Below are 60,948 nucleotides of genomic sequence, written 5' to 3'. Positions count from 1 at the left end.
GATATTCTTTTATTTATTATTTTTTTTTTTTTAGTTTTTTATTTTTTAAATTTTAAAATCTTTAATTCTTACATGCATTCCCAAACATGAACCCCCCTCCCACCTCCCTCCCCATAACATCTTTCTGGGTCATCCCCATGCACCAGCCCCAAGCATGCTGCATCCTGCTTCAGACATAGACTGGCGATTCAATTCACATGATAGTATACATGTTAGAATGTCATTCTCCCAAATCATCCCACCCTCTCCCTCTCCCTCTGAGTCCAAAAGTCCGTTATACACATCTGTGTCTCTTTCCCTGTCTTGCATACAGGGTCGTCATTGCCATCTTCCTAAATTCCATATATATGTGTTAGTATACTGTATTGGTGTTTTTCTTTCTGGCTTACTTCACTCTGTATAATCGGCTCCAGTTTCATCCATCTCATCAGAACTGATTCAAATGAATTCTTTTTAACGGCTGAGTAATACTCCATTGTGTATATGTACCACAGCTTTCTTATCCATTCGTCTGCTGATGGACATCTAGGTTGTTTCCATGTCCTGGCTATTATAAACAGTGCTGCGATGAACATTGGGGTACATGTGTCTCTTTCAATTCTGGTTTCCTCGGTGTGTATGCCCAGAAGTGGGATTGCTGGGTCATAAGGTAGTTCTATTTGCAATTTTTTAAGGAATCTCCACACTGTTCTCCATAGTGGCTGTACTAGTTTGCATTCCCACCAACAGTGTAGGAGGGTTCCCTTTCTCCACACCCTCTCCAGCATTTATTGCTTGCAGATTTTTGGATCGCAGCCATTCTGACTGGTGTGAAGTGGTACCTCATTGTGGTTTTGATTTGCATTTCTCTAATAATGAGTGATGTTGAGCATCTTTTCATGTGTTTGTTAGCCATCCGTATGTCTTCTTTGGAGAAATGTCTATTTAGTTCTTTGGCCCATTTTTTGATTGGGTCGTTTATTTTTCTGGAGTTGAGCTGCAGAAGTTGCTTGTATATTTTTGAGATTAGTTGTTTGTCAGTTGCTTCATTTGCTATTATTTTCTCCCATTCAGATGGCTGTCTTTTCACCTTACTTATATTTTCCTTTGTTGTGCAGAAGCTTTTAATTTTAATTAGATCCCATTTGTTTATTTTTGCTTTTATTTCCAGCATTCTGGGAGGTGGATCATAGAGGATCCTGCTATGATTTATGTCTGAGAGTGTTTTGCCTATGTTCTCCTCTAGGAGTTTTATAGTTTCTGATCTTACATTTAGATCTTTAATCCATTTTGAGTTTATTTTTGTGTGCGGTGTTAGAAAGTGATCTAGTTTCATTCTTTTACAAGTGGTTGACCAGTTTTCCCAGCACCACTTGTTAAAGAGATTGTCTTTACTCCATTGTATATTCTTGCCTCCTTTGTCAAAGATAAGGTGTCCATATGTGTGTGGATTTATCTCTGGGCTTTCTATTTTGTTCCATTGATCTATATGTCTGTCTTTGTGCCAGTACCATACTGTCTTGATGACTGTGGCTTTGTAGTAGAGTCTGAAGTCAGGCAAGTTGATTCCTCCAGTTCCATTCTTCTTTCTCAAGATTGCTTTGGCTATTCGAGGTTTTTTGTATTTCCATACAAAGCTTGAAATTATTTGTTCTAGTTCTGTGAAAAATGTGGCTGGTAGCTTGATAGGGATTGCATTGAATTTGTAAATTGCTTTGGGTAGTATACTCATTTTCACTATATTGATTCTTCCAATCCATGAACATGGTATATTTCTCCATCTATTAGTGTCCTCTTTGATTTCTTTCATCAGTGTTTTATAGTTTTCTATATATAGGTCCTTAGTTTCTTTAGGTAGATATATTCCTAAGTATTTTATTCTTTTCGTTGCAATGGTGAATGGAATTGTTTCCTTAATTTCTTTTTCTACTTTCTCATTATTCGTGTATAGGAATGCAAGGGATTTCTGTGTGTTGATTTTATATCCTGCAACTTTACTATATTCATTGATGAGCTCTAGTAATTTTCTGGTGGAGTCTTTAGGGTTTTCTATGTAGAGGATCATGTCATCTGCAAACAGTGAGAGTTTTACTTCTTCTTTTCCAATTTGGATTCCTTTTATTTCTTTTTCTGCTCTGATTGCTGTGGCCAAAACTTCCAGAACTATGTTGAATAGTAGCGGTGAAAGTGAAAAACTATTAAAAATTCCAACATATGGAGGTTGAACAACACACTTCTGAATAACCAACAAATCACAGAAGAAATCAAAAAAGAAATCAAAATATGCATAGAAACTAATGAAAATGAAAACACAACAACCCAAAACCTGTGGGACACTATAAAAGCAGTGCTAAGAGGAAAGTTCATAGCAATACAGGCATACCTCAAGAAACAAGAAAAAAGTCAAATAAATAACCTAACTCTACAACTAAAGCAACTAGAAAAGGAAGAGTTGGAGAACCCCAGAGTTAGTAGAAGGAAAGAAATCTTAAAAATTAGGGCAGAAATAAATGCAAAAGAAACAAAAGAGACCATAGCAAAAATCAACAAAGCCAAAAGCTGGTTCTTTGAAAGGATAAATAAAATTGACAAACCATTAGCCAGACTCATCAAGAAGCAAAGAGAGAAAAATCAAATCAATAAAATTAGAAATGAAAATGGAGAGATCACAACAGACAACACAGAAATACAAAGGATCATAAGAGACTACTATCAGCAGTTGTATGCCAATAAAATGGACAACGTGGAAGAAATGGACAAATTCTTAGAAAAGTACAATTTTCCAAAACTGAACCAGGAAGAAATAGAAAATCTTAACAGACCCATCACAAGCACGGAAATTGATAATGTAATCAGAAATCTTCCAGCAAACAAAAGCCCAGGTCCAGATGGCTTCACAGCTGAATTCTACCAAAAATTTCGAGAAGAGCTAACACCTATCCTCCTCAAACTCTTCCAGAAAATTGCAGAGGAAGGTAAACTTCCAAACTCATTCTATGAGGCCACCATCACCCTAATACCAAAACCTGACAAAGATGTCACGAAAAAAGAAAACTACAGGCCAATATCTCTGATGAACATAGATGCAAAAATCCTCAACAAAATTCTAGCAATCAGAATCCAACAACACATTAAAAAGATCATACACCATGACCAAGTGGGCTTTATCCCAGGGATGCAAGGATTCTTCAATATCCGCAAATCAATCAATGTAATTCACCACATTAACAAATTGAAAAATAAAAACCATATGATTATCTCAATAGATGCAGAGAAGGCCTTTGACAAAATTCAACATCCATTTATGATAAAAACTCTCCAGAAAGCAGGAATAGAAGGAACATACCTCAACATAATAAAAGCTATCTATGACAAACCCACAGCGAACATTATCCTCAATGGTGAAAAATTGAAAGCATTTCCCCTAAAGTCAGGAACAAGATATTCTTTTAAAAAAGGTAGTCAACTATAAACCCCTTACCATGATCACTTGGCATTCTCACATTTCAGCAACTGTCAGTTTTGTATCATCTTTATTTTTGTGCTTTTGTGATATAACAGACTGACTCAAAAATGTTGTTTGCATCAATCTGATAATAAACAACCCTGCCCTTGACGTGGTTGAGGTATGTGTGCAGATAAGGAATTAACAGTGTCATCCAAGTTGCCCTCTCAAGTGGCTGTAAACTATTAATAACTTATACTCCTGCCAGCACTGTCCAAAAAGACTCTATTCCTAAATCTTCACCAACACCTGATATTTTCAAACAAACATTTTGCCAGTCTAATGGGATGGGTTAAAACGTTGTTTTATTGTTGCTTTAATTTGCATTTTCACCCTGATTTCCTTTGTATGACAGAAATGTCCTCCTTAGGGAACTTTTACATCCTCATTAAACAATGGGGAACCCCTTCCCCCAGATCTCTTCCATCCCAGCACCCCTAGATACGGGCAAGAGGAAGTGGTGTGGCCCACGTTCCACACACAACCTCCTCTCCCCCAGAGCTCTGGACTCTATCCTGGAAATTCTGGGAACATCCCAGTCCAGCCCTGTACTATTAGGCTATGTTTAGAAGTTCTTCAGAGATGCTGTGAAATGACCACATGCTCACTTTCTCCTTGTTGTTCCTTTACTTTTTGTATTTTATGCCAAGATGTCAATTATTTTTCAATGTGGAGATTTGCCTTTGGTGTTTTAACTATACATATATATTTATGTATTGTTTATGTATTGATTATGCTATTGATTGGAGAAGGTGATGGCATCCCACTCCAGTACTCTTGCCTGGAGAATCCCATGGACAGAGGAGCCTGGTAGGCTACAGTCCATGGGGTCTCGAAGAGTGGAACACGGCTGAGCGACTTCACTTTCACTTTTCACTTTCATGCATTGGAGAAGGAAATGGCAACCCACTCCAGCGTTCTTGCCTGGAGAATCCCAGGGACGGGGGAGCCCGGTGGGCTGCTGTCTATGGGGTCGCACAGAGTCGGACATGACTGAAGTGACTTAGCAGCAGCATGACATTGATATGTATAGTTTATGTATTGATTATTGATACATATATTTATGTAATGATTATGAAAATGCCTCATGTACATTTTTTAACACTTGAAACAGTTTTAAAGAAGTATAATGAAGTAGAAGACTGCCTTCCACTCAGAGGCAACCGTGAGTAAGGGGAAAATGCTGCTGCTGCTGCTGCTGCTGCTAAGTCGCTTCAGTCGTGTCCGACTCTGTGCGACCCCATAGACAGCAGCCCACCGGACTCCCCCGGCCCTGGGACTCTCCAGGCAAGAACACTGGAGTGGGTTGCCATTTCCTTCTCCAATGCATGAAAGTGAAAAGTGAAAGGGAAGTCGCTCAGTCGTGTCCGACTCTTCGCGACCCTATGGACTGCAGCCTACCAGACTCCTCCATCCATGGGATTTTCCAGGCAAGAGTACTGGAATGGGGTGCCATCGCCTTCTCTGAAGGGGAAAATACATGTCTTGAAAGAAAAGTTTTCGGATCCACACATCTGTATCCAGATTTTACCAGTGTCTGCTATACTCATTTTTTTTTTAAACTCCTCAGAGAGGTCTTTTTCTTTTTATTTCCTTTATTTTGTTTATGAGTATATTCTTGCATTGTTCATTTGAATATATCTTTATACTTACTGTTTAAACCTGGCATGAGGTAGTCACTCCTCTCATATGTCTACTAAAAGCTCATGAATCTATGAGGCTGTCTTGGTTCAGCCCCTGAGGGCTATGTCTCCACAGGGTAGAAATGTCTTTTAAACCACCCTAAGTGATAAGGTAACTTCACAACCCCTAATTTGCACAAGGACCAAGAATTCCAGAAGTTTCCCAGATGTGACAAGAGGTAAAGAACCTGCCTGCCAGTACAGGATACATAAGAGATGTGGGGCTGATCCCTGGGTTGGGAAGATCTCCTGGAGGAGGGCATGGCAACCCACTTCAGTATTCTTGCTGGAGAATCTGATGGACAGAGGAGCCTGGCAGGCTGCATTCCACAGAGCTGCAAAGAGTCAGACACGACTGAAGTGACTTAGCATGCACACATGCAAGAACCCAAACTATCAAGAACACGAACCCTTTCCACAGGTGGTGTCAGGAAACGTAGACCTCGGAGAAGTCTGAGACGCTGGGAAGAAGTGTTGCATGCTAACTTCTGCTGGAGGAGAGCAGTTCTCCAAGTTTCCCAGGAGACCGAGCCTGCCCAGTGTCCCAGCTCTCCTAATGAGCTCCCAGACCATGGGAGACAAAGACACCGTCTTGCCCCAAACTCCTCAGTGCAGCCAAAGGAAGAGTCCGTTGGCTGTTAATTGTGCACTCCAAATTCTTGGAGAGAGAGCTTCTTCCATAAACACAGAAGCTTATTCTTCATATTATGGCTAAGGTAGGAGGCTGTGTAATTTTTCACAGTTGGATAGGAGGAATGTTGAATTAAATGCTCTGCTTCATTTCCGTTCTATTTTGAAAATTATTTGTTGGCTACCACTTGTTTCCTTTCTTGATCCTCCATTTGTTTAATTGACTCTGAACACTAAGCAGTGATTGAAATGATTTGCTTCAGAACAGATGGTTTCGTACTGTTGTATAGAAAGTGCTCTCTGAAAGCTCCTGCTTTATGAAATGGGCCTGTGATTCCTGGCAGCAGTTATTTTAACAATTAAGACTCATTTCCCAATATTTGTTGACGTTTAAAAGTGCTATTATATCAATTGGCTGAAAGCAGTGGTTCCCTGGCTGTGGTGTGTTATTTGCTCAGTCGTGTCTGACTCTTTGTGACCCCATGGACTGTTGCCTGCCAGGCTCCTCTGTCCATGGGATTCTCCAGGCAAGTATACTGGAGTGGGTAGCCTATCCCTTCTCCAGGGGATTTTTCCGACCCAGGGATTGAAGCTGGGTCTCCTGCATTGCAGGGGTATTCTTTACCATCTGAGCCATCAGGGAAGTCCTGGCTGATCTGCACCCAATCAGTGTATCAAGAATGGAGGCTGATTATACAACCCAGGGGCTAGCTATCAGAAGAGCTGGTGAAGATTCTTATTGTGCTTGTAATTTTGGCAACGTTCTCAAGGGAGGACTCAATGTTCAAGACTAAGATGCTTGTTCTGGGATTACCATCCTCAGAAGAAAGCTCTAAATTCTAGGGTGAGCACAGTAGGATAAGGGTGAGCCAGCCAACTGGATGTCACACCTAGCTGTGGCCTTGGAAGTGCCACCCCAAAGTAGATGAGGGAGTAGGGGGAGAAACAATGAGAAAGGAGAAAGGGGAGAGAATATGAAAGGGAAGAGGAAGAGAATGGAGGGGCTCAGTTGTGGTGATGTTCAATGTCAAGGCTGCCTAGCACTAGCAAAGACTTCTGGCTAGGGCAAGTGGGCCCCGAGGTCACTCTGCTTTCACTTACCAGCTAAGTAGACCAGGACACAAGGCACCTCAAGTCTCCAAGAGCCTTCTTAATTTTTAGGAAAGTTCCATTTAGGCTGGTATGACCCTGGGAGGACAAGCAATGAAGACCCCTTGGCTTCACTGCTGCGCTTCTTTGTGGAACTAGAGAGTGACCAGAAAGATCTTTATGTCCTTTACGTGTGCACTGGTGGTATAGTGGTAAGCATAACTGCCTCCCAAAGATCTTACTACTATTTTCTGTTATGGACAGTTATGCAAGTATATGTAATACTCAGATTGAGGGCAATTATTCTTGAGGTGGTATCAAGGGGCTCCCTTGAAAGGTAAGTGTCACATTCTGTCTCTCTGAATCAACACCTCCTTCAACCAGTCCAAGGATCTTCTGGCTCCAGAAGATTTTGGTTCAGACTCCAGAGCTGATGTTTTTCAGCCTTGGGGGCTAGACTAAGACTAGTTTAAGAATTCCTTACACTTCCTGAGCCTCATTTTCTCTGCTTGAAAATGGAAAATGGGCAATTAAAATAAAGTTTGAGGCTATGGAAGCTTTGTCAAATGCGAAGCACTATATAAATATTGATTCTTGTCTTTTGGAAAGAATCATCTTTACAGAGATACTACTAGCACCAGACTGCCCTGTACTCAAAACTATGTGGTAATACATGTGCATACACACACAAATATATGGCATATAAAAATATACACACAGGAATTAGAGGGTCTGAATGAAACAGTATGTTATGAAATTTTGCATATGTACTTTATTATATACTGCATATTAGGGCAATATAAGGTATTTTTTAGATCAATCTTACCCTATATGATTTATCCTTCATACCCTGTATAAGTCAGCATTCTTCAGAGAAACAGAACCGATAGGAGTTGTTTATCTCTATATGGGCTTCTCAGGTGGCTCAGTTGTAAAGCGTCTGCCTTCCAATTCAGGACATGCAGGATATGCAGGTTTGATCTCTGGGTCAGGAAGATCCCCTGGAGGAGGAAGCGGCAGCCCACTCTAGTGTTCTTGCCTGGGAAATCCCATGCACAGAGGAGCCTGGAGAGGGGCAGTCCAGGGGGGTTGCAAAGAGTCAGACACAACTGAGCACGCATGCGCGTTACACCTATCTACCTATATATGTAGAAGCCGGTGAGGCAGAGAGAGAGAGAATTCTTTCTCATTCAGCCTTTTATTTGCTCAGGCCTTGACTGAATTGGATGAGTCCCAGACACACTGGAGAGAGCAGTCTTTCCTCAATCTACCAACTCAAATGTTAGTCTCATCCAGAAACACACCCGAAAATAATATTTAGTGTTTAACCATATAGCTGAGCACCCCATGGTCCAATCAAATTGACACAAAAGATTAACCATTATGCAGACCATTTAGAATTTCACTCTAAATAGAAAATGAGGAGAAGAATGTAGGGAAAAGAATATATCAAGGAAAAATAATATAGATATGCATACTTACTATAAGGATTAATGTAGATGCTAGAATAGGACTTGAACTTTGTGAGCTTTCCGGCAGCCAGAGTGAAAAAGGAAACATCATCAGCGACATCAGCCTCATCAGAATGATGGAAGCATACTCGTCCTTTAAGGGAAAATACAAAAGGTTTTTCTAGCACTCATATAATGAATTCTTCAAATGAGATTTGCATAGGAAGTGCTCAAATGGGTAGCACATAATGACCCTAATAATGTTTTTGTGGTAAAAGCATTAATAGATACTTCATTAAGGTCATGGACATGACCTTAAAGCACGATACAGCAAAGGTAAACTGTGAAAGTGCCTAAGGTGATGTGGTCCAGCTAAGAAATGGTCTGTGTATTTGGCTTTATGTCAACCTAAGAGTTTGAGAGATACTGACATAATGGATGAACTAGAGCTCCTGAAATGGTTTCCTGTACTTTGGTTTTCAGCTATTTTAATATAGCTGAGTTGGAGAGCAAACAGAGCAAGGGAATGACACTGGTGATATTGCTGTCTGTCTCGCTGCTTGTGGGTGAATCCGTATATGTAGTCATTCTTATACTCACCAAGTATGAGCAAAGTACACCCTGCAAAACATGACTTGTGGTTTCAGAGGGTCTAGGTTTGACTCACATTATGATGTCTTAAATTTTGTGCTTGTGACACTTGTTATATTTTATCTCTTTGAAACATTTCCTCATTTCTATGTAGTGAGATAGAGAAAAATTTTTATCATCTTAATGGCTGTTATGGAAGTTCATTTTAATAACCAGCTGTGTCATTTAAAAGTCTTTCTACTACAAGTGACAAAAAAGCTCAACTTAAAATGGCCTAAGAAAAAGGGAAGGATTTTTTTGGCTCAGTAAATGAAAAGTCCAGGGATAGGTCTGGTGTATTAAGTTCCTAATTGCTATAACCTTGATGGCTTAAAATAACAGAAATTTATTGTCTTCTAGTTCTGGAGGCCGAAAGCCCAAATTAAGGTGTTGGCAGGGCTGCACCCACTCAAGACGTGCTGGGAGACCTTGCCTCTTCTATCTCCTGGAGGCTGCCTGGCATTCGTTGGTGTTCCTTGGAACTGCAACTAGAACCACAGTTGGAGAGATTATGGCCGTGCCACTCCAGCCTCTGCCTTCATCTTCATACCAGCTTCTCTGTGTGTCTGTTTTCTCTTCTTCTGTCTGCATTTAATCTCCCTATCTCTTATAGAAGCACATGGGATTACATTTAGGGCCTGCATAATCCAGGATAAACTCTTTGCAAGATTCTTAATCACAGTATCTTGCTGCATGAGGTAATACTCACTTTTTGCCGTGTGTTAGTTGCTCAGTCATGTCTGACTCTTTGTGACCCCATGGACTGTAGCCTGCCAGGCTCCTCTGTCCAGAGAATTCTCCAAGCAAGAATACTGGAGTAAGTAGCCATTCCCTTCTCCAGGGGAAGCTCCCTACCCAGGGACTGAACCTGCATCTTCTGCATTGCAGGCAGAATTTGTTACTGTATGAACCACCAGGGAAACCATGTAAGGTATCATTTACATGTTCCAGGGGATGCTCTGGAGAATCCCAGGGACCAGGGAGCCTGGTGGGCTTCCGTATATGGGGTCGCACAGAGTCGGACACAGCTGAAGCAACTTAGTTAAGTCGCTTCAGTCATGTCCGACTCTGTGCAACCCCATAGATGGAAGCCGACCAGGCTCCCCATTCCATAGATTTTCCAGGCGAGAGTACTGGAGTGGGGTGCCATTGCCTTCTCCGGTTCCAGGGGACAGAAGGTGGAAATATCTTTGTGGCCACCATTGAGCCCATTACAGTTGGCTTCAGACAGTGCTGACACCAGGTCCAAATTTCGTCATCAAGACTTGGCTTTAAACCATTGTTCAGCTCTCTTTGGTGTGTGGCTTCAGTCTCAGGCTCCTTTTATTGCAAGACGATGGCAGCAGCTCTAGATTTTATATCCTCTCTGCTTCATAGCTGTTGAAACCAAATCCTGTCTCCCAGAAGCCTCAGTGAAAGCCTTATAGAGCACCCTTGTATCTGAGGAGTCATCATCTGTTCCCAAACCAGTCACTGTGACCAAGGGAACGTGAAACTCTTATTGGCTTGGTCTCAGCCATATGGTCATCGTGTCAGCTCTTCTGGGACCATGCACTGGGAATTGGAAAGAAGTGACTCCTCAAATTAAAATGAAGGCTGTTCCCACAAGAAAGGGAAGTGGGTGTTGAGTGGCAAGAAAAGGAAGAAAAACAAAGCAAATTTTAAAACTCCACAAATAGCTACTACTTTAGCTTTGTTGATAAATTGTTTTAATAAGCCTGCTTTTCTTGAAAAAGAAGAAAGGTACTCTGTGTGATACAGGAGGGAAAGGAAACTTTCCAGAAGAAGGGTCTAGGGAGTGGAGCAGGAGGAGAGACTCAGGAGAGGGCTAATTTGGATTTTGTAGAGCTGTGTACTGTGTAAGTTGACCCTTCCAGGGGCTTCATGGATCTTTGATAATTCTAGAAATATTTTGATATATTTGATTAAATCAATTGGATTTCTCTTTGGAATGGTGAAAGGGTTGTATTTACATCAAGCTTGGGATTTGGCCAAAGTATAATTGGCTCTTGTATGTGTGAGTAGAGACCTGGGTTATATTTAAAACGGGGCTAATGACCTTACCTTTATAGGGCTGTTGGGAGTCAATTGAGATCTGTTAATGGTATGTGAAGGCTTCCCTGGTGATGCTGGTGGTAAAGCACCAGCCTGCCAATGCAGGAGACACAAGAGACATGAACTAGGGTATGAAAATACTTTCTAACTGCAAAGGGATGTAGTCATGAGAGTTACCCTTGTGGTGTGTTCCTGACTTTCCTCATGAGTTCATATCCACATAGACCTGTCAGTTTTCCTCTGTATCACTGCCAGGCCCTTATCAGGGAATCAGTCAAGAATGTAGATATATCTGCTGAAATTCCTCTTCAAAAGACCTCAGAGCACATCTCTACTGATGGTAAGGCACCTTGGTAATCAACACTACCATCCATAGTTTATTGTGTGGACAACAATGTGGGAGTTGGAGTGGAGTTTCAACAGAGTGGACTTGTTGTGTTGCCTTACATCAGGGGCCCTTTACTTGGGACACACAGGCATGGTTGTGTCTGTTGATCTGTGTGTAGAATGTGTGTGTGCAGATGGGTGCATGTGCTTCTCGTATTGTCCTGGGAAGAGGGTCCATGGCTTTTAGCAGATTCTCAGAGGAGTCCTTGACTCTCCAAAGGTTGAGTACCATTGACTCATATTGTTTACAGCAATGGGACTTTGCTGAAAGGTGAACAAAGAAACTTGGGAATTCTGACCCCAAACTCAGTTGTCAGCTCGCTTATTCTGGCTCTTTTCTTAGGCTCTGAAGTGCCACTCAAACACTCCATTTTAGGAAGAAGCAGAACATTTTGTTTGTGTCTGGGTGTTTGTTCCTTTTTTGAAAGAGTATTTTGTATGTACATTTGCAATTGGAAAGATAATACTACTTAAAGAAAATTTAGAAATGAAAGAAAAGCAGAAAGATGCTTTAAAATTATTTTAAAACCTTGTGAAAAAGTTTGCTGGCAGGGGAGATAATGAGCCTGGCATTTGGCGTCAGATACACTTGAGTTGATGTTCTGTGAAGTTTGGGGAAAGCTACTCGATCTCATCAAGTCTGTCTTCTCATTAATAACATTGAAATAATAATTGTACTTACATCACAGGTGTTCTGCGATTGCCTGAGAAAATGCATGTAAAGTGCTGAGCACAGTGCCTGAAATGCAGTATATGCTTAATAAATGATAGCATTCTATCATGACCTATTTTTTTCAGTCTTTTCTACATATTTGAGACCATACTGTGTGTATGGTTTTGTATCCTGTCTTCTATCTCTTCATTATACCATTACACACACTTTCTAGATGTTAGTTTTAATGGCTGCATTGAATTAAACACAGGAAATCTACAGATCTTCTTTGACTTAAGATGAGGTTATGGGGAACCTCATCTTAAGAATACTGCAAGTTGAAAGCACATTTAATATGCCTAACTGACCAGACATCATAGTTGAGCCTAGCCTACCTTAAACATGCTCAGATCACCTACATTAACCTACAGTGGGCAAAATTATCTAACAGAAAGCCTATTCTATAATCAAGTGTTGAATATCTGATGTAATCTATTGGCTACTGTACTGAAAGTGAGAAACAGAATGATTGTAATGTACAGAGTGGTTGTACATCCATCAGTTGTTCACCCCATGATTGTGTGGCTGACTGGGAGCTGCTGCCTTGCTCAGCACAGTGATGTGTAGGGAGGATTGTTCTGCATAATCACTAGTCTTGGAAAAGACCAAAATGCAAGTGCAGTTTCTACTGACTGACTACTGTTTTTCACCATCATAAAGTAAAAACATTGCAAGTCAAGAACTGTCTGTAGTCAGATTTTACTTGACAGTTCCCCCGTTGTTGAATATTGGGAGTGTTTCTGATTTTTATCTACTACAAAGGCATGTTGTCATGAACAACTTTTTAGAATTTGTTGGCTTCCTTGTATCCAAATCTGATGGTCCCATTGATGTATTTGGGGCAGATGCACTTTTGAAACTGATCTGATCATTCAGAGCACTGGGGCTTTTTTCAGAGGATGTGTGTGATTGAAGACAGTTGAAAGATTGGGAGATGGAGAACAATCATGGATTTCACCTGTGACTGTTCTTTCTGGCTGCTGAGAACTCCCAATAATAATAGTTTCAATTCAAGGCAAAAAGAGGAAAAACACACACACACACACACACACACACACACACACAGGAGAGACCAAGAAGTAGCTGTATATGGGTATAAGTTTGCCAGTTGAAAGAGACCCTCTAATCATAGGCTTAAATAAGTTAGAAGTTTGTTTTATCTTTCATGTAATGATTCTGGTAACATGGTCTAGGACTGATATGGTGGCTTCAGAGGCCCATCCTCTTTTCGTCTTGTTCTCAAACTCAGACTCCAGAATAGCTCATGTATCCAGCTTGTGGGAGCAGAAAAATAGGGGAGGAAAGCAAGTGTTTACTCTTCAGAAAGTTGCACTCATCACTTCAGCTCATCTTCCATTGACCAGAAAATAATCATAGGGCCACACATAGCTGCAAGGGAGTCTGGGATATGTAGTTATAACTCTGGGCATCCTTGTATCCAGCAAAATGTCAGGGATTCTATTTCTATAGGAGAATAGGAGAACAGATATTAAAGGAGAACTAGCTATCTCTGCCACGTTAAAAAGCTATCTCTTTTAATACACAAAGTAAACTTGAAAAGATCCACAGTATGGGTGATAGTGGGGCAAAAAGACAGTGTAAATACTGCTACTAGAAGAATCAATGTATCCAGGGTGTATATCACATTTGCCTGTATATCACCCCTCCCCCATCTTGTTAGGTTAGGTTTTTCTTCTAAACTAGGTGACGGGACACAATTTCTCCTGCTTGTTCTTTTTCATTCCTTCATGTCACCCTTCTTCCCACAAACTCCTTTTGACAATGTTTTTCCATTCAGCAAGCACTGAGAGAGTCCTGGGGATGCCAGGCTCTGACACCTCCCATGGAAGTCTTAAGGGGCTTACTGTCATATAGATGATGAAGCATGATTAGTATAAATAAGAGATAGCATATTCTGTGGGAAGTCAGCAGAGGGTACTGTGGACACTCCAGGGAGCCAAGGACTCTTTTTAGCTAGAGTGGAGATGAGGATTTATTTAGAACTGTTCATAGAAAGGTAGTGCTAGAAGTCAATCTGGTTTTTTTTTTTTTTTTGGCCATGCCACATAGCTTGTGGAATCAAGGATTGAACCTGGGCTATGACTGCGAATGCACTGAGTCCTAACAATTGGACCACCAGGGAATTCTCTAGAACTGAGTCTTGAAGAGTGAGAAGGTGTTTATCATACCACCAGGGCGTGATGAGGAGAAGAAACAGAATGAAGCCCAGAAAAACATCCTCCTTGTGTGACTCATGGTTGTAAGAGAATAGAAAATCAATTCAAGTGGGTTTAAACATGAAGAGTATATTTGCTGGCTTGCAAAATCTAGGCGGGTGGGAAATGCAGATCCAGCTTCAGAAACAGGCAGATCCAGGCACTCAATGGATGCCATGAAGCCTAGGGTTCTTACTTTCTCCAGGATTCTTTCTCTCTGTTGGCTTCATTTAGGCAGGATCTTCCTGCAAAGTGGCAGAGATGGCAACAAAAATTCAGGTTTCAATCGAGTTTCTGAGCTGCTTCATGAAAAGATAGTTCATTTCACTGCCCTGAAAATCCCCTGTACTACACATATCATCCTTTCCTCCCTCTAAATCCCTGACAACCACGGGTCTTTTCACTGTCTCCCTAGTATTACCTTTTCCAGTATGTCAGATAGTTGGAATTGTATAGTATGTATCCTTTTTAGTTTTAAAATGTTTATTCATTTTTGGCTACACTGTGTGGCATGTGGGATTTTCTTCCTCAACCAGTGCAGGAATACCCAGTGGACCACTGGGGAAGTCCCTGTACCCTTTTTAGATTGATTTCTTACACTTAGCATTGCACTTTCAAGGTTCCTCCTTGCCTTTACATGGCTTGATAGCTCATTCCCTTTTATTGCTGTGAAGTGAATGTGAAGTCGCTCAGTCGTGTCCGACTCTTTGTGACCCCGTGGACGGTAGCCTACCAGGCTCCACCGTCCATGAGATTTTCCAGGCAAGAGTACTGGAGTGGGCTGCCATTTCTTTCTCCAGGGGATCTTCCCAAACCAGGGATCAAACATTGGGTCTCCTGCACTGCAGACATTGTATAGCCTCAGGGCATATTTATTTTCTAGAAAGTGACTCTGGAGGAAGAGGTACCTGGTGACAACAGGAAGAACACTTTGCCTCAGGTCACTGGGTGGAGATAAGGGAACTCTGGAATACTGACACCCCCACCCACCATCCCCAAGGAGGGAGATCTGATCCCTTTAGAGAGCACAGCATGAGGGTGGGGGCGGCCTGATATCATCTGTTGGTGCATTCCCTACTTCTGCGGGGTTCTGTATATATGTTAAATTTTGTTTATACATTCACCCTTTGAAGGACATCTTTGCTACTTCCAAATATCATCAGTTTCATGATTCCCAATATGTGCACAGGTTTTAGTGTGAATATAAATTTGTAACTCATTTGGGTTAAATACCAAGGACAGTGACTGTCAGATCAAACATGGCTCTTTGACTCTTTTTTATTTGCACAGTACTCTCACACTCATTAATCAATTTGATTTTCCTAGGAGCTCTCTGAAGATAATTGAGGCTTATATTATTATTCCCATTTTTTTATGAAAAACTGAGGTTCTAGGTAAAACATATAAATTCACATAGTAAGTGAATGTGTAACCAGGCACTTCTTATTCCTATCTTTTCACACAGCCTGAAGTTTACAATAAAGCAATTAGCTCAAGCCAGAATAATTCTCATGATCTCAGCCCAAACCACTCAAACAATGAGACTGGGCCAGTCCCAGCAAAATGGGGAAGCAGTAAGGTTCCTTTTTGCGTCTTCCAGGGCCCACACCCAGAGTCTGTCTTTTAGACAGACGTCCTCTGGCCTCCCAGGACCAAAAGGCATCTATACTATTACCTGGAAACTGCCCAATAACTGGACAGTAGTTTAACTCGATGAAGTCATTGGAGTAATTGTTATTACTAATGACTCAGTGTGCTACCCCTCCTAGATAAAATGTGCATTTTCATAGTAGCTTTTCATATCTTCACTAAAAAAGTTTTAAAAAACATGGGAATTTTCAGCATCAGGCAGAGCTCAAGGAATGGAATGAGATGAAATGAGTTCTCCCAGTGCTCCTCCCATTTAGTTCACATTGAATGTCTCATCCACAGGTAATGGCATTTATTATTTCATTTTATTCCCGGATGCAGAGATTATCCCCATAGAATGGGAAGACGGTATCAATGGACAAAATAACTTAGATGTGGGCGCATGTCCTTCCAAGAATAGCCTTCATTTCCCCATCAGTCATATTGATCCGCCTCACAGGTTCATTATGCTCAGTGGGATATAGCATATTTATGGGCAGCGGTGGCATGACAAGAGGGTAGTTTAGGAGTTTGCTAGTTACCTTTCTATAATCTCTAAGGCATTACAGATAAACATACGATCTGAATAAAAAGTGTCCTAGTTACACAAATGTAGCTTCAGTACAAATCTCTTCCAAGCAGGTTGTCTGCCATAAGCTTAAGTTTCTTTGTAGAAACTCTGAAGCTGAGATAGTCTCCTTCATAGGGTTTTAGAAAATAAATGTTTCTAGCATGAATTTTGACATTATCCTTCAAATGCTGAAAGAGCAATGTCTTATTACAATGGGTAGCTGGCCTCCATCCAGCATACTCTATATTTACCTCTAAAATGACTCAAATTCCTTCCTTTTGCCTTCAGAATTTTAGTACTCAAATTTTTTTTAGGCAAAACCCTGGCCTTGGGCACTCTGATCTTATGATTTGGAAAATCTTGGGAAACTTACAGTAAATGAAAACTTTGCTTGCCTGAATATGATTCCTATCTTTTTTTTTTAAAACAAGAGTATTTTGGGGTTTCAGTCTACCTGAATGGAGTGTTTAGCCCTTTGGGGGAATCTCAGTGAAGCCAGCCATCCCTTGGCTCTGTACTGCCGCTTGGTGAGGAGAATGGGACTTTGAACCACCCCTCAAAAGACATAACTTTGTAGGGGTAGTGATTTCTCAAAGGAGGTTCCAATTTAGTTCATTCTGAGTGTCAGAATCTGGATAGGTGGGGTTCACCCAATGTGATCATGTGTAGCAATACTGGCGGAGCATTTAATTAATGTATCTTTCAATGGCTCCCTTAACCAGTTGTTCAGTCGCTCAGTCGTGTCCGACTCTTTGTGATCCCATGGATTGCAGCATGCCAGGCTTCCCTGTCCTTCACCATCTCCTGGAGTTTGCTCAAACTCATGTCCATTGATCCAGTGTAAACTCCTTAACCAGACTTCAAAGCCATTTATGATGTACCCGTGTAAGCACCTCAGCGCTTCCCCTGGCCTGGCACTCAGTACTCATATAGAACCTAAGTCTGCAGCGGTAACTGTGGTTTATCATTCTGTCTCCCCTACGAAACTGAGGCTCTGGACTCCCATTCTTGAGCACAGAGTGTGGGATTCTGTGAAGTGAAGTGAAGTGAAGTCGCTCAGTTGTGTCTGACTCTTTGCGACCCCATGGACTGTAGCCTACTACGCTCCTCTGTCCATGGGATTTTCCAGGCAAGAGTACTGGAGTGGGTTAGCAGCCTATAAATAGTTGCCAAATGAACAAATGAAAGCATTCGTGAATGGACTCAAACTATGGGATAAGCTGTAAACACTTTACTAATTTGTTAGCTTAAACAAATATCTTATTAAAACAAAGGCATGATAATAAGTATGTGAAGAAGATGGACCTGGAATTAATTTGTCTCTCCTCACTGTGAGGGCTTCCCTGGTGGCTCAGCTGGTAAAGAATCTGCCTGCAATGTGGGAGGCCTGGGTTCGATCCCTGGGTTAGGAAGATTTCCTGGAGAAGGGACGGCTGCCCACTGGGTTGGAGAATTCCATGGACTGCATAGTCCATGGGGTGACAAAGATCTGGACACGACTGAGCAATTTTCACAACAACCTTCTCACCGTGAATGCAGGAACTCCTTCAATGAAGAGAAGCCGGGGGGAATTGTTCTCCCTGGTTCCACGTGCCTTGGTTTATTTTCTGTCTTTGCCTTGTCCCAGAGGCTTTTCTTTGTGCTAGACTCCTCTATACCCTGTGCTCATGTGGACTACAATGGGCCTTTCCCTTTTCCAGGATTTTAATGGAAATCACTAAAGAGTTTGGGCTGCAAAGAGTTTGGCTCGATGGACGTGAGTCTGAGTGAACTCCGGGAGTTGGTGATGGACAGGGAGGCCTGGCATGCTGCGATTCATGGGGTCGCAAAGAGTTGGACACGACTGAGCGACTGAGCTGAACTGAACTGAACTGAAGCAACTTAGCACACACACAAACACCAGAACTTCTGTTTGAATGAAGTTGTGCATAGTTTGCGCATAAGGAGACCTGGTTTCTATAAGCTGACCTCTTATTGTTTCTAATTTGTTATTGTAAGAATGTAAGAACTCTGTGTTGCCTTGACCTTAAAGAAGCCAGGTGCTATAGTCAATGTTTGTGACCCCTGCCCCCAATTCATATGTTGAAACTCTGCCTTCCAAGGTGATGGTATTAAGAGACAGGGCCTTTGGTAGATGATTAGCGCATGAGAGCAGAGTCGTCGTGAATGAGATCATTGCCCTTATAAAAGAGATCCTGGAGAGCTCTCTCCCCTTGTACCGTGTGAGGGCACATATGGGCCCCTTGTGCCACATAAGGATGGCCATCTATGAAGCAAGTTCTAACCAGATCCCAAAGCTGCTGATGAAGTACTTTAATCTTGGACTTTCAGCCTCTGGAACTGTGAGAAATAAATATTTATTGTTTAAGCACCTGGTGTATGGTATTGAAGAACCTAAGCTACTCCATTTTATTAACAGAAAAACTCCATTTTGTAAGGTTCCTGGAAAAGAGCCTTTGGAAATCCCCTGACCTCACCCCCACCACCCACGAGCCAATCGGACCCCAGACCAAAATCTCCCAACTTAACATTCAGGAACTTGTGGTCTACCTAGGTAATAAGGACCAATCAGAAACCAACACACAACCCTTCGAAAGAAAGTGACCAATCAGACGTTCCCCTACCTAGAAATTCTTTTTTCATGAACACTCCCTATATAAGCAATGTAGTCCAAAACTCGGGGCTCCTCCCTAGAGCTGCTGCGTCGGTAATGGTGGGAGCCCCAGCTCAAGCTTAGTAATAAAAACTCTCTTGCTTTTGCATTGGATATCAGCTCCCTGGTGGTCACTGGGAGATTTCGCGACTTGGGCATAACAGTGTTTTTTACTGTAACAGCCTTAATGGACTAACATAGCTTGGCTTCTTTCAAGGTGCCCTCTGCAGAAAGCAGAGGCTGCCTTCCTCTTCCTTGGGCACTCCTTTTCTGTACTGTTCTGTCTCTTAGCTTTACATGGAAGCTAAATGGCAGTACAGTTAAAACCACCACCGATGCTGTTACCACCACCATCACCACCATCAGCATCATCAACACATGTCACTTACTTGCTTGGCTACAAGACTAAGTATCCCATCCATGTTCATTCATTGAATCCTCACAACAGCCTTATGGAGTAGGTGCCATTATTGAATCTTCCTTTTAAAGCCCAGAAGAACTCTGATTTGCTCAGGATCACATATTAAATGACCCTTGTAGTCTGACCCTGGTGCCGAGGCTTTACACCCACCTGGATTTTTCTTGGGACAACTTCCCCTCTGGACTCTGCATCACTCCAGCAAATATCTTGCACCTTCCACTATCCTAGCTCTAGCAGCCAGAGTTTTTAATGTTATACTTACTTTCATGTGGACCTTGTAGGCAGAGCCTTGAAAGCAATGTTTTCCTTTCACATGGTCTTCATTTCTTTGCTCTGCTTTTCTTTCTTGCTGACAGTCAGCTCTTGACCTTGTGCTGAGTGATCCCTGGGTATTGAACACGTTTTCCAGTAATAAGAGAATCCTGCCAGAGGGAAGATGCTATGACAGTAGGAAGCAGCGGGGGTAAGTTTAGGGTGGAACATGTTAGGGAACCTTTAGGGAAAAATACAAGGCTGTGGCCTAACCAGTGGTCATGAATGGTTGTGAGAGCTGGACCGTAAAGAAGGAAGAATGCCAAAGAATTGATACCTTTGAACTGTGGTGTGGAAAAGGCTCCTGAAAATCCCTTGGACAGCAAGGAGATCAAACCATCTATCTAAAGGGAGATCAACTCTGAATATTCACTGGAAGGACTGATGGTGAAACTGAAGCTCCAGTATTTTGGTCATCTGATGTGAACAGATGACTCACTGGAATAGTCTCTGATGCTGGGAAAGATTGAGGGCAGAAGAAGAGGGTGTCAGAGGATGAGATGGCTGAACAGCATCACCAATGCAATGAACATCAACTTGGGCAAACTCCAGAAGATGGTGAGAGACAGGGAGGCCTGGCATGCTGCATTCCATGGGGTCACAAAGAGTCAGACACGACTGGGCAACTGAATAACAACAACAACAGGAAAAAAGGGTCTGAGACCCTTTGGTATAACATTGCAGAGTGATGTAGGCTTCATCCCTTTCATTTCTGTCACTCTTTAGAGTTTTCAGAAACAGAAACTCATCATTTTTATAGTAGCTGCATGAGCTAGGCAGGTAGGACTTACTGATAAAGAGAAAGCAGCAGCTTCCAAAGTGAAACCAGTTGTTGTAGGTTACCAGCTCCTAAGCAGGGAAACAGGTCTAGTATTTCTCTCTCTTTGTCCAATTTCCTTTATAGTCCCCCTTTCCTCTATCATTGTATGAGCAGAGAATGAATATAAATGACCACATTCCATCTTAATAATTTGTTTTATTTAACATAAAATAATTTTCTGAATGTACTGCTTATATACTTTTGTTGCTTCCCCAGGAAACAATGAATGAAAATTAACTTGATGTCCCTGTTGACTATTGCTTGGCTGTTGCTGCAACCTTCATCCCCACTAAAAAATTGCAGTAGGTTGTGTCTAGAAATTGTGATGAGTGATTTCATCAGGGCCAAGACTTTGGATGTTGAACCAAGGATGTTTAAATCCCTGTGTCTGGAAATCAGGCTGACTCTTACTGGATTTTTGAAGTCAACTGATACGTGAGACTGTGAGGAAGTCACCTGTCTCTTTGTTCCTATTTCCTTCTTTGTCCTGACTGACAGGGGGATTGCTGTACTTGAAATGTGGAGAAGGAGGAGGAGAAATATTGTCCTAGGGCTTTTAAATCCTAGGATTCTTTTTGCTTCCACCGTTGACTGTTCCACCCTGGGTCTGTGTGGCATCTACTTTTGGCCCTTCCCATCTTTCCATCTGTCCCCTTTCCATCTTTCACCAGACTTTAATTTTTCCATCATGAGGATATATTATTCTTACAATAACAACAAAGAAGGAATATAAATGATGAGCAACAAATTGACTATTTTAATTCTGACTTGAGCTTACATAGTAGAATGAAGAATGATTCCGTTTTCTTCCCAATTTTTCCTTTGTGATATAATTGGTGGAAAAACCCACACAATTCTAAGTATTCTTTACATTTTCCCCTATACACATTTGTATACTCTGGCTGTTTTACTTAAATGAAAGCTCTTCCTATTCATTTTCTTTTCATTTTTAAAAATTGAAATATAGTTGATTTACAATATTGTGTTAGTTTCAGGTGTACAGCATAGTGAGTGATTCAGTGTTTCTGCAGATTATATTTCATTATAGGTTATTATAGGATCCTGGGTATTACTTTGTTCCATGCCTACTTTTGGCTAGTTATAGATTTAATTCTCCAGACAATTAGATACAGTACTTGCCCTTATAGAAATGACACATTGGTGGATGAGAAGTGAAAAAAAAAATGCCGATTTCCTTAAGACTGCTCTTGAAGGGGGAAATAGGGTCCTGACCCACACAGGATTGCAGGGCTTCTAAACATACCCTTCCTGGTGTTGCCTTCCCTGCTGCAGAGGTGGGCTGCCAGTCACCCCAGATGCTTGGATGCTGTGGACAATGATGTTGTCTCCTGTTTCTCTGGCTGGTCCAGCTCCAGTCTCACACCATCGAGCCATTTCTTGCCTCACCTTTCCCAATTTTCACATCAAGAGGGAAAGTGAAAGTGAAAGTCACCGAGTCGTGTCTGACTCTTTGCCACCCCACGGACTATACAGTCCGTGGAATTATCCAGGCCAGAATACTGGAGTGGGTAGCCTTTGCCTTCTCCAGGGGATCTTCCCAAACCAGAGATCGAACCCAGGTCTCTCACATTGCAGGTGGATTCTTTACCAGCTGTGCCACAAGGGAAGCTCAAGAAAGCATCCTTTATCCCTAATTCTGTTACACTGTCACATACAGACCACAAAGCAGAGTTGCCTTCTATTCTCCCAGTCCTACAGGGATTCAAATTACAGATAACAATTATATAAAAAAGAAAAAAATCACCCACTTCCAACATTGCAGTCTCCCCATCTTTAGAACTCCACCTAAGTTCTTTAAGGTTGGGAACGGGCCTGTCTTGCTCTCTTGTGTACTCCCAGTGCCCACTCCAGCGCCTGACTCAGAGTAGGAAATCACTAAATGTTGTTTAAGTGCAAATGGATGACTACATGACTCAGGCATGCATCCCTGTGAACTTGGCTGAGGGTAGCAAACACCCTGTTGTACTCACAACGAGCCCTTCCTCAGACACTGGCTGACTGTCCTTGGAACATGTTTTTGTGACTTGGCCTCTCTCCCGACAGGATGAGTTCATTTCCCAGGAGGCTCCCCAGCTTCTCATGCACTAGAACCTTGGCAGACCCATCCCAGGGGGCCCTCCAGACTTGCCCCAAACCCTATCTTTATCCTGGAGTGAAGATGGCCTGGGCTTGAGCCAGGCCTCAGCTACATAAATGACAGCCGGAATGTTATATGCAGGTACTTCTGACTGGGAGGGTCAAGGAAGGCACTGGGCAGGTGATCAGAGTGAGGGACCAACTGCGGGAGCTGCTCACAGGGTCCCTAGGGGCATGGTGCTCTGGGACAGTGGTCAGAAAGCTTATTGTGGAGAGTAATCTTGGGAGATGATGAAGGGAAGATTGTTTGGGAACAGTCCTGGCCTTTATTCTCAAGGCCAAGAGAAGCAAATTGACCTGATTTTTGGGAAGTGTCACATTGAAGGATGGCTTGAAGGGAGAGAAGCTGGAAAGCTGCTTCAGAAGCCCTGTTGATAATCCAAGGGAAAAGGTTCAGAATGACCAAAGGCAGGAGTGACGAGGATGCAAAATCTCCTCCCTCCACTGTATAGTACTCAGCCTATGTTTACTTGTCTTTGTATATACAGCACAGACAGAAAAGATCCTGGGGATATAGACTCCATAAGTTCTGAGGTGAGGGTGGGTGGAGTTTGGTGAGAGAAAGGGAGCAGGTGAAGATAAGATGAGGTGTTAGGGGTAATGTCTCTATGGTTGGGGTGCTCCTACCAGGATAGTAATAGGAGAGAAAGTAACAGGAAGGCCATTTCCAACCCGTGGAGTACATTCCACGCCCAGTAGGAGCACATGAGTTTTCTGCCTGGGCTTGACTTTTTGTGCAAGAATCAGCACTGCTCAGTGATGGTTGGGAGAGGTTTATGACAACATCTAATCAGTCATTATTCTATGTCAGATGGATGGGAGGGAGAGGGGGAGGGGAAGGGGGAGGGGAGGGGAAGGGGAGGGGAGGGGGAGGGGGAGGGGTGTGCCTCTAAGTGCTTCATGTGTAGTAACTTACTTTATTCTTATGGTAACCTTATGCAGTAAGTACTATTATTCCTTGATAGATGAAGTCAATGAGACACAAGGAGGTCAGACAGATAAGAAATGGCACAGCCAGAATTTGAGCCCAGCCTTTGGTTTGGGACCTGTTACCTTTGAGATACCTGTGAAATGTTGTTCATTCACTAAGTAGTTTCTGACTCTTTGTGACCCCATGGGACTGCAGCATACCAGGCTTCCCTGTCCTTTACTGTCTCTTGGAGTTTGCTCAAACTCATGCCCATTGAGTTAGTGATGCCATCCGATCATCTCATCCTCTGTCTCCTCCTTCTCCTTCTGTCCTCGATCTTTCCCAGCATTAAGGTCTTTTCCAATGAGTTGTCTCTTTGCATCAAGTGGCCAAAGTGTTGGTGCTTCAGCATCAGTCCTTCCAATGAATATTCAGAGTTGATTTCCTTTAGGATTGACTGGTTTGATTTCCTTGCTGTTCAAGGGACTCTCAAGAGCCCTCTGGTACCACAATTCAAAAGCATCAGTTCTTCAGCACTCAGCCTTCTTTATAGTCCAACTCTCACATCCATACATGACTACTGGAAAAACCATAGCTTTGACTATATGGATCTTTGTCAGCAAAGTGTTGTCTCTGCTTTTCTGGCCATATCTTGCAGATTTGTTTGAGGACAGCCCACAAGCCACTTTGCAAATACTCTTCAGGCCCTTTTAGTGTCATTGTCTGTTCTGTGATTCTAACCAAAGTGATAAGTCAGAGTTCTTCAGAGGATATTCTTCAATAAGATGTCTGTCTGTCTATCTCTCTATCCATCTATCTTCTATCAAGATTCATTTCAGAGAATGAGATTATGGCAAGTCCAAAATCTGAAGGGTAGGCTGTAAGCTGGAAACTCAAGGGAGAGTTGCAATCTGAATCCAAGCTCAAGTCTGGGACTGGTATATTTGAGTGTGCTGGCAGATTCGCTCTCCTTGAGGGAGGACAGTCTTTTTCTATTCAGGATTTCAGCTGATTGGAAAGTCTACTGAGTTAAATGTTAATCTTTTATTTAAAAATGTCTTCACAGAGACATCTAGAATATTGTTTGACCAAATGTTTGGCTACCACGGCCTAGCTAAGCTGACACACAAAATTAATGATCACAGTAGGACTCAGAAGATAAGGACTGTGACAAACACTTGCATACACTGTAGGTAGCCTTGCTGAAGTGAAATAAAGTGTGACTCAGCACTTGGTGAATTTGGAACAATATTTACAATCTTAAGAACAAGATCTCTAGCGATGGTTTGATTCTACCTCATTTTGGTAAGGAAGATATGGATTAACTGTAGTTTTCAGATGTATTTAATATTTCTGGGAATACAGAGTGATGACATGACTGTGGTAGTAGCATCTATATTAATACAACCCCTCTCCAATTCATCATGATTGTAAAAAGAAGGTTGTTTCAAACATGGGGAGCATATTTCCATCTCACTAGGAACATGTGAGTTTCCTGCTTGGCCCTGACTTTGGGTCAGTGATGAGCAAATCCTTCCAGGCAGTCAGGAGAGCTCTAGGTTAAAGTCTTATCACAGCTCAATCTTAGCATCAAGACTTTTCTTTCTTTTGAATCAACACACTTAGATTCCCACATGTTTTCTATGTCAGTATTTTTGATGAATATTTATTGGCCTGGGTTGTATTACCTTTCTCCCTGATATATATTTATTCTGGGGCTAGCATGTTTCAAATCTCAGAAACTACCACAAATATTGACATTTATTTTCTAGGCTCTAAGAAAACATTATCTATGCTGTTTGGAATGACATTAGTTGGTGTCTGGTTAGTTAAGAAATGGAGACATTGAAATCTAATCTTAGTTTGGGGTCCTAGAATGTCTTTTTAAGAGTATAATTTTTATCCATATATAAGAATGTTTTAAAAATAGGAGTGTACTTAGGCTTTACATAGTACTTTATAAACATGAATTCATTCTTTCTGAGTTCTTATGATGCTAAGCAAAGTAGAGTTATATTTTGAGTAGAGTCAGAAAAACCCTTGAAAAAGTAAATTGGCCTAAATTACTTGGTTGGTCAGGCCAGGAATTAAACCCTTGTCTCCAGATTCCCCGGCCAGGGCACCCTGAAAGGTGGTGGAGGTTTAGTTGACATCCTGGGAGGTCTGGTGAAAAGAGTATAGACTCTGGATTCATGGGTTCAAATCTCTGTTCTATCCCTTATTAGCTGTGTGAACTTGATCGAGTTATTTTTTATGTCTCTCAGCCTGGTTTACCTCATTGGTTAGACATATGCCCATCAGAGGGTTTAATGTGAGCATTAAATGAGGTAACTCTAAATGTCCAGCATGGAAAGCACATGAAGTGTCTATGGCCTCTTCTCCCACTTTTGCTTAGTAATCACAGGTATGCCTCTCTGACAGAATGACTCTCATTCTGAGCACTCAGAAAAAGAATCCTGCTCAAAAGCTAAGGAAAAACATCCAACTAATTTTTGTTGCATGCTCTTGTGGACTTTTTTTTTTGCCATGCCACCCAGGATGTGGTTTCTAGTTCCCTGACCATGTACCAAACCCATGCCCCCTGCAATGAAAGCACAGTCTTAACCACTGGGCCACTAGGGAAATCCCAGGACTTTTAAAATAATGTATTCAGTAGCATCATTTATGAAGTACCTGTATCACATATCTGTATCTGTACTGAGCAGTGTTTCCTGCTAAACAGTAATGCATATTTTTGATCACTTTTTACTTATTAGAGTCCCCTGTTCTCATCCTTGTTAAAAGAAGTTGGGGAATAGATTCTTTTTTTCCTCTTTCCATCTCTTCCTCCTCATACTGGGGGCCCACAGAATATGCAGGAGATAATTTACTTGCTTTTCTTTCTGGTTCATTGTTAAATTTGGGACACAGTACTAAGTTTGGTGATTATTCTAGGAAGAGAGTGGAGTATTTGAGTGGAGTATGTAGAGTGTAATGGAATTAAGAGAGAAGGCATTTTCTGGTGGACCTGGGTAAATATGGATATGTCATTTAAGACATACCTCATGAGGAAAACTATCAAAATGAAATAAGCACAGTACAGACTTAGTTAATAATAATAATATCCACCATTTGTTGAGTATCTATTTAGTATAGGTACTGTGATAAACATTTTATATGCTTTGACGTATTTATTTCAAGACAAGACTGCTATTATTCTCAAGTTACAGATAAGGAAAATAAGACTTACAGAAGCCTACACAGCTTGTCAGTGACAAAGAGAGTATCATGAGTCTTCTAGTAACTACCATTCAATAAAAAGCTGATGATGTGCCAGGAGTCACGCTAAGTGCTGTTCAAAGATTATTGCAGCATCTGCATGAAGTAGGCATTACTACCCTCATTTTAGAGATGCAGAAACTGAGGCAATATAATTATTGGAATGACTTAACTTGTACTTCAGTTATTTGCCAGTGTATTGATGCAGGATGTTCATAAGTTGAGGTATACTGTTAAGTCTTGAAAGTATTAAAAATAAAGATAATTTCATCAATGTGATCAATGCACTGCATAAACCTAAAAAAAATGTACTATTAGACTAGTTCTTAATTCAAACTTAATATTTTCTATTGATGATGATTCAGCTCACTTACACCACCTATCTCATGCGTGCCTTGTCTCCTCTCAGTAGACTTCTATATCTGTATCCCACTTCAAAAACAAAACCTTCATTTCTTTTTGTTCTCTTCTTTTATGAGAGTATATTCTCAAGTAACATCTTAGGTAAAGGCGCTCCTTTCTTTGATGGATCATTGTGTGACTGAATATGGTTTTTGTTTCCTTTTCCAATTGATTATTCAGTGGGGTATAAAATTTTAGGTTGAAAGTCATCTTTCCTCAAAAATTAGGAGGCTTTGCTCAAGTGTTTTCTGGTATCCAGTATCACTGATGAGAAACCTGATGTGTTTTATTCTCATTCCTTTATAGGTGACCCACTTTTTTTCCTCTGAAAACTTTAAATATACAAAATATTTATCTTTATATATTTATATATAATTATCTTTGTATAAGTATAGACACTTATACATAAATATATATTTATTTTTAGTGTTTAAAAATTTTATGTGGCTATTTTCTAGTCATCAGTCTCTTTCTATTCATCCTTCTCAAAACATGGTGCTCCTTTCTGTGTGAAGACTTATGTATTGTTTGACTTATGCCAAGGTTTTCTTCTGTAATTTCTTTAATAATTATATCTTTTTTGTGTTCTTTTACATTACATTTAAAATTTTCTTTTTCTGGAACTTGTATTGGTTGGATAGTGGATATTCTGACTTGGTCTCCATCTCATATTTTCATGCATATATATTAATATTTCATGTGTATTGTATATGTCTGCATTTCTTTACATTCTGAGAGTTTTCTTCATCTTTCCATATCAACTATTCTAATGAACTTTCTACATTGGCAACTATATTTTAAACCCTGGCTTCTGCTAATTCTCTAGTTATACTTTTTAAAATAGCATCTTGCTCTTCTGATAAAGATGCTGCTGTTGCTGCTGCTAAGTCGCTTCAGTCATGTCCGATTCTGTGTAACCCCACAGACGGCAGCCCACCAGGCTCCCCCGTCCCTGGGATTCTCCAGGCAAGAATACTGGAGTGGGTTGCCATTTCCTTCTCCAATGCATGAAAGTGAAAAGTGAAAGTGAAGTCGCTCAGTCGTGCTCGACTCTGTGCGACCTCATGGACTGTAGCCCACCAGGCTCCTCTGTCCATGGGATTTTCCAGGCAAGAGCACTGGAGTGGGATGCCATTGCCAATCTCCTCTAAAATCTGAGGAGGTGTCAACTTAAAAAAAAACCAAACATCTATTAGGTCTTGGTTTTCTCTCCTCTTCCCCTACTCTTGCCCTAATTCCCTTTTTCGCTTTCTTTCTCTCCCTTCCTCTCTCTGTCTGTCTTAATATTACTCTGTTATGGTGCAGACTTTTCTCAATACGGGAAAAAAAGGCTCCTTTTACATGAGTATGACTTCTTGACTGTCATGCTTTCTTCTAGTGAGTCCCTAGAAAGCTAGCTAGCGCAGAAGTGGAGAGTAAATGCAGCTTTGAGAGGTCTTTATTTTGGAGCACTAATACTTGCACTAGTCAACTTGATTTTCTCTGGACAATTTGTCCAATTTCCTCAAAGAAGAATGCTCTGATTTTTGCCTGGGTTTAGCCGTGGGCAGTTCTTTGTGAGGGGGTGGGAAAAGTGTGGGGTTGTGCGAATTATTCTCTATAGAGAACTCTCTTGAGTGCTTGTGATCTTTGCAGATTCTTTGGTTATTGTGTGTTTATATCATTTTAATATTTTTTCTTACCATTTTAATAGAGTCCAGAAGTGAGAGGAAATAACTGTTCTTAGCCTGTTATGTTGAACTGGAAGCCCTCACTATCTTTTGTAATTTATTAATTCACCAATACTTGTTGAACATATACCATCTTCCTAGCTGCTGGCTTAAGTGCTAGAGATAGAAATTGGAATCAGATGCAGTTTTTCAGATATGGATCTAGTGTTTCTAGATCTAGAAGGAGACAGATATTTAACAAGTAACTGTTGCAATGCTGAAAATGAGTAATAAAAGCATGTAGGAGGACTTGATGAAGATCACATATGGAAAAACAGTTAATTCTGTTTGCAGTAGAAGGAAGGATACAAAATAATCCCATATCCCATTTAGGGATATGGGGAGTTGCTATATCTTTCAGACCACAGCAGTCTGAAAACAAAGTGATGTCATATTATCAGGGACTAAGAAGTTGCCGTTTCCTTAGCTGATGGAAGACCTCAATTGAATAGCTGCAATGGCAGAGTGAAACACAAACCAAGGTACAAGTAGTTTGGGGGATATAATCCCAGGAAGCACAGTGGGGAAGTGGGGAGGAAGAGACAGGAAAGGAAGAATATCCAGTTTACTGAACTGGTTACTGCTTTGGGCAACTGGGGCTCTGAAGAACTTTGTGTAATAGAAAGCACCTCAAAATAATTCTTTCGTAGGTAAGACGTTTGGGCATTTATCCACTGGTCCCTGGACTCCACTGGTTGAAGGTTGCGTTGGGAGGTGTTATTACTCTTTTCTGGTCTCTGGCTACATGCAGGCTCAGTTGTCTTCTGTGGTTTCAGAGAAAAGTCTCTGAGCAGAAAAGCTGAGGGTGCTGTGGTCAGGATTTGAGTTGGAATCTGATGGGCAGAGCACTGTCCACTGTAGCTGTGTAGAACTGAGTGGGCTGAAGGGAGGGGCAGGGACCACAAAGACCACTTGCTGAAGACCTCCATCTTCCCCTTAGCAGTCTGCCATAATGGCCACGTATGATTGCAAACACGTGGCCAGAGTCCTGTGCAGTCAGCGCTGATGTGTGAGCCCTGCAGAGCTCCTCACTTCTCTGGTGGCCACTGGCGCAGCATGGATCCTCAGCCTGCTGCCTTCATCTCTGCTGTCCCCCACTGAGCCATGTTACAGCCACCCTGTGCCAACATCAAACCACCGAGGTGGGGAGAATTCTGTCTGCCTGCTTTTGTACCCTAATATCCTGACTTTGATCCTAAAAGCATTAAGGCATTGAGAATCTGGGCAACTTCTGTGAAGCTGCAAATGTCACCTGGAAGAGGAACACCTCGCTCCTCTGTGTTCTTCCTGCACCATCTCAGGTCAGTTAACGTGTTTTGTACCAGAGAGCACAGAGTTGAGGAAATAGGACAGCAGATAAGTCAGTTTTGTTGTGGGAATCAGGAGTGTACATGTATCTGGGAAGAAATGAGTACTTTCTTTACCCTTTTGATTTCTTTCTTTCTTTCCACTCACCACAGAGCATGTGGGATCTTATTTCCCTGACCAGGGATCGAACCCATGTCTCCTGCAGTAGCAGCACAGAGTCTTAGCCCCTGGACCACTGGGGAAGTCGCTCTTTCCCAATATGAGATCCAGGTAGGAAAGGCAAGGAGTGTAGAAACCAGAACTAGCACACTGAGGGGCTTCTATGTGTCAGATGTTGTTATAATATTAGATCTCATTTAGTTTTTATAGCTTGTCACACTACTATGAAGTAAAGGTTATTATGTCCAAAGCACGCAAAGCAACACCAGTTCAGAAAGAATAAAGTGTTTTTCCAGGCCACAGAATTAGGAAGGGGCAGAGGTAGGATTTGCAGCCTGGTCTGTTTAGTTCTATAGTCTCATCAACCAAACAGCAGCTGAAAAGAGGAAAGAAGGGAGAAAAATCAGAAGTTAAATTAATTAAACTGGAGGAGAGCACTTGAAAGGCCACAGATTTGATTCCGGTTTGCACTTTGAACCATCCAGGCAGTCTCCCAAGTAAATTCCATGGGTATGAGCAACCATTCATGCGAAAAAGGCCTGGGGGACTGAGCTGGCCTCAAGTTCAGTGAGCCATCAGGTGACTGCTGCTGCTAAGAAGGGAAAGTTTCCTTAGTTGGCAAAACAGAATTATAGGGAGATTTTAGGAGGTCATAGACCTACTGTGCTTTGTTCTGTTTAGAATTTACCTGGAGGTCCAGGTCACCACATTTCAAGTGATACTAAGAGACTTTCGAATCAGTGTGGTTTGCTAAAGGAACCGACAGGAAGTTGGTGGTTTTAAAAATCTGATGTGTGAGATCTATTGTGGGCATCAGATTTTAAGCTGGAAGAGGAGAACACCAAGAGAGACATGGTGGCTGTTTTCAGATACATAAAAGGCTAGTAGACGATTTGTAGCTCAAGACAGTGGACCAAAAAATAAGGGAAGGAAACACTTATTTACTGAGATCTACTGTACTCTGTGTCAGATGCTGTACCTGGGACAAGTGCTTAAACTCAACCTGAGGAAGACGGAAAAACAAGCTGAAATCGCCATCTATTATGGTAGGAATTCCCTCAGAATAAGCAACTGTACATACCAAACAGAGACCTGGTTAGAGCTTGACAAAGATCCTGCGGAAGGAATTTCCTCATGACTCAGGCGGTTTGAATGGAAGATGAATGCCTTCTCAGATCTATTCACCTTCTCAAATCTGTTAACCACACATTCTATAAATGTGTGGATAATCTTGGCCACTTATCACTCTTCAAGATCACTGAGGATAGGACACCCATCAGTGAGATATATTAAAGTGAGAAAAAAGGGGGTTCCCTGGTGTTCCAGTGGTTAGGAATCTGTGCTTTCACTGCCAAGGGGGCAGGTTTGATTTCTGGTCAAGGAACTAACACCCCACCAGTCACACGAAGTGTGGCCAAAAAGGGGAAAATAAAGATCCTCCAAGACAAAGATAAAAAAATTCTAAGATCTCCCAGAGAGAGAAAGCAGATGACATACAAAGCAACTTGGATCTTGTTGAAATAAGAACTGAAAATTGAGCATTGAGATACCACTTTATTTTTTTAAACTTTTAATTTTGTATTGGAGTATAGTTGATTAAAAATGTTGTGTTTCAAGTATGCAACAAAGTGGTTCAGTTATGTGTGTATATGTATATGTATATGTATATATATATATGCACAGGTGCATGCTGTGTGCTAAATTGCTTCAGTCATGTCTGATTCTTTGTGACCCTATGGACTATAGCTCGCTATGATCCTCTGTCCATGGGATTCTCCAGACAAGAATACTGGAGTGGGCTGCCATTTCCTCCTCCAGGGGATTTCCTGACCCAGGCATCAAAACCTGTGTCTCTAAAGTCTCCTGCATTGGCAGGCAGGTTGTTTACAACTAGCACCACCTGGGAAGCCTGTATATACTATGTACATATATGTATCTATTCTTTTTCAAATTCTTTACCCAATTAGATTGTTACAGAATATTGAGCAGAGTTCCCTGTGCTAGGCAGTAGGTCCTGGTTGGTAGGGGGAGGTATAGTCAGGGAGTTTGCGATTGACATGTACACATTGCTGTATTTAAAATGAGATACCACTTTACAATGATAAAATGTACAAAAAATTATAAGGCTTGATAAGTTCAAGCATTGGTCAGATAATTTCAAATGCAGAAAGAGAAACTTTCATATGCTGCTGGCAGGAGGGTGAGTTGGCTCAGCCATTCTGGTAACCAGTCTAGTGAGTGCTCTGTAGTAAGTCTGAGAAGAATGTATATTCTCTATTACACACAATCCCCTTTGTAGTCATATGCCCCAGAGAGCCTCTTGTATGGTTCTGTAAAGACTGCATAGGAGAATTCTATTTTTTTTTTTTTTTGGTGGCAATTGTTTCTGGTGGTAGAGAGTTGGAAGGGATTTTTGTCTATCGCAATAAGAATGGATTAGTAAACCAAGGTGAACATCTCATATGGAATACATACTATACAGCAGTCACAATTCAATGGACTAGGTATATCATAGTTTAACATCTATTGAGTTTTAAAACAAAAGGAAGAAAGTGACTAAGATCTATACAATATCATTTGAAATGCAAAAAGTAAGAACACATATGTAAAATATTATCTTTCAGTAATACATATAGATGCAGTGATTTGCTGTAAACATTAGAGTGGGGCAGGGGATGGAAGTGAGGGTGTGGTGGGGAAAAAGAGGCACAATGGAATAAAATAAGGTAAGAGACGGTGCGTAGAGAGCATGCTAACTTCTGTATCTCCTATGATGTGCTGTGAACTAAAAAGGCTTTTTCTTAAGCAGCAGGAAAAATATGATTTGTGCTTTTCATAAACCTCAGTGAAATCATGTGTTGGTCTGCTTGCCAATTTATTTTTTAATTGTATTTTCATTCATTTAATATTTAACACATTGTTATGGAGCATCCACTGCTCTCTCTCTCTCTCCATATATATATATAAAATGTATATGTAATATACATACACCCACACATACACATTTGGTATATTTCCCAGACTCTATACAGGGGGGATACAGCTATGAATGACATGCCACAGGATAAACACCTAGAAGAAGCATTGGGGTCAGAGGATAAGCACAGCTAAAATGTAATAGATGCTGCTATTAATAAATTGTCCTCCAAAGGTCTATACCAACTGGTATTTTTTATTAGGTGAGATATTTTTGATGTGATATTAATAGGGGCACTTCCCCAGGATTTGTTTCTCTAAATGTGGATGAGAGGGAGATAGAATGGAGTTAGGATGGCTCCTAAGGGAAGATGGGATTCGGGCTGTTCATTTCATGTGAGCTGAGACAGTCCTGAAAGAGCAGAGTCTGGTGTGTGTCAGAAGCACATGCTCCCCCGGTCTCTGCATCCCAGCCCCTCTTGCCCTGGCCTGGGCATTTCCCTTGTGGGCCATTTGGCAGCAAGCTCTATCAAGCACCTGCCATGGCAGCGGGAGAGGAAAACCCAGCTCATGATCATGGCTTACCCATTGTTACCTTCTCAGGAGAGCAGCATCTGTGTGGTGGGCTGGTACCCCTACCAGGCTTCCGATGGGCTTTCCATCCAGCTGCCGCAGCCCGCTGTGGCAACCCCTGGGCTCCACTCAGAGCCCTTGGCGGAAACAGGATGCAATGTTTCCAAGCACGGTGAGCAGCAGCGGCTTATCTACCGTGGTCAGTGAGGCAGGCAGAAAATGTTCTCTTGACCTTCCTTCCTTTGCGTGTTTGAAAACCATGACCCTACTTCGCTTTATGTAGGAGGCAACTGAAGAGTTCTAACTAAGTGGGATATAAACATGAAATGTTTGTGTTTCTTCCAATTATTTATTTATTTATTTATTTTTTTAATTTAAAATTTTTATTTTTACTTTATTTTACTTTATAATACTGTATTGGTTTTGGCATACATTGACATGAATCCACCACGGGTGTACATGAGCTCCCAAACATGAAACCCCCTCCCACCTCCCATCCCACATCATCCCTCTGGATCATCCCTGTGCACCAGCCCCAAGCACCCTGCATGCTGCATCCTGCATCGAACATAGACTGGTGGTTCATTTCTTACATGATAGTATACATGTTTCAATGCCATTCTCCCAAATCATCCCTGCCCCCTCTCCCTCAGAGTCCAAAAGTCCGCTCTACACATCTGTGTCTCTTTTGCTGTCTTGCATACAGGGTCATCATTACCATCTTTCTAAATTCCATATATATGTGTTAGTATACTGTATTGGTGTTTTTCTTTCTGCCTTACTTCACTCTGTATAATCGGCTCTAGTTTCATCCATCTCATTAGAACTGATTCAAATGTATTCTTTTTAATGGCTGAGTGGTACTCCATTGTGTATATGTACCACAGCTTTCTTATCCATTCATCTGCTGATGGACATCTAGGTTGTTTCCATGTCCTGGATATTATAAACAGTGCTGCGATGAACATTGGGGTACATGTGTCTCTTTCTATTCTGGTTTGCTTGGTGTGTATGCCCAGCAGTGGGATTGCTGGGTCATAAGGCAGTTTTATTTCCAGTTTTTTAAGGAATCTCCACACTGTTCTCCATAGTGGCCATACTAGTTTGCATTCCACCAACAGTGTAGGAGGGTTCCCTTTTCTCCACACCCTCTCCAGCATTTATTGCTTGCAGATTTTTGGATCGCAGCCATTCTGACTGGTGTGAAGTGGTATCTCATTGTGGTCTTGATTTGCATTTCTCTAATAATGAGTGACGTTGAGCATTTTCTCATGTGTTTGTTAGCCATCCGTATGTCTTCTTTGGAGAAATGTCTATTTAGTTCTTTGGCCCATTTTTTGATTGGGTCATTTATTTTTCTGGAATTGAACTGCATAAGTTGCTTGTATATTTTTGAGATTAGTTGTTTGTCAGTTGCTTCATTTGCTATTATTTTCTCCCATTCCGAAGGCTGTCTTTTCACCTTGCTTATATTTTCCTTTGTTGTGTAGAAACTTTTAATTTTAATTAGATCCTATTTGTTTATTTTTGCTTTTATTTCCAGTATTCTGGGAGGTGGGTCATAGAGGATCCTGCTGTGATTTATGTCAGAGAGTGTTTTGCCTATGTTCTCCTCTAGGAGTTTCATAGTTTCTGGTCTTACATTTAGATCTTTAATCCATTTTGAGTTTATTTTTGTGTGTGGTGTTAGAAAGTGTTCTAGTTTCATTCTTTTACAAGTGGTTGACCAGTTTTCCCAGCACCACTTGTTAAAGAGATTGTCTTTACTCCATTGTATATTCTTGCCTTCTTTGTCAAATATAAGATGTCGATATGTGTGTGGATTTATCTCTGGGCTTTCTATTTTGTTCTATTGATCTATATTTCTGTCTTTGTGCCAGTACCATCAAGACAACCACTTTCTTGATGACTGTGGCTTTGTAGTAGAGCCTAAAGTCAGGCAAGCTGATTCCTCCAATTCCTTCCTTCTTTCTCAAGATTGCTTTGGCTATTTGAGTTTTTTTGTATTCCCATACAAATCTTGAAATTTTTTATTCTAGTTCTGTGAAAAATACCGCTGGTAGCTTGATAGGGATTGCATTGAATCTGTAGATTGCTTTGGGTAGTATACTCATTTTCACTATATTGATTCTTCTGATCCATGAGCATGGTATATTTCTCCATCTATTAGTGTCCTCTTTGATTTCTTTCATCAGTGTTTTATAGTTTTCTATATATAGGTCTTTAGTTTCTTTAGGTAGATATATTCCTAAGTATTTTACTCTTTTCGTTGCAATGGTGAATGGAATTGTTTCCTTAATTTCTTTTTCTACTTTCTCATTATTAGTGTATAGGAATGCAAGGGATTTCTGTGTGTTGATTTTATATCCTGCAACTTTACTATATTCATTGATTAGCTCTGATTTCTAAAGCGTTCATCTGAATTCCCATTTCCCACCCATTTAACATTGTCTGTAGATTCCATAACTCTCTACTCTCTTCCAGTTATAAAACTTTCAGTCCATTACGTTTTAAGGTGTCAAACTCAGACTCAATTTAAATCTAATCTTCTCCCTCTTCCAAACCACAGGTTTGACTTGAGTTCTGGAAGGTCTGGGGCAAGAGTGTATACACTGCTTTTTTGCATCCCCACAAATCCAGCAACTTGAAATAGAGTGGGGGTGATAAGCAAGAGTGGAGGGAAGTGATGGAGGAGAAAGAGTCTACACTGAGCTACTTACCTCCTCTCTTTCCTGGGTCTACCAGTGTGTTTCTTCACGGGGAGTCTTCTTGTCATTTTGGGTGGGACTGTTCTTAGGATAGATCTCGTCTGTACATTTCAGAATATTAACATTTCCCCCCAAGACTCCTGCATAAATTCCCATTAGCCCCCTTCAGTCATTATGCAAACCACACTTTCCCAAATGCTCCTACTGGAGCCATTCTGCCCTGGTTGAGAACCACTGGGACCTTCTTGGGTCGGAGCCAAGGAGAAGGGATGGAGGAGCAAGATCTTAGGTTCCTGGGCCTGAGGTGGTGGTGGGAAGTGATCCTGCTTATCTGTTGTTTGGGTCTGGGTTCATTTGGGTTCTTCTCCTGCTCTGTGGCAGTCTCTGTAAAAGACGATGGGATTGAAAATTGAAGGCTGTTGTTCATCTTCTTTCGAACCTTTTCATTGTTGAGGGCCACCTTCAGTTCAGTTCAGTTGCTTAGTCATTTCCAACTCTGTGACCCCACAGACTGCAGCATGCCAGGCTTTCCTGTCCATCACCAGCTCCTGGAGCTTTCTCAAACTCACTTCCATTGAGTCGGTGATGCCATCCAACCATCTAATCCTCTGTCATCTCCTTCTCCTCCTACCTTCAATCTTTCCCAGCATCAGGTCTTTTCCAAAGAGTCAGTTCTTTGAATTTTCGAATGAGTCAGTTCTTTGCATCAGGTGGCCAAAGTATTGGAGTTTGAGCTTCAGCATCAGTCCTTCCAATGAATATTCAGGACTGATTCCCTTTAGGATTGACTGGTTTGATCTCCTTGAAGTCCAAGGGACTCTCAAAAGTCTTCTCGAACAGCACAGTTCAAAAGTGATAATTCTTTGGCACTCAGGCTTTTTTATTGTCCAACTCTCATGTCCATACATGACTACTGGAAAAACCATAGCTTTGAATATACAGATCTTTGTCGGGAAAATAATGTCTCTGCTTTTCAACACACTGCCTAGGTTGGTCATAGCTTTTCTTCCAAGGAGCAAGAGTCTTTTAATTTCATGGCTGCAGTCACTATCTGCAGTGATTTTGGAGTCCAAGAAAAAAAGTCTGTCACTGTTTCCATTGTTTCTCCATCTATTTGCCATGAAGTGATGGGACCAGATGCCATGATCTTCATTAGTTGAATGTTGAGTTTTAAGTCGACTTTTTCACTCTCCTCTTTCACTTCCATCAAGAGGCTCTTTAATTCCTCTTTGCTTTCTGTCATAATGGTGGTGTCATCTGCATATCTGAGGTTATTGATATTTCTCCCAGCAGTCTTGATTCCAGCTCTCTCTGCTTAAGGAGTATGAAATGTCTGGGAACTTCCTGAGGTGGAAACCTCTTGTGGTTTCTTGACACCACAAGAGGAAAAAGATTTGCAGTTAAAACTGATCCATCTGTTTGTCCATCCACCCAACAGATATGGCTATATGTCTACTCTGAGACGGGGCTTCCCAGGTGATGCTAGTGGTAAAGAACCTACCTGCCAATGCAGGAGGCATAAGAGATGTGGGTTCAAAACTTGGGCCTGGAAGAGCCCCTGGAGGAGGTCATGGTAACCCATTCCAGTATTTTTGTCTGGAGAATCCCATGGACAGAGGAGCCTGGTGGGCGATAGTCCATGGAAGTTGCAAAGAATTGTACATGACTGAAGCTGAGTGCCAAAGAATTGATGCTTTTGAACTGGGGTGTTGGAGAAGACTCTTGAGAGTTCCTTGGACTGCAAGAAGATCCAACCAGTCCATTCTAAAGGAGATCAGTCCTGGGTGTTCTTTGGAAAGAATGATGCTAAAGCTGAAACTCCAGTACATTGGACACTTCATGAGAAGAGTTGACTCATTGGAAAAGACTCTGATGCTGGGAGGGATTGAGGGCAGGAGGAGAAGGGGACGACAGAGGATGAGATGGCTGGATGGCATCACTGACTTAATGAACATGAGTTTGAGTGAACTCTGGGAGTTGGTGATGGACAGGGAGGCCTAGCGTGCTGCAATTCATGGGGTCGCAAAGAGTCAGGCATGACTGAGCGACTGAACTGAACTGAACTGAACTGAAGCAACTTAGCACGCATACATGCACTACTCTGAGACAGGTACTGTGCAATTAGAATAATCTTTGTGCTATCCCTTTTCTCACCTGCCTGTACCTGCCTCATATGATCTTCCTGTCTAGGTAGAAAACTGTTAGGACTACATGTTCCTAGATACAGGACCATGCTGGGCAGAGGCCCCACTATTGAGCGGAGTGGACCAGGGAAAATCCCTATGGGCTAGAGCTCTGAGACTGCAGATCTGCTGAAGTTCTTAATAAGTAATTTAATTCTCCTTTGTTTTTTAATTTATAAAATGGATATAAATATAATTTAGATTTTTTTTTCTATTTGGTATTGTGAGCTTTAGAGAAAAGGATTTGAGTTATGCAGTGACCATGTATCTTAGTGACAGAGAGAGAGAGAGAGAGATATGTATACTCAACTATAAATGCAGATATTATTACTCATGTTATTTATCAATAGATGAGGAAACGGAATGTTGGAGGGTTTAAGTCTTACCTAAGGACTCAGAGTACTGCTAAGAGTCTCAGTTCAAATTCAGGGCTTTGAATTTGATTTCAGAGCCTACCTTTGTACTTCTACCATAGTGCCCCTAAGTCAGTAGGATACAGAAAGGGAGGATAAGTTAGAAAAGAAGAAATCACATGTAGCCTACAAAACATATGAGGCCTTCAGAAGACAATCTTTATGGCAGTGCTTTGGGGAGGATGCTGAGGAATTCATTATTTATGTGATTTAAATTTGGGTCTATAATTCATATTTGCTTTTCTTGCTGTTGTTTTCATATCAGCCTCTTAGTAATATAGTTGGCTTAAAATCTTTGTAAGAACTTCCCCATTTCCAGAGCCTCATGGGAGTCAGACTCCCTTCCCTGGCTTCTTCCCAGGAGGGGAACATAAAGATTTGTTCTTAGCAGATATGACTATAGTAGTTAGTCTCCAAAGATCAACCCAATACCTCTTAGAATTTATATCCTTTATAGAATTCTCCCTTTGAATCTGGCTGTGCCTGGTAGTCACTGTTGACCGATAGAGTCTGGTGGAAATGATGCTGCAGGATTTCTGAGATTTGATTGTAAGAAGCGTTGCAAGCTTTGCTTGGCTCTTTTGGAATGTTTGCTCTTTTCAGAACTCTCCTTGTTGGAACCCAGCTACCATGGTCATGTATTGGTGCTCTGATTAATGGCCCCTCTTGGCCTGCCAACTGACAGCCAACATCACCTGGCAGCCATGTGAGTACACCATCTTGGATACCCAGCCCAGCCCCACATTTAAATGGCCAATACCGTCAAATAAATTTTGACTCAGCCATCATATATAACTGTTACTGTATGAGAGACCTTAAGCAAGGACTGCCTCACAGAGCAGTCTATCACTGCCTCTGTCACTCAACCCACAGAATCTTGAGAATAAATTATAGAGTTTTAAGCCATTGTGTCTAGGGTAGTTTAATACATAACAGTAGATTAATTGAAACAGTTTCCTCTGGGAAGAGGTCAGACACCTAGGCTAGAGTTGACCTCTGGGCTTTGGTTGTTAGAATTTGGAACTTGCTAGCTTCTTGACCTCATGCACATTCCTTCCCTTCTGTGTGTATCAGTGTGTTTATCTGTAAAATGAAAATAATAATTGTACATTCTTCATAGGATTTTGTGAGAATTAAATATGATGATCTATGTAAAGGGCTTAATGTGGTACCTGGCATATACTAAGCACAGACTAAATGTAAGCTATGACAACAATAATTGAAATTAGTGGCTTTATGAAAAGCTTCTTCTAAACACAATCATTTGTTAAATTTTTCTTTATTTTTATTTTACTCTTTTTTCTACCAATCCTAACCAAGAAGTCCCCTGGAAGCCAGTCATGCAAACTTTGTGGCAAAGTTTCCTTGTACTGTTTTTCCATAGATTTCTAACTGAAGGGTAGATTTCCTGAGGTGACCTGATTGTTTCTTGGATTGAGGGAATATGAACCTTCCCCTCACCCGTTTTGATCTCATCTCATCTTCAAATACTCTATCAGTTTTGCTTTTCCTTCAATTTCCTCCAGAGAATTTCTTTTCCCGACTTGAAGGGCAGAGGGAATTGAGTGGGCGACCGATGTCTGTAATAAAGATGACAAGAATGAGGGTCATTGGGATGAAAATGAAAACTGACACTAAAATTGTCCTCTGTGGTCTCTTAACGACTTTTGGCTTAGAGCATTATGCTGTCTCCGTAAAAGGGAACCAAACATATACTGGGGTTTGTTGAAATGCCAGGAAGTACAATACTTTCCAGAATAGCAGACATTTTTCTGTGACTTTACAACTCCTCTAATTACGTTCATGCTGGGACCCATGACCACCATGAATCCTACCTCTGCTGATACCCATAGAGTAGGTTCCAAGCTTCAATAATAAAATTGTACTAAAACCTCAGCTCTCTGAGGTGTGTACTGTATACCTAAGCTACCTCTCACTATATTTGCTCTTTTTTTTTCCCTACAGACAGGACATAGCAGAGAGGGTCAAGTGACTTATGTTGGGAATTTTATGCACACTAGGGATCTGCAACATAGGGATGAGGTAGATAGGGAGAAATATCACTGTATTTCATTTACCTTTTATTCTTTGGCCTTAATACAAAAATATCTGGTTGTTGCTCTTCAATACGTACCTGTACCACAGTAATTTTGAAGTATGTTTTATCATCTGAGATATTGGGAGTGAGGGAGGATGACCTTATTTTTTGACATTTTACAGCAGACATATCCCTTTTTCATAGACAGGGACCAGTTATTATGAATCCAACTTGTTATCAGCAGCACGATGTTACTTGTATGATAGTTTTTGAGGTTTCCTGAAACTTTGCCGTATGGTTAACACTGTTCGGCTCCAGAGGAGTTTGGCATACAGTTGACACACAGTAAATACCTAATAATAGAATGAAAGAATGATACACACTTGCCAATTGCTTCTACCATCTGGGGCTGCTTATGCCCATCAGGTTGACTTCTGTTATGAGTTTTGTTTGTGTTTTTACAGTTGCATCAACTGCTGCAGTTCCAGCTGCTTCTTTGTTTTTCTCTTTTGTGTCTGGAGACAAAGCCCAGTATCTTCTTATCTAGTGAATTGCCTTTATATCTGAGACTGAGGGCCAGGGAAATTAAATTTCGTGGACTGTGGCCTGAAATGAATGATGAGTCCTGACTCTTACTTCATGGAAAAACTATTTTTGCTCAGTAATGATATAATTCTGTTGCATGTTTCTCAAAGATGATCAATATTTTTGAATTCTTGGTGATCTGCAATGGTGGAAATCATATATTTTGAATAAAAATTTGAAAAACTAGATTTTGAGTAATAGATTTGTGTCAACAATTAATTTATTAATGGCTTATGTTTGAATTAGTTGCTGTAATTAAGCTCTGTTGATTAGTATGGGAAATCATTACTCACTGAGGAGTGACTGCTTACCGGCAGGGAAAAACTTATGATCTTAGCACTCTTTTAATCAAATTGATTTCCTTATCAGGCAGAAGCATGTTTGAGTGACAATTTTACCCAAGAGTTAAAGACTGAATGTAATAAGATTTCCATTTTTTTTTCCAATTTTGAAAGAAAAGCTTTCTACCCAGAGTCTAGAAACTAGCCTCATCTGGTCAACTAGCCTTGTGAAGTCTGAACTGTCAATCTATGAAATGTATGGGAAAAAAGCATTGCTTGTCTATGACTGTTTTTCGTTTCCCAGTTTTCAGTGGTCGAGTTGAAAATCTGTAATCCTGTCTTTGGAAACTTCCATTGCTATTTTCTGTTCTATCCCCTTCCTAATTTCAAATGATTATAGAATCTATATTTATATACTTTTCTTTATTTTAAACTATCCTGTCTTCTATCCCTCAATATTCCCCTGTCCCTAACTCTCTAAAGTTTCAGGTGATAAGCTGGCAGAGGCAAAATTGGTAAATGAACAGAAAGGAAAAATAGATCCAACTTGTATTTTAAATGTCCAGTTGAGGCTCTGAAACTAAGGAAACATACCTTACAGAAATTGAGTCTTTCAGGTTAAAAAGTACATTATTGTTGTTATTATCTTTAGTGGTGATAATAATGATCCATGACTAACGAATGTCAGAATCTATGTAGAAAAAACCAAGCATGTCTTTCTGTCAGAGGAGCGAATTTGAAAATATATGATCAAGAAAGTAAGGCTGCTTATCTCTGTCTCATTTTTATTGTACAGCACTGGGTCATTTTGGCAAGTATAATGTCCCTTGATAATCTGTGGGATTGGTTCCAGGAGTCCCTGTGGATACCAAAATCTTTAGTTGCTCAAATCCTTTATATAAAATGGTGTCATGCAGTTAATACAGTCAATCCTCCAACCTGTGGGTTTAACCAATCCATGACACCCACGGATACCAAGGGCCAACAGTATGGGTATTTGTGTGCACTTATGTCAAAGGAAATGTGAAGTCTGAGAATAGAGATATTATTTGTTCCTATGAGACTAAACTCAAAAGCCTCTTGATGAAAGTGAAAGAGGAGAGTGAAAAAGTTGGCTTAAAGCTCAACATTCAGAAAATGAAGATCATGGCATCTGGTCCCATTACTTCATGGGAAAGAGATGAGGAAACAGTGGAAACAGTGTCAGACTTTATTTTGGGGGGCTCCAAAATCACTGCAGATGGTGACTGCAGCCATGAAATTAAAAGATGCTTACTCTTTGGAAGAAAAGTTATGACCAACCTAGATAGCATATTGAAAAGCAGAGACATTACTTTGCCAACTAAGGTCCGTCTAGTCAAGGCTATGGTTTTTCCTGTGGTCATGTATGGATGAGAGAGTTGGACTGTGAAGAAGGCAGAAAACCGAAGAATTGATGCTTTTGAACTGAACTGGGGTGTTGGAGAAGACTCTTGAGGGTCCCTTGGACTGCAAGGAGATCCAACCAGTTCATTCTAAAGGAGATCAGTCCTGGGTGTTCTTTGGAAGGAATGATGCTAAAGCTGAAACTCCAGTACTTTGGCCACCTCATGCGAAGAGTTGACTCATTGGAAAAGACTCTGATGCTGGGAGAGATTGGGGGCAGGAGGAAAAGGGGATGACAGAGGATGAGATGGCTGGATGGCATCACCGACTCAATGAACATGAGTTTGAGTGAACTCTGGGAGTTGGTGATGGACAGGGAGGCCTGGCATTCTGTGATTCATGGGGTTGCAAAGAGTCGGACACGACTGAGCAACTGAACTGAACTGAACTGATGAGACTAAGATTGTCATGAAATCTATAATATAATTAATCTAATTTCTCTGAACTTCAAAATTAAAATGAACTAATGTGCTGATCCCCTTCATGGATCACAGTCTTGTTGTGCTGAAGGGTTTCATGTAACTCAGTGAAGCTATGAGCCATGCCATGCAGGGCCAAGGTGGACAAGTCATAGTGAAGAGTTCTGGGAAAGTGTGGTCCACTGGAAAAGGAAATGCAACCCACTCCAGTATTCTTGCCTGGAGAATCCCATGGGCAATATGGAAAGTCAAAAAGGTATGACACCAGAAGATGAAACCCCCAGGCTAGAAGATGTCCAGTATGCTACTGGGGAAGAGCAGAGGGCAACTACTAATAGCTCCAGAAGGAATGGAGCTATTGGGCCAAAGCAGAAACAATGCTCAGTTGTGGATGTGCCTAGTGGTGAAAGTGAAGTCTGATGCAGTAACCAACAAGATTGCATAGGAGCCTGGAACGGTAAGTCCATGAATCAAGATAGATTGGATGTGACCAAGCAGGAGATGGCAAGAGTGAACACAGACATCTTAGGAATCAGTGAACTAAAATGGACAGGAATGGATGACAAAAGCGTCTGAAATTCAGTATTTGGGTGCAGTCTTAAAAACAGCAGGATGATCTCAGTTCATTTCCAAGGCAAAGCATTCAGTATCACAGTGATTCAAGTCTATGCCGTAACCACTGATGCCAAAGAAATTGAAGTTGACCTGTTCTATGAAGACCTACAACACCTTCTAGAACTAACACCAGAAAAAGATGTCCTTTTCATCATAGGGGACTGGAATGCAAAAGTAGGAAGTCAAGAGATACTTGAGAGGGCGGTCCTAAGATGGCAGAGGAATAGGATGGGGAGACCACTTTCTCTCTCACAAATTCATCAAAAGAACATTTCAATGCTGAGTGAACTTCACAAAACAACTTCTGAATGCTGGCAGAGGACATCAGGCACCCAGAAAAGCAGATCATTGTCTTCAAAAGCAGGTAGGAAAAATATAAAAGATGGAAAAAAGAGACAAAAGAGGTAGGGAGGGAGCTCCGTCCCAGTAAGGGAGTCTTAAAAAGAGAGGTTTCCAAACACCAGGAAACACTCTCGTGGCCGAGTCTGTGGCGAGCCTTGGAAGCACAGAGGGAAACATAACAGGGAAGAAAAATAAATAATTAAAAGCAACAGATTATGAGCCCAACGGTAACTCCCCCAGCGGAGAAGCAGCGCAGACACCTGCATCCGCCACTAGCAAGCAGGGGCTGGCCAGGGAGGCGCGGGCTGCAGCGCTTTTTAAGAATCGGGCCAGAATGCCCCGAGCGTAACCAGAGCGAACTAACTTGGGCTAGCAGACCAGATTGTGGGATAGCTCCCACGCGAAAAGCTCTCACAAAAGACACCACCAGGACAGCACACAGAACAAAGGATGAAACAGAATTAGCCCGCTGCAGACCATCCCCCTCCGGGGACAGGCAGCCAGAGCTGGAAGGGCCGGAAGGGGGCAATCACAGCCCCAGAAAAACTTCCAAACTGCAAGCAAGTTTCTTTGCTAAGACTTCTTGGGGTTCTGGATAGTCACCATCTGCCTAATAAGGGGTGCCAGTTGTACACCCAGAAAACTGAGCAGCAGGGATGGGAAAGGCAATAAGTCTCAGGGACCTCGCTCGCCAAACTCCTGAGCTGCTCAGATCTGGGAACGGCACAAAACGCAGGCCCAACCGAGTCTGCGCCTCTGAGGACTACATGAGTGCCTGAGCTTGAGTGGCTTCCACCGGGAAGGTGCATGCAGCCTAGGGCTGGCCTCAGACGGTTCCCAGCGGAGCAACCTAGAACCTGAGCGGTGTGCGCCATGAGCGGGGACAGGCCCAGCGGGGCTGAGACACTATGAACACACGCCAGGGTTACTTGCTTGCAGCATCCCTCCCTCCCCACAGCGCGACTGAACAAGTGAGCCTAAAAAAAAAAAGTGTCGACCACCGTCCCCCTTGTGTCAGGGTGGAAAACAGACACTGAAGAGACCAGCAAACAGAAGAAGCTAAAACAGAGGGAACCACCTTGGAAGTATAGATCTTAAGAAATATAAGCCAGACCAAGGAACTATCTGAAAATGAACTGATCCAACACTGCCCACAATACCACCAGAGAAAGTCCCAGATTTACCTTTACTATTTTTTACGATCATTCTTTTTGTCTGTTGTTTTTTTCTTCTTTTCTTTTTCTTCTTCTTTTTTTAAATTTTATTTTAACATTTTTTAATTTTTAAGTTCTTAAAGCAAACGCCATATATATATATATATATATATGTATATATATATATATATATATATATTTGTGGTTGTTGGTTTTTTTAAAATAATTCATGTGACTGGTTTTTTTTTTCTTCTTCTTCATCTTTTCTTTAATATTGTATTTTTGAAAATCCAACCTCTACTCTAGATTTTTAATCTTCACTTTTTGGTATTTGTAATCAATTTTGTACCTTTAAAAACCCAATCTTCAGTACCCATTTTTACTTGAGAGTGAGATTACTGGCTTAACCGCTCTTTCCTCCTTTGGACTCTCCTTTTTCTCCACCAGGTTGCCTCTGTCTCCTCCTTCTCCCTTCTCTTCTCTACCCAACTCCGTGAATCTCTGTGTGTTCCAGACGGTGGAGAACACTTAGGGAACTATTGCTAGCTGGATCTGTCTCTCTCCTTTTCATTTCCTTCTTTTACCCTCCTGGCCACCTCTGTCTCCTTCCTCCCTCTCTTCTTCTCTGTATAACTTCATGAACATCTCTGAGCGGTCCAGACAGTGGAATGCACATAAGGAAGTGATTACTGCCTAGCTTGCTCTCTCCTCTTCTGATTCCACCTCATCTCATTCCAGTCACCTCTAACTCCCCCCTCCCTCTTCTCTTCTCCATGTAACTCAGTGAGCCTCTCTGGGTGTCCCTCAATGTGGAGAAACTTTTCATTTCTAACCTAGATATTTTATCATCGGTGCTGTATAGATGGAGAAGTCTTGAAGCTACTGTAAAAATAAAACTGAAAACCAGAAACAGGAGACTGAAGTCCAAATCCTGAGAACATCAGAGAACTCCTGACTCCAGGGAACATTAATTGATAGGAGCGCATCAAACACCTCCATACCTGCACTGAAACCAAGCACCACCCACGGGCCAACAAGTTCCAGAGTAAGACATACCATGAAAATTCTCCAGCAACACAGGAACACACCCCTGAGCTTCAATATACAGGCAGCTCAAGTTACTCCAAAACCAGTGACATCTCATAACTCATCATTGGACACTTCATTGCACTCCAGAGAGAAGAAATCGAGCTCCAGCCACCAGAACTCCGACACAAGCTTCCCTAACCAAGAAACCTTGACAAGCCACTGATAAAACCCCACCCATAGTGAGGAAACTCGATAATAAAGAGAACTCCACAAACTGTCAGAATACAGAAAGGCCACCCCAAATGCAGTAGTATAAACAAGATGAAGAGACAGGAATACCCAGCAGGTAAAGGAACAGGATAAATGCCCACCAAACCAAACAAAAGAGGAAGAGATAGGGAATCTACCTGATAAAGAATTCCAAATAATGATAGTGAAAATGATCCAAAATCTTGAAATCAAATGGAATCACAGATAAATAGTCTGGAGACAAGGATTGAGAAGATGCAAGAAAGGTTTAACAAGGACCTGGAAGAAATAAAACAGAGTCAATATATAATGAATAATGCAAAAAATGAGATCAGAAACACTCTGGAGGCAACAAATAGTAGAATAATGGAGGCAGAAGATAGGATTAGTGAAATAGAAGATAGAATGGTAGAAATAAATGAATCAGAGAGGAAAAAAGAAAAATGAATTGAAAGAAATGAGGACAATCTCAGAGACCTCCAGGACAATACGAAACGCTCCAACATTTGAATTATAGGAGTCCCAGAAGAAGAAGACAAAAAGAAAGACCATGAGAAAATACTTGAGGAGATAATAGTTGAAAACTTCCCTAAAATGGGAAAGGAAATAATCACCCAAGTCCAAGAAATTCAGAGAGTCCCAAACAGGATAAACCCAAGGCAAAACACCCCAAGACACATATTAATCCAATTAACAAAAATCAAACATAAAGAATAAATTTTAAAAACAGCAAGGGAAAAACAACAAATAACACACAAGGGGAATCCCATAAGGATAACAGCTGACCTTTCAATAGAAACTCTTCAGGCCAGGAGGGAATGGCAAGGCATACTTAAAGTGATGAAAGAAAATAACCTACAGCCCAGATTACTGTACCCAGCAAGGATCTCATTCAAATATGAAGGAGAAATCAAAAGCTTTACAGACAAGCAAAAGCTGAGAGAATTCAGCACCACCAAACCAGCTCTCCAACAAATGCTAAAGGATATTCTCTAGACAGGAAACACAAAAAGGGTGTATACACCTAAACCCAAAACAATAAAGTAAATGGCAATGGGATCATATTTATCAATAATTACCTTAAACATAAGTGGGTTGAATGCCCCAACCAAAAGGCAAAGGCTGGCTGAATGGATACAAAAACAAGACCCCTATGTATGTTGTCTACAAGAGACCCACCTCACAAGGGACACATACAGACTGAAAGTAAAGGGCTGGAAAAAGATATTCCATGCAAATAGAGACCAAAAGAAAGCAGGAGTAGCTATACTCATATCAGATAAAATAGACTTTAAAACAAAGGCTGTGAAAAGAGACAAAGAAGGCCACTACATAATGATCAAAGGATCAATCCAAGAAGAAGATATAACAATTATAAATATATATGTACCCAACATAGGAGCACCGCAATATGTAAGACAAATGCTAACAAGCATGAAAGGGGAAATTAACAATAACACAATAATAGTGGGAGACTTTAATATCCTCACACCTATGGACAGATCAACTAAACAGAAAATTAACAAAGAAACACAAATTTTACATGATACAATAGACCAGTTGGACCTAACTGATATCTATAGGACATTTCACCCCAAAACAATGAATTTCACCTTTTTCTCAAGTGCTCACGGAACTTTGTCAGGATAGATCACATCCTGGGCCATAAATCTAGCCTTGATAAATTCAAAAAAATTGAAATCATTCCAAGCATCTTTTCTGACCATAATGCACTAAGATTAGATCTCAATTACAGGAGAAAAACTATTAAAAATTCCAACATATGGAGGCTGAACAACACGCTTCTGAATAACCAACAAATCACAGAAGAAATCAAAAAAGAAATCAAAATATCTATAGAAATGAATGAAAATGAAAACACAACAACCCAAAACCTGTGGGACACTATAAAAGCAGTGTTAAGGGGAAAGTTCATAGCAAAACAGGCATACCTCAAGAAACAAGAAAAAAGTCAAATAAATAACCTAACTCTACACCTAAAGCAACTAGAAAAGGAAGAAATGGAGAACTCCAGGTTTAGTAGAAGGAAAGAAGTCTTAAAAATTAGGGCAGAAATAAATGCAAAAGAAACAAAAGAGACCATAGCAAAAATCAACAAAGCCAAAAGCTGGTTCTTTGAAAGGATAAATAAAATTGACAAACCATTAGCCAAACTCATCAAGAAGCAAAGAGAGAAAAATCAAATCAATAAAATTAGATATGAAAATGGAGAGATCACAACAGACAACACAGAAATACAAAGGATCATAAGAGACTACTATCAGCAATTATATGCCAATAAAATGGACAATGTGGAAGAAATGGACAAATTCTTAGAAAAGCACAACTTTCCAAAACTGAATCAGGAAGACATAGAAAATCTTAACAGACCCATCACAAGCATGGAAATTGAAACTGTAATCAGAAATCTTCCAGCAAACAAAAGCCCAGGTCCAGACGGCTTCACAGCTGAATTCTACCAAAAATTTCGAGAAGAGCTGACACCTATCCTACTGAAACTCTTCCAGAAAATTGCAGAGGAAGGTAAACTTCCAAACTCATTCTATGAGGCCACCATCACCCTAATACCAAAACCTGACAAAGATGCCACAAGGAAAGAAACCTAAGGTCGATATCACTGATGAACATAGATGCAAAAATCCTTAACAAAATTCTGCAATCAGAATCCAGCAACACATTAAAAAGATCATACACCATGACCAAGTGGGCTTTATCCCAGGGATGCAAGGATTCTTCAATATCCGCAAATCAATCAATGTAATTCACCACATTAACAAATTGAAATATAAAAGCCATATGATTATCTGAATAGATGCATAGAAAGCCTTTGACAAATTTCAACATCCATTTATGATAAAAACTCTCTGGAAAGCAGGAATAGAAGGAACATACTTCAACATAATAAAAGCTATCTATGACAAACCCACAGCAAACATTATCCTCAGTGGTGAAAAATTGAAAGCATTTCCCCTAAAGTCAGGAAGAAGACAAGGGTGCCCACTTTCACCACTACTATTCAACATAGTTCTGGAAGTTTTGGCCACAGCAATCAGAGCAGAAAAAGAAATAAAAGGAATCCAAATTGGAAAAGAAGAAGTAAAACTCTCACTGTTTGCAGATGACATGATCCTCTACATAGAAAACCCTAAAGACTCCACCAGAAAATTACTAGAACTAATCAATGAATATAGTAAAGTTGCGGGATATTAAATTAACACACAGAAATCCCTTGCATTCCTATACACTAATAATGAGAAAGTAGAAAAAGAAATTAAGGAAACAATTCCATTCACCATTGCAACGAAAAGAGTAAAATACTTAGGAATATATCTACCTAAAGAAACTAAAGACCTATATATAGAAAACTATAAAACACTGATGAAAGAAATCAAAAAGGACACTAATAGATGGAGAAATATACCATGCTCATGGATCAGAAGAATCAATATAGTGAAAATGAGTATACTACCCAAAGCAATCTACAGATTCAATGCAATCCCTATCAAGCTACCAGCGGTATTTTTCACAGAGCTAGAACAAATAATGTCACAATTTGTATGGAAATACAAAAAAAAAAAAAAAAAAAACAACCTCAAATAGCCAAAGCAATCTTGAGAAAGAAGAATGGAACTGGAGGAATCAACCTGCCTGACTTCAGGCTCTACTACAAAGCCACAGTCATCAAGACAGTATGGTACTGGCACAAAGACAGAAATATAGATCAATGGAACAAAATAGAAAGCCCAGAGATAAATCCACACACCTATGGACACCTTATCTTCGACAAAGGAGGCAAGAATATACAATGGATTAAAGACAATCTCTTTAACAAGTGGTGCTGGGAAAACTGGTCAACCATTTGTAAAAGAATGAAACTAGAACACTTTCTAACACCACACACAAAAATAAACTCAAAATGGATTAAAGATCTAAATGTAAGACCAGAAACTATGAAACTCCTAGAGGAGAACATAGGCAAAACACTCTCTGACATAAATCACAGCAGGATCCTCTATGATCCACTTCCCAGAATACTGGAAATAAAAGCAAAAATAAACAAATAGGATCTAATTAAAATTAAAAGTTTCTGCACAACAAAGGAAAATATAAGCAAGGTGAAAAGACAGCCTTCGGAATGGGAGAAAATAATAGCAAATGAAGCAACCGACAAACCACTAATCTCAAAAATATACAAGCAACTTATGCAGCTCAATTCCAGAAAAATAAACGACCCAATCAAAAAATGGGCCAAAGAACTAAATAGACATTTCTCCAAAGAAGACATACGGATGGCTAACAAACACATGAGAAAATGCTCAACGTCACTCATTATTAGAGAAATGCAAATCAAAACCACAATGAGATACCACTTCACACCAGTCAGAATGTCTGCGATCCAAAAGTCTGCAAGCAATAAATGCTGGAGAGGGTGTGGAGAAAAGGGAACCCTCTTACACTGTTGGTGGGAATGCAAACTAGTATGGCCACTATGGAGAACAGTGTGGAGATTCCTTTAAAAACTACAAATAGACCACCTTATGACCCAGCAATCCCACTGCTGGGCATACACACCAAGCAAACCAGAATTGAAAGAGACATGTGTACCCCAATGTTCATCGCAGCACTGTTTATAATATCCAGGACATGGAAACGACCTAGATGTCCATCAGCAGATGAATGGATAAGAAAGCTGTGGTACATATACACAATGGAGTATTACTCAGCCATTAAAAAGAATACATTTGAATCAGTTCTAATGAGGTGGATGAAACTGGAGCCGATTATACAGAGTGAAGTAAGCCAGAAAGAAAAACACCAATATAGATATATATGGAATTTATCTAACACATATATATGGAATTTAGAAAGATGGTAATGATAACCCTATATGCGAGACAGCAAAAGAGACACAGATGTAAAGAACAGACTTCTGGACTCTGTGGGAGAGGGAGGCAGTGGGATGATTTGGGAGAATGGCATTGAAACATGTATACTATCATGTAAGAAACAAATCGCTAGTCTAGGTTTGATACAGGATACAGGATGCTTGGGGCTGGTGCACTGGGATGACCCAGAGAGATGATATGGGGAGGGTGGTGGGAGGGGGGTTCAGGGTTGGGAACTCATGTACATCTGGGGTGGATTCATGTCAATGTATGGCAAAACCAATACAGTATTGTAAAGTAAAAAAATAAAATAAAATAAAGAGATACTTAAGTAATAGGCAAGTTTAATCTTAGTGTACAAAATGAAGCAAAGCCAAAGCTAACAGTTTTGTCAAGAGAACACACTGGTCATAGCAAACACCCTTTTCCAACAACACAAGAGACGACTCTACACATGGACATTACCAGATGGTCAATACAGGAATCAGATTGATTATGTTCTTTGCAGCCAAAGATGGAGACACTCTATACAGTCAGTAAAAATAAGACCTGGAGCTTCCTGTGGCTCAGATCATGAGTTCTTCATTGCAAAATTCAGGCTTAGCTTTAAGAAAGTAGGGAAAACCATTAGGCCATTCAAGGCCATTCAAGTATGACCTAAATCAAATCCCTTATGGCTATACAGTGGAGGTGATGAATAGATTCAAGGGATTATCTGGCAGACAGAGTGCCTTAAGAACTATGGAAAGAGGTTTGTAATGGTGTACAGGAGGCAGTAATCAAGACCATCCCCAAGGGAAAGAAATGCAAGAAGGCAAAGTGGTTGTCTGAGGAAGCTTTACAAATAGCTTAGGAAAGAAGAGAAGCAAAAGGCAAGGGAGAAAGGGAGAGATATACCCAACTGAATGCAGACTTCCAGAGAAGAGCAAGGAAAGATAAGAAGGGCTTTTATATACCCAACTGAACAGAGTTCCAGAGAAGAGCAAGGAAATATAAGGAGGGCTTCTTAAATGAACGATGTAAAGAAATAGAGGAAAACAATAGAATGGGAAAGACTAGAGATCTCTTCAAGAAAACTGGAGCTATCAAGGGAGCGACATGTAAGGATGGGCATGATAAAGGACAGAAATGATAAGAACCTAACAGAAGCAGAAGAGATTAAGATGAGATGGCAAGAATACATAGAAGAACTATATTAGAAAGGTCTTAAAGACCTAGATAACCACGATGGTGTGGTCATTCCCTTAGAGCCACACATCTTGGAGTGTGAAGTCAAGTGGGTCTTAGGAAGCATCACTATGAACAAAGCTAGAGGAGGTGATGGAATTCCAGCTGAGCTGGAATCCTAAAAGATGATGCTGTGAAAGTGCTGCACTCAATATGCCAGGAAATTTGGAAAACTCGGCAGTGGCCACAGGACTGAAAAAAGGTCAGTTTTCATTCCAATCCCAAAGAAGGGCAGTGCCAAAGAATGTTCAGACTATCACACAATTGCACTCATTTCACATGCTAGCAAGATTATGGTCAAAATCCTTCAGGCTAGACTTCAACAGTATGTGAACCAAGAACTTCCAGTTGTACATGTTGGAAGTTGGGTTTTGAAGAGGCAGAGGAACTAGAGATCAAATTGCCCAAAATTTGTTGGATCATGAAGAAAGCAAAGGAGTTCCAGAAAAACATCTACTTCTGCTTCATAGGCTACACTAAAGCCTTTAACTGTGTTCAGTTCAGTTCAGTTCAGTCACTCAGTCGTATCTGACTCTTTGCAACCTCATGAATCACAGCATGCCCGGCCTCCTTGTCCATCACCAACTCCTGGAGTTCACTCAGATTAATGTTCATTGAGTCAGTGATGCCATCCAGCCATCTCATCCTCGGTCGTCCCCTTCTCCTGCTGCCCTCAATCCCTCCCAGCACCAGAGTCTTTTCCAATGAGTCAACTGTTCGCATGAGGTGTCCAAAGTACTGGAGTTTCAGCTTTAGCATCAGTCCTTCCAAAGAAATCCCAGGGTTGATCTCCTTCAGAATGGACTATTTGGATCTGCTTGCAGTCCAAGGGACTCTCAAGAGTCTTCTCCAACACCACAGTTCAAAAGCATCAATTCTTTGGCGCTCAGCCTTCTTCACAGTCCAACTCTCACATCCATACATGACCACAGGAAAAACCTTGACTAGACGGACCTTTGTTGGCAAAGTAATATCTCTGCTTTTGAATATGCTGTCTAGATTGGTCATAACTTTTCTTCCAAGGAGTAAGCGTCTTTTAATTTCATGGCTGCAGTCACCATCTGCAGTGATTTTGGAGCCCACAAAAATAAAGTCTGACACTGTTTCCAATGTTTCCCCATCTCTTTCCCATAAAGTGATGGGACCAGATGCCATGATCTTCATTTTCTGAATGTTGAGCTTTAAGCCAACTTTTTCACTGTCCTCTTTCACTTTCATCAAGAGGCTTTTGAGTTCCTCTTCACTTTCTGCCATAAGGGTGGTGTCATCTGCATATCTGAGGTTATTGATATTTCTCCTGGCGATCTTGATTCCAGTTTGTGTTTCTTCCAGTCCAGCATTTCTCATGATGTACTCTGCATATGGAAAATTCTTCAAGAGATGGGAGTACCAGACCACCTTGCCTGTTTCCTGAGAAACCTGTATGTGGGGCAAGAAGCAACAGGTAGAACCTAAGTTGAGCAACTTACTGATTCAAAATTGGAAAAGTCATATGACAAAGCTGTATATTTTCACTCTGCTTATTTAACTTCTCTGCAGAGTACATCATGAGAAATGCTGGGCTGGATGAATCACAACCTGGAATTAAGACTACTCAGAGAAAGATCAATAACCTCAGATATGCAGACAATACCATTCTAATGGCAGAAAGTGAAGAGGAACTAAAGAGCCTCTTGATGAGGGTGAATCTAGAGGAGAGTGAAAAAGCTGGCTTAAAACTCAACTTTAAAAAAACTAAGCTAATGGCATCCAGTCCCATCACTGCAGGGCAAATAGAAGGGGAAAAAGTGGAAGCAGTGACAGATTTTATTTTCTTGGGCTGCAAAATCACTGTGGAGAGTTAATGCAGCTGTGAAATTAAAGGACATGGGGTCGCAAAGAGTTGAATGTGACTTAGTGACTGAACAACAACAATAACAGTAAGATGTGCTGATAATGAGTAATCCTAATCGCTTACTCCTTGGAAGGAAAGTTATGACCAACCTAGATAGCATATTGAAAAGCAGAGATATTACTTTGCCACAAAGGTCCGTCTAGTCAAGGCTATGGTTTTCCAGTGGTCATGTATGGATGTGAAAGTTGGACTGTGAAGAAAGCTGAGCACTGAAGAATTGATGCTTTTGAACTGTGGTGTTGGAGAAGACTTTTGTGAGTCCCTTGGACTGCAGGGAGATTCAACCAGTGCATCCTAAAGGAGACCAATCCTGGGTGTTCATTGGAAGGACTGATGCTGAGGCTGAAACTCCAATACTTTGGCCACCTCATGCAAAGAGTTGACTCACTGGAAAAGACCCTGATGTTGGGAGGGATTGAGGGCAGGAGGAGAAGGGGACAACGGAGGATGAGATGGCTGGATGGTATCACTGACTCGATGCACATGAGTTTGGGTGAACTCCAGGAGTTGGTGATGGACAGGGAGTCCTGGCGTGCTGCAATTCATGGGGTCACAAAGAGTCGGACACGACTGAGTGATTGAGCTGAACTGAACTGAATCTGTAATATTTACTGAGGACTTCTTGTGTGTCAGGTATTGTGATAAATGCTGTCTTTATGTTATTTCATCTAATCTTTTCAGTGACTCAGTGCCATAGGGTAAATTACTATTCTATTATATATATGAGGAAACTGAGGCTCATAAGAGTTAGGTAACTTGTCCAGGTAAAGTAAGGTAATGTTGACAATCTAGATGTAATAGTATCTGGTAGGGTTGTTGTTTTCCAATCTGAAAAGAAACATTTATTGAGCACTTTCTATATGCCAGAGAGTTTCATATACATTATTGTATTTAGTCTTTAAAACAGTCCTTTGGGGTAAGGCATGAATATTCCTACTGTAGAGACGAGGAAACTGAGGTTCAGCAAGGTCAGGTGTCTTGTTCAAGACAATGCAGGCCAAAAGCGATGAAGCTAGGCTTTGAGTCCAAATCTTCTGACTTCAAATTGGAAAAGTGTCTCAAAATTGCAAAAGTGGTAACACACTTGGAAATCCTAGTTGTTGTAGATTGCAACTAGGAATATTGTGCTCGTTTTGGGACATGGGAACAGAATGACATGTTTAATTCCAATGCCAGAACTATGAATAATTTTAGTTACAAAAAATAAATTGGCATGTATAAAATAAAAAATATCAGCCTGTGGCTATGACCCACGTGTGCCACTCAGCTCTCCCTTCAAGAGAGAGCCCACCTCAGGTTTTGTACCTTTGCGTCTGCTCTGGTCTTCACACTGAGACCATGTTCTCCCCAGCTAATGACCAGGCATGATGGAGTTAATGGTGTTGGGCCATTTTTGTTCAGTGTAAAACTTCTCAATGGGCAGCCATCTCTCTGAGATGCCACATAGATCTGGCTGAGACCCTCACAGAGGTCACTGCAATCTGAGGCTCTTGTACCACGTCCTTCTTCCCTCCTTCTCTAGAAACATGATCTGAAGTCACTCTTAGGCTGCTCCCTCTCCCACTCCCTTTTGTTCTTCATAAACCTGCATGCCTGTATGCTAAATCACTTCAGTTGTGCTCGACTCTGTGCAATCCTATGAACTGTACCCTTCCAGACTCTTCTCTCCATGGGATTCTCCAGGAAGGAATACTGGAGAGGGTTGCCATGCCCTCCTCCAGGGGATCTTCTTGCCCCGGGGATTGAACCCGCGTCTCTTATGTCTCCTGCATTGGCAGGTGGGTTGTTTACCATTAGCGCAATCTGGGAAAACGTTCATAAACATTTCCCCCAGTAAAATCTAATTCTGTTTCCTGGAAGTCCTATTTCCTGGAGGTCCCCAAACTGATACAGAACCTAAAAAACTATTGTTTGTGAAAAAATAGCAGTGAGCTTAGTATTGTTTATTAATATTTATTTGCTATTTTATCATTTATTTTGATAATTGCTTATATTTGCTAGCATATAAGTGATACCAACATGTTAAGTAAAAGTAGTGAAGAGATAACATACTTTAAAAAATGGAGATAGTCTAATCAAGAATCTAACTTGGGGCAACTAAGCCAGTGTGCCTCAATGACTAAAGCCTCCATGCCCTAGAAAACGTGCTCCCCAAGAGAACCACCACATGACAAGCCCACACACCACAGCAAAGAGTATCCCCTGCTCACAACAAGTAGAGAAGTCTCTCATGGAGCGACAAAGACCCAGTGCAGCCAAAAAGAATAAGTAACTAAATATATTTATATAGTTGCAAAACAAAGACATAAATAGTATTTATAGAGTTGCAAAATAAATGAGTATGAAATGGGTAAGAAATGTACAGTGTGGGGAATATAGTCAATAATTATATAATGTCTTTGTATGGTGACTATACTTATCAGTATGAAATGTGAAGAAATATCCAATCACTGTGTTGTGTAATAGGAACTAATATAGCATTGTAGGTCACTTACACTTCAAAAACAAATTCATAGAAAAAGAGATATCAAATTTGTGGTTACAGGAGGCCAGGGATAGGGAAGGGGAATTGGATAGCTACAGTCAAAGATAGAAACTCCAGTTATAAGATAAAGTACTAGGCATGTAATACACAACCTGATAAATACAATTAACACTGATGTATGTTATACACAAAGTTGATAGAGTAAATTCTGAGTTCTAATCACCGGGAAACACATTTTTTTTTCTTATTTCTTTGATTTTGTACCTATGTGGGTTCACTAAGTTTATTGTGATTACAATTTCATGAAGGCTAATCAGTATGCTATGCACTGTAAACTTAAAAAACTGAAAAGAGAAAGAATGGGCTTGGGCAAATATTACTGTGTCAGTACTGGCTCACTAGTTGTGACAAATGTGGGGTAGTAATATAAGTAATACCAGACCACCTAACCTGCCTCTTGAGAAATCTGTATGCAGGTCAGGAAGCAACAGTTAGAACTGGACATGGAACAACAGACTGGTTCCAAGTGGGAAAAGGAGTGCGTCAAGGCTGTATATTGTCACCCTGCTTATTTAACTTCTATGCAGAGTACATCATGAGAAACGCTGGACTGGAAGAAACACAAGCTGGAATCAAGATTGCCGGGAGAAATATCAATCACCTCAGATATGCAGATGACACCACCCTTATGGCAGAAAGTGAAAGATGAGAGCGAAAAAGTTGGCTTAAAGCTCAACATTCAGAAAATGAAGATCATGACATATGGTCCCATCACTTCATGGGAAAGAGATGGGGAAACAGTAGAAACAGTGTCAGACTTTATTTTGGGGGGCTCCAAAATCACTACAGATGGTGACTGCAGCCATGAAATTAAAAGACGCTTACTCCTTGGAAGAAAAGTTATGATCAACCTAGATAGTATATTCAAAATCAGAGACATTACTTTGCCAACTAAGGTCCATCTAGTCAAGGCTATGGTTTTTCCAGTAGTCATGTATGGATGTGAGAGTTGTACTGTGAAGAAGACTGAGTGCCGAAGAATTGATGCTTTTGAACTGTGGTGTTGGAAAAGACTCTTGAGAGTCCTTTGGACTGCAAGGAGATCCAACCGGTCCATTCTGAAGGAGATCAGTCCTGGGATTACTTTGGAAGGAAGGATGCTAAAGCTGAAGCTCCAGTACCTTGGCCACCTCATGTGAAGAGTTGACTCACTGGAAAAGACTTGGATGCTGGGAGGGATTGGGGGCAGGAGGAGAAGGGGACTACAGAGGATGAGATGGCTGGATGGCATCACGGACTCGATGGACGTGAGTCTGAGTGAACCTCGGGAGTTGGTGATGGACAGGGAGGCCTGGCATGCTGCGATTCGTGGGGTCACGAAGAGTCAGACATGACTGCGTGACTGAAATGAACTGAACTGAACTGAATACAAGATAGTAACATTAGGGGAAAGCAGGTGACGGGGATACTGGGACTCTTTGTATTATCTTTGCAGCTTTTTCATAAATCTGAAACTATTCTAAAATAAAGGGTTTATTATAACATAAATACAATTTTTAGTCAAATTTGAGGTATCATATAAGAGAATTGTAAGTATAACCACATAGATGTTTTAATTTTGCAAGTTCAGAAAATTGATTTTCTTCCCACCCATGGATGAACTGACCAAGAGAGATTTATTACCTTGGTCAGTTCCTCGTGTCAGTTAAGTTCATACTAAAATAATTTATAAACCCAAATTCCAGCTAATTGATTTATAATGAGAAACACACCAGGCCAAATCAATTAATGGGAATTATCTGCATAGGTTGTTGTCAGTTCAGTTCACTTCAGTCGCTCAGTCATCTCTGACTCTTTGAGACCCCATGAATCGCAGCACGACAGGCCTCCCTGTCCATCACCAACTCCCAGAGTTCACCCAAACTCATGTCCATCGAGTCGGTGATGCCATCCAGCCATCTCATCCTCTGTCATCCCCTTCTCCTCCTGCCCCCAATCCCTCCCAGCATTAGAGTCTTTTCCAGTGAGTCAACTCTTCACATGAGGTGGCCAAAGTATTGGAGTTTCAGCTTTAGCATCATTCCTTCCAAAGAACACCCAGGACTGATCTCCTTCAGAAGGACTGGTTGGATCTTCTTGCAGTCCAAAGGACTCTCAAGTGTCTTCTCCAACACCACAGTTAAAGCATCAATTCTTCGGTGCTCAGCTTTCTTCACAGTCCAACTCTCACATCCATACATGACCACTGGAAAAACCATAGCCTTAACTAGATGGACCTTTGCTGGCAAAGTAATATCTCAGGTCTTCAATATGCTACCTAGGTTGGTCATAACTTCCCTTCCAAGGAGTAAGCGTCTTTTAATTTCATGGCTACAGTCACCATCTGCAGTGATTTTGGAGCCCCCAAAATAAAGTCAGCCACTGTTTCCAATGTTTCCCCATCTATTTCCCATGAAGTGATGGGACCAGATGCCATGATCTTTGTTTTCTGAATGTTGAGCTTTAAGCCAACTTTTTTACTCTCCTCTTTCACTTTCTTCAAGAGGCTTTTGAGTTCCTCTTCACTTTCTGCCATAAGGGTGGTGTCATCTGCATATCTGAGGTTATTGATCTTTCTCTGAGTAGCCTTAATTCCAGCTTGTGCTTCTTCCAGCCCAGCATTTCTCATGATGTACTCTGCATAGAAGTTAAATAGGCAGGGTGGCAATATACAGCCTTGACGTACTCCTTTTCCTATTTGGAACCAGTCTGTTGTTCCATGTCCAGTTCTAACTGTTGCTTCCTGACTTGCATACACCAGCAAATTTGGAAAACTCAGCAGTGGCCACAGGACTGGAAAAGGTCAGTTTTCATTCCAATC

General features: G+C 41.0%; 1 long non-coding RNA gene across 1 annotated transcript; it reads right to left on the bottom strand.

Annotated features, from left to right (window-relative positions):
* Nucleotides 1–14,406: 14,406 nt before the first annotated feature.
* On the bottom strand, nucleotides 14,407–34,288 carry LOC114115412 (uncharacterized). Its single transcript, XR_006060162.2, has 3 exons — nucleotides 34,147–34,288; nucleotides 19,873–20,032; nucleotides 14,407–14,581 (listed from the first exon to the last, which is right to left on the bottom strand). It is a non-coding gene; the product is annotated as an uncharacterized LOC114115412 (long non-coding RNA).
* Nucleotides 34,289–60,948: the final 26,660 nt, after the last annotated feature.

Source organism: Ovis aries, chromosome 6 (assembly GCF_016772045.2).
Source record: "Ovis aries strain OAR_USU_Benz2616 breed Rambouillet chromosome 6, ARS-UI_Ramb_v3.0, whole genome shotgun sequence".
NCBI lineage: Eukaryota > Metazoa > Chordata > Mammalia > Artiodactyla > Bovidae > Ovis > Ovis aries.
The sequence above is the reverse complement of the archived record's forward strand: the minus strand, read 5'-3'. Positions and strand labels throughout refer to the sequence as shown.